The sequence below is a fragment of the Momordica charantia genome (genome assembly GCF_013281855.1).
Source record: "Momordica charantia cultivar OHB3-1 chromosome 9 unlocalized genomic scaffold, Mcharantia_2.0 BLBB01000009.1, whole genome shotgun sequence".
Taxonomy (NCBI): Eukaryota; Viridiplantae; Streptophyta; class Magnoliopsida; order Cucurbitales; family Cucurbitaceae; genus Momordica; species Momordica charantia.
This window is the reverse complement of record NW_028275167.1, coordinates 13,518,965-13,591,053: the sequence shown is the minus strand read 5'-3', so window position 1 is coordinate 13,591,053 and position 72,089 is coordinate 13,518,965. Positions and strand designations below refer to the sequence as shown.

The window sequence follows — 72,089 nt, the reverse complement described above, 5'->3', positions numbered from 1 at the left end:
GAGAATCAGGCTTTAAGGGATTATGAGTTGCCGTATGTGACTGAGATAAATTCAGCTATTTGAAGGCTTGCAATTCAAGCGAATAATTTTGAGATCAAGCCGGCCACACTACAGATGATCCAGACATTAATATAGTTTTGTGGATTACCCAGTGAAGATCGTAATGCTCACATTTCTAATTTTTTGGAGATGTATGATACATTCAAATACAATGGAGTGATAGTTGATGCAATCATACTAAGGGCATTTCCTTCTCTCTTAAGGATTGAGCTAAACAATGGTTGACCTCCTTGTCGGCATATTCAATTCAAACATGGAATGATTTGGCTTATAAATTCCTTGCCATGTTCTTTCCACGAGATAAGTCTACTAAGATTCGAGTTGAGATTAACAACTTTCCCAATTTGAGGGAGAGACATTTTATAGATTATGGGAAAGATACACGGAATCTCTAAAAAAGTTCCCCCACCATGGATTCCCTGGATAGATGCAAGTGCATCATTTTGATAATTGGTTCGATGATGGAACAAGAACTGTAATTGATGCAGCATCAGGAGGGGCATTCATGGGTAAAATTAAAAGTGGAGCATATGCGTTGTTGGAAGAAATGACAATGAACAACTACTAGTGGCATCGTGATAGGTCGGCTAAAAAAAGACTGATGGGAGTAAATGAGGTGGATTATATAACTGCATTAATCTCGCAAGTTACTTGACTTACCAAGCAACTTCAATCAAGCCAGCTTGCGATAAATGCTATTCAAACACCACATATCTTTTGTGAATACTATCATGGTAACCATCGGAGCGAAGATTGTTAGTTTATTTGGTCGGGAATTTTAATTGCTAGCAAAATAATCCCTGTTCCAACACCTATAATCCATGTTGGTGCAATCATTCGAACTTCTCATGGAGGCAAAAGTAGAGTCAGAATCCTCCTCCACCACATGGATTTCAACAACCAGAGAAGAAATATAGCCTTTAATAGGCAATGATATAGTTGGCAAACACTACAACTCAGTTCATGGCTAAAACATATACTAACTTCCAAAATTCAGCAACTTTTATTAGTAACTGAGGTACAAGTTGGTTAGGTGGCATTGCATGATGGTGGATAGGCTTCAAGGTCATTTGCCGAGTACAACAGAGATCAATCCAGTGAAACACAGTAAGGCAATTGCCTCGAAGAGTGGAGAAACAGAGATTACACAAGAACAATCCACTAAGATAGAAACATTCTATAATGGGCTGAATGAAGCAACCATAATGGTGGTTGATGCATCTGCGAATGAAGCATTGCTATCTAAATCATATATCGAAGCAGTGGACATATTGGAGAGAATCTCTTCCAATAACTACCATTTGTCAGATTCCAGAGCTATAAGTGACAGAAGAAACTAAGGGGCTGCCAGCAACATGGAGATGGCTTCTCTGAAAGATCAAATAGTAAACCTAACCAAAATGGTAAAGAACATGAGTGCTGCTGCAGCATCATCCACTAACTCAGGAACAAGCAAGGTAATGGCAGTCTCATGTTCCTACTGCGAAGGTGATCATACTTATGACTCTTGCCTTTGAAACCCTGCATCAGTGTATTATTTGGGAAATCCTGGCAGAAACAACTCTTACTCGAATATCTATAACCTAGGATGGAGGCAACACCCAAATTTTAGCCTGGGAGGAAATCAAGGTGGTCATGGGAATCAGAACGCCGGGTAGTACCAATTGAAAACACTGCAGCAGCCAGGATTACTAATGCCTAGCCAACCGCAAGAAGCAAGACCAGCAGCTAACTCCTCAAACTCTATGGAAGCTCTGATGAGAGATTATATTGCCAAGAACGATGCATTGATACAGAGCCAAGCCGCCACCTTAAGAAATATGGAAGTTCAACTAAGATAGTTGGCTATTGAAATGAAAAATCGCCCACAAGGTACCCTGCCAAGTAATACTGAGAATCCTCAAAGGGAAGGGAAAGAGCAATGTCAAGCATTGACTCTTCGTAGTGGAAAGGTATTACCACACCTCTATTTGATGAGAGAGGATAATGTTGTACACCAGGAAGAGCTTCAGACAGAGAAGGTGACTGAGAGTGTAGCAGAAAATATGAATACTAAAGAAAACGTAGGGAATGAAGCTGGAGCATCAGTTGAGTGAACAACACAACTAGGATCGGTGGCACAACAAGGAATGACGAAGCAGCCTGAGCTAGAAAAAAACAAAGGAAAGAGGGCCAGTGTCTGTGGAGGAAGTGTCTATGGAGACACCAGTGCAAAAGGAAGTGAAAATACCTGTGGAACATCAAGTTCCCCCTCCTTACCCTCAGCGGTTGCAAAAAAAAAAAAACTACGTTGTGTAGTTTGATCGTTTTTTAGAGGTGCTGAAACAGCTCGATATCAACATACCCTTGGTAGAAGCATTAGAGCAGATGCCAAATTACGTCAAATTCCTCAAGGATATATTGGCAAAGAAAAGAAGCCTAGGGGAATTTAAAACGGTGGCCCTTACAAAAGAATGCAGTGCCATTCTGACAGAAAAGCTCCCTCAGAAAATGGGTGATCCTGGAAGTTTTACCATTCCTGTGTCGATAGGAGGGAAGAATGTAGGGCATGCATTGTGTGACTTGGGCCCTAGCATTAACCTGATGCCTCTATCAGTGTATCAGAAGCTAGGGATAAGAGAAGCAAGACCAACAACCGTCACCTTACAGTTGGCAGATAGGTTCATTACACATCCGGAGGGTAAGATAGAGGATGTTTTGGTTCAGGTAGATAAATTCATTTTTCCTGCAGATTTCATCATACTGGATTACGTAGATGACAAGAAAATCCCAATCATTTTATGAAGACCATTTTTATCCACGGGGAGAACATTGATTCATGTACACAATGGAGAGCTCACTATGAGAGTTAATGACCAGCAGGTGCCATTCTCTGTTTTTAACTCCATTAAATACCCTACTGATGTGGAAGAATGTTCTTTGTCAAGGATTGCAAATGATTTGATGAGTGATGAAATACAAACAGAAGAGCTGTTGAACCAACTAGAGGACGAGCTAACCAGAATTCTCAAGGCAGGACACAAGGAGGCCAAGTTGATCCAAGGCCAGCCGCATGAACCTGAATTTGATAGAATCTATAAGAAGACATTTGAGCCGTTGGAATTGAAGGATAGGGTGCAAGCACCGCTGCAGCCGTCCGTGGTGAAAGCCTCAAAGTTAGAGCTCAAAGTCCTACCATCGCACCTCAAGTATGCTTATCTGGGAGAAGCAGAAACACTGCCACTCATCATTGCAGCAGACTTAGCCGAAGAAAAAGAGTGTCGATTAATAGAGATGTTAAGGAATCACAAGAAGGCCATTGGCTGGACTCTAGCTCATATAAAGGGAATTAGTCCAAGTTACTGCATGCATATAATCAATCTAGAAGAGGGATGTAGGAACTCGATTGAACGCCAGAGGAGGTTAAACCCTGCCATGAAGGAAGTTGTCAAGAAGGAAATCATTAAATGTCTTGATGCTGGGATAATTTACCCAATAGCCGACAGTGATTAGGTAAGTCCAGTCCAATGTGTACCCAAGAAGAGAGGGATCACAGTGGTGCCAAATCACAACAATGAGCTGATTCCCACAAGAACCATAACAGTTTGGCGCATTTGTATGGATTATAGGAAGTTGAACAAGACAACTAAGAAGGACCATTTTCCATTGCCATTCATTGATCAGATGTTAGATAGGTTAGCTGAGCAAGAATACTACTGTTTCTTGGATGGATACAGTGGCTACAACCAAATTACCATCGATCTTCAAGACCAGCAAAAGACTACATTCACTTGTCCATATGGTACATTTGCATTTAGAAGAATGCCCTTTGGACTGTGTAATGCTTCAGCAACATTCCAGCGATGTATGATGGCAATCTTTTCAGACTTAATAGAGACTGTGGTTGAGGTCTTCATGGATGACTTCTCAGTCTTTGGAAAGGATTTCAGCGAGTGTCTGAGCAATCTAGAGCAAGTGTTGAGGAGGTGTGAAGACACCGATTTAGTGCTCAACTGAGAGAAATGCCATTTTATGGTGATGGAAGGGATAATGTTGGGCCACAAGGTATCCAAGAAAGGCATAGAGGTAGATCGCGCCAAGATTGAAGTCATAGATAAGCTGCCACCCCCCACGTCAGTTAGAGACGTTAGAAGTTTCCTTAGACATGCAGGGTTCTACAGGAGATTCATCAAGAATTTTTCTAAAATCTCTAAACCTCTTTGTTGCCTTTTAGAAAGTGAGCGCATTTTTAACTTTTCATCAAATTGTTTGCAGGCCTTTACCATATTGAAAACAACCCTCATCGAGGATCCCATAATGACTGCACCAAATTGGAAGGAACCATTCGAAGTCATGTGTGACGCTAGTGATTATGCGGTAGGAACTGTGTTGGCCGATCAAAGGAAAGGAAAGCTAATTCACCCAATCTACTATGCCAGCAGAACATTGGTGTATGCTCAACTAAATTACACCACCACTGAGAAAGAGCTGTTAGCGGTGGTCTTTGAGTTTGAAAAATTCAGAGCGTACCTCATTGGAACGAAGGTAGTGGTATACACCGACCACGCAGCGATCAAGTATTTGCTCTCCAAAAAGGATGCCAAGCCGAGGCTGATTTGATGGGTGTTGCTGTTACAAGAATTTGATCAAGAGATTAGAGATAAAAACGGATCAGAGAACCAAGTATCAGACCATTTATCGAAAGTAGAGCTAGAAGGAGCAGTGAAAGGACAAGAAGCAGCTATCAGAGATGCATTCCCTGATGAGCAGTTGCTAATGGTGACAGAATAGAGAAAAGACTTGGAGCCATGGTTTGCTGATATGGCCAATTATGTAGCTAGTGGAATTTTGCCATCAGATATGAAAAGGTAGCAACTTAAATGATTCATCCATGACAACAAGTTTTACTATTGGGATGATCCTTATCTATACAAACTATGCAAGGATCAAATTATGCGCAGATGTGTTGACAGGGATGAATCATCCATAGTGTTGGAGCATTGTCACTCCGTCCCTTATGGTGGACATTTTGGAGGACAGTGAACTGCAGCCAAAATCTTCCAAAGTGGCTACTATTGGCGAACTGTCTTCCAAGATTCACACTCATACGCAAGGAACTGTGACAAATGCCAGAGAGTGGGAAACGTCTCAAACAAGTCATAAATGCCTTCGAATTTTATCCATGAGATAGAACTCTTTGATGTTTGGGGGATAGATTTTATGGGACATTTCCCTCCATTAAATGGTAACCTCTACATCTTGTTGGCAGTGGATTATGTTTCTAAATGGGTGGAAGCAATAGCTTGCATAACATGCGATGCGAAAGAAGTCTTGAAGTTCATACACATGAACATATTCACCAGATTTGGAACCCCTAGGGCATTTATAAGTAACGAGGGGTCCCATTTTGTTAACAAAGCCATGAGTTCCTTGTTAGCGAAATACAATATCAAGCATAGGGTGTCCACTACATACCACCCTCAGATGAACGAGCAAGCAGAGGTATCAAACAAAGAAATTAAGGGGATTTTGGAGAAGGTAGTGCATATCAGTAGAAAAGATTGGTCTTACAAGTTGGACGATGCATTGTGGGCATATAGGATTGCCTACAAGACTCCAATAGGAACATCCCCTTATAAGCTAGTATTTGGGAAGACATGTCATCTCTCATTTGAGCTGGAGCAGAAGGCATTTTGGGCTGTGAAGAGGTTGAATATGGATCTAGCAGCAGGAGGAGAAACGAGAAAATTTCAGCTACTAGAGTTGGATAAATTCAGAAAAGAAGCTTACGAGAACGCAAAGGTTTACAAAGATAAGACCAAAGTGTGGTATGACAGAAGAATAAAGCCAAGAACATTTGAGGAGGGACAGAAGGTGTTGTTATTCAACTCAAGGCTGAAGTTGTTTCCTGGAAAGTTGAAATCAAGATGGTCATGACGATTCACAATGGTGAAGGTATATTTTTATGAAGTTATAACCGTCAAAGAAGATGACAAGGGAAGGGAATTCATAGTAAATGGACAAAGATTGAAGCACTACTAGGTAGGAGAAGTGGTGAGGAAGATGGATTCCTACCAGCTGAGGTCAACATAAGGGGTTACCAAGATAGAATAAAAGGGGAAGAATATTTTATTTCTTCTCTCTCTGTAGTTTAATTCTTGTTAATTCAATTTAAATTTCTTAATGTTAGTAGGAAGATTTTAATTAGAAGCATTTCTTGTGTTTCGTTTTTTTTTTTTGTTTCAGGCAAGGGAAAGACTCTACCAGTTCAGTGCTATAATCGCTAAAACAGAGTTGGGGGAAGTTGAGAAAGTGTGGTCAACCTCATCGATGCTGGAGCGCAAATCAGGGATATGAAAATAAAGATGAAATTTAAAAAAGGGAAAAGCAGTTAAGGAGAGAGAAAAGCAATTAGTGCCTACAACAAAAAATCTGTTAGAAAAGAAATCGTGGGTTAAAAGTTTTAAAACTGAATTATTTTGGACATTCCTCTCCCACGTTTTTTTTAAAAGAGAGAATTAGGGCGCTTTTCTAAAAAAGGTAAAAAGGGAGGGAATTTTTTTTATTTCGAAATTTTTAAGAGAAAAGGGGGTAGTTGGCCCTTTTTCTGGGCATTAATGAGGACCAAGGTGCCGAGTCTATTTAAGAAAATATGGAGGAGATTAGTATTAGACAAGTTCAGAGCCTTAATTTTGCGGTAGCACCCTTCCCTACCCTTCATTTTCCTTCGTTTCCCTCTGTCTAGTCGCTTTCCCTTAACGCTAGGTACGCTGCAGCATTAACATACCGTCAACCTCCTCATCACAGCATGCCTCGAGTTAAAGTGAAAACAAAGAAAGGTAAGAAAGCCATCCCCCCAAGAGTTGACACCGTTTCCTTCACCGAAAAAGTTGCTAGAGCCAGTTCCAGCGAAAACACCACCACAACCCAACCCATTACTCGAAAGCACCGCCCCAGAAAGAGAAATCTCTTCCTCGCCTAAAAAGAAACCCGCTGCAAAAAGAGGAAGGAAAGCCACAAAGGGAAAGAAGCAACCGCCTGCTCCGCCAGACGAAGAAGAGCAGCTGGGTCAAGACAGGCAAACCGAAGCAGCCAGTCAGAATGCTGAGTACGAAGACGTACAGCCTGTAGAAACAGAGGCAGAAAGAGGACCAGAGCTGTCGCCTAAAGCGAGACGAAGAGTCGAGGATTTTATGCAAGAGCTCTTCCAAGCGGACAGTAGCCATGAGCAAGCGGACTGAGGATAATTTGGGAGAAGGCGGCACAACAAAGGAAACAGCCAGAGAAGGAGGAGCTCTGTCGGACAAAGAGCAAGAAGAAATATAAGACAAGGAAGCAGCAGCTCCGGTGCTACCAAGGAAATCGCAAGGAAAGAGGAAACTCTCCCCAGTTGTTGAGCTTGAAAAAGGGAAGAGGCCCAAACAGAAGGTGGACGTGCAGGCTAAGAAAAAGGGCAAAGAGAAGGCTGCTGCAGCACCCTCAGACTTTTTGCGTTTCATCAATGCTGCAGCATCAAAACAATTTGAAAGGTTCAAAGACTGAAATCTGCTAGGAGAAAGGGGCTTTCCATCTGACTCATCCATGCCTTGTTTTTCTCCACTACCATCAATAAGCATGAGTGGCAAACCTTGTGTGCACAGCCCAAGCCTGCGGTCGTCCAAATTGTTCAAGAATTCTACGCCACCTTAACTTGAGTGATCCTTCGAATGTGACGGTGAGGGGTAAGAAAGTCTGCTAGAACGCAGAGGCCATCAACGAGGTATACAATCTCCCCAACTACTCTCATGCCACTTTTAATGAGATGATGGTTGCTCAATCTGAGGAGAAACTCAATAAGGCCATCAAATGTATTGGAGTAGAAGGGTCAAGATGGCAGCTATCAGCCAGAGGAGTGCAGACTTTCCTCCCAGCTTACCTTAAGCCGAAAGCCAACGTCTGGTATCATCTCGTCAAAAGCAAGCTCATGCCCGCAACGCATGACACTTCCATCACGAAGGAACGGGTTCTCCTTCTGTTTTGCAATATGGAAGGTCTTAGCATCGATGTGGGGCGACTTATTGAAAGAAAGATTGCAGGGGTTGAGAAGAGGAAGCAGGGCAACCTATATTTCCTTAATCTGATCACAGAGCTTTGTATCCTCTCGGGAGTCAAGATGGAAGAGGCAGATCAAAAGCTGAAGGATAAGGGTGATATCAATGAGGTTGCAATTGAGAGGTTGAACGCCGTTGATCACAGCAAGCGTGGAGGAAATGTTGTCTTTGCCTTAAAGAAGTGTCAAACACACAAGCCAGCTTGATGCAGCAGCTCGGCTCCATTGCAGGAGTAGTAGCGGCCATGGCAAGAAAGCAACAAGCCTACATGCGCTATGCCAAAGAGAGAGATGTCGTGATCTGCAAGGCCCTCATGCAAAATTTCTCCGGCCATTTTCCACCTTTCCCAAGATTTCTAGAAGACAGGCCTGACGAAGATGAAGAAGTGGATGGTGCTAGAGCATTTTAGCCTACAGGCGACTCCAGTGAAGAGGATGAAGAAACTGAACAGGGGAGTTGATTTCCCCGCTTGAAATCTGTTTTAACTTTAATTGTTTCTTTTCAGTAAAAATTTACTTTTATGCACTTTTCATTCTAGTAAGGTTAGTTTATGATGTTTCAATGTTTAGTTTTTGTATCCTTAAATTTTAGTTTTTAGGTTGTGATTTCCATTCAGTCCATTAAATGAAAATGCAAATGAATGAATTATTGTACAAGATGTTGTTAGATCTGCTAGCTTGTGTATTTCTGGCTGATTAGATATGTGGTCTAAGATGACTGGTCTGTGGACATATTTAGGATGCTTGCTTTGGCTAGGTTTAGAAAGGAAGAATTCAGTCAATGCCCTTTCTCTAATATGTTCTTAAGTAACATTTGATAGCCTTGCCTTGCTTAGTATTCCTGCAAGCCCTAGAAACTTCACCAAAGTTGAATTTCAATGGCTTATTTTCTCGTCACGTGCACTTTTAGCAAGCTAATGTCTTTAGAAAATACACAACTACTTATCCCTCTAGAACCAATTCAGATAGGAAGTCACTCAAATCCAATTTTCATTCATCCTATCTTCATTATATGTTTGGGGGAGCCTTGGCCTTAGTTTTCACAAGTCATTCTTTCAGCATTGAGGACAATGCTTCTTTTTAAATTTAGGGGTGAGGGATTCTCTCTTATAATACTATAGTACCTGTTGTGGTAACATCTTGTAAAGTTATGAAGAATTTTTGGCCCTATAATTCAGCTCTCTATAGTAAAAGAAAAACCAAGAGAAAAATAAATAAATAAATCAAAAGAGCTACAGGGTCTAGAATGGCCAGTAGCCCATAGCTGTCTTAGAAAGCTTTAGTCAGTCAGCAGTGTAGGCTAGAAAGTCAATGTCTTTGGAAGGAGGTTGAAGGGATTTTTCTTAGGTGAGCAAGGGACAAAGTGAAGTGAGGCATTCAAATGTGAATAGAACACCTTAGTTTTAGTGCAACAACTGTTTGTATCCTTTATAAGCTAATGCTAGAGCAAGCTGAGAAACACTTACCACAGTAATGAATCTTAAGCATTGGAAAGATTAGCTAGAAAGAATAGTTAGCACGATCTAGCATTCAAAATGATGGATATTAGTGTCGCTTGAGGACAAGCAACAGTTCAAGTTAAGGGGTGTGATAACTCTCCAAATAGAGAGTTATTTGGGTATAATGTTGGTGTAAATTAGCTAAAGATAGCATCCCTTCCACCCTTAGTCATTGTTTTTGTGCTAAAAAGATCATAAACACTAGCTTTCTACACTGTAGTATTGTCAATTGTAATTGAGCTAATTTTGGTGCATTTTGCTACAGCTTTGACGATGCTACAGCATCAGAGCCAAATTTAGAAAGCAGCAGAAAACGACAAGCTGACAGTGAAAGGATTGCTCAACGAGATTTACCACAGTAATTGGAGGTTTTAACTAAAAGTGAGAGCTGGGTCCTCAAAGGTCCGTAATGTTGCCTTAATATTTGAAGGGGGGTATAAATACAAACAAGAGTAGAAACCTCCAAGGACACGCACATCAAGAAACATCCCCTTGTTCATCCTTAGAAGGAATCCACCCTTACTCCAAGAAACTCTCTCTAAGAACCATTGGAGAAAGCAAAGAGAAGAAGCAGACTCTTCAGTGGCAGTTGGGAGTTGATCTTCAACTCCTTTTCTTCATTTTCTCATCTTTGTATCATTTTCATTCCTACATTTTGTTTGACTCTCATTATGGCTTTGCATAGCTAACCACTTGTGTAAGGGGGATCTGTTCTAGACTTATTTTTTGGGTTGTAACCGTGCTGTTTGTTTTAATGGAAATGTGCTTTGAGTTGAAGTAGTTTATCACTTTAGTTTCATTGTGCTTGATCATCGTTTTGAAATATCTCTTTGACAATGTTTGGAAAAATGTGTTAAGGAGCGAACCCCTTCATCTTGAGCTAGAATCTACTTAAGTTTAGTTTGTGATGACTTAGGGATAAGCATCACCTAGCTTGGTCATAAGAACTTCTTGTATATGCTATTGATGTTTGTCTAGCAATATTAGTAGTAGAAAATCCGGGGTGTTTGGAAGAGCATCTTGTCTGTTTGACCACTGCACTTGCTCCATTAATGCTACAACATAGTTAGGGTGGCCCAGAAGAGTCGACTTAATCTCCCCCTTGCGCCTTTATTTTTACAAGATCTTACTGAGTGATTGTGAATGTTTGGTACTTCTAACAAATTTACCCCTTGTGTTTGCATTAAGATATTTCTTTCAAAGTTCTATTCTCAACACTGTTTAGTTTTTGTTTAGAAGAGAATCATGTTGCTTGTTGTAGTACTTTTTTTAGCGAATATTGAATGTTTAAGCATTTAGTCTCTGTGGATTCGAACTTTTATTACTTGCTGCAACGATTGTGTACACTTGCACATAGAAGAATTGGTAGCACAATTAGTGGACAACAGAGGACCGTAACCTGAAACCTACGAGCCGCAGGTTTGTAGGTTACCCATAATATGTCTGGGACGTACACCCATCTATCAGAGCTTCGTACAGCTCAACGCACCTCTGCCTCCACAAACGACGTCCTTCTTGGTTGGCCACCCGCACATATAAAAGGGAATGACTCCCTCAACACTAAGTAAGTGAAAGACCTGTCACTTAAACCCCAAGATGTCTACTCCTATTTTCTTTACTCTGATTACTCTTGTTATTAACTTGAGCGTCGGAGTGTATTAGGCGGGATACCGCACCGTCGTCGAATTTTCTGGTTGCACTCATTTGCTCTTTGGCGCCTACACTCACCTGAGGGAAACGTAAACCTCTCTGAAATTTGTCGTAAACATTAATTATATTATATATTAAATAATATGATATTATTTTCAAAGTCTGTTTTCTGCGCAGTGGATGTAGCACTTACCTTACTTGCCATCGTTCAAAATGTAGTTTACGCTTTTTGTTTTATTTTATTTTTTTAATGTTGATAAAATTTTACTTTTTTTCTTTTTACTGTTAATATTATTTATTAACATACAATTATTTAAAATGATAATAATAAGAAGAATAATAAGTTTATTAACATGCAATTATTTAATAATAATAATAATAATAATAATAATAATGTTGAGCGTGAAAGCTGAGCAAATGACGTGGGTGGCTCAGGTGGCAACATCTGGTTGTGGGGACCATAGCCAACATTAGGCATACGATTAAAGGAGGATGCGGCGCTGGCGCTTGTAGCACAGTACGAGGGGCACGACATACCCTACAGCAAGTAGTCTATAGGCCCAATGGGACAGGGTGGCAGGTAACAGTATAGCTACCATGCGTCGAGGATGTCCCTTAACTACAAGTCAGAACCTTGTACGAGGGCAAGCTCTACCCTGCCGCGTGACAAACATCCTTCCTGGTCGAACTAGAGCACTTATAAAAGAGGCAAACCACCACGACCATGGAGTAAGTGAAAAATTTGTCACTAAATCCTTAAGGTGTTCTTCCTATTTATTTCTCCGATTACTAACTTGCTTGTAGGAGAGTATTAGGCAGGGGATCGCACCATTGTCGATAATCGTTGCTGCTGGCTCATTTGTTTGACGAACATTTGCTCTAAAGGACACAGGGACCTCTCCAAATTTCGGCATCAACAGTTGGTGTCGTCTATATGGATTATGTTTTCAAGCCAAATTGAAAGCTTCCTTCCACAGCTAAGGAAACCCACTTTGTTAACTGAAAAACCATGACTTCCAATAAGGAATCATCATGCGAAGGAAAGTCTGGTAGAAGTGAACGTCGCTAAGAGAAGTCTACTGAGAAAGCAATGCTTACACCACCCACCCCTCTCAGACCCAAGGAATCTAAAGAGCTTAACCATCCCATTCGTCCTATTGCTAACTTGGAAAGAGGAGAATGGGGGATATCGAAAGGAAAAACTTCGGTCTGCATGCTGAAGTAACAGCGATGGTTGGGCAACTCACATAAGCCATTATAAATGATTGTGCCAGTAGACCTACCCTCATTGAGGAGGAAAATAGAGCCACCGGGCAAAAATACTGACGGAAAACCTCAGGATAAATCTTATGGTGATCTCGACGGCAAGAACCCCGCTAAGAAGGTTGAAGTCCCAACCACCACTTTTGACCTAGAAGATGTGTTGAACACCAAGCGGCTCTGTCGTACCACGTTTGGCTGGAACACCGAGTCCCAAGGGATGTCCAATTATCCGAGGGATCTCATGCGGCCAGAGTGGGTGCGAAATATCTAGACAGAGTAAAAAAAGAACTCATTGACCAAATCAAGAACAAATTCGGATCAAACACCAAGAAGCTAGGAGTGCACTACGATGCGTTCAAGCTGGAGCAAGAACCTTTTACTAACAAAATAATGGTGATCGAGTTCCGAAAAGGTTGTAGGGCTCTGGGAATAGAGAAGTATGTGGAGACACAAACCTCGGGGACCATGCCTTGACTTACCACGACTTACTGGAGATGATCCTACTAGGTGCGCCAATTTGTTCATACGAGATTTGTGGAGAGATTATATTTTGTGGAGTTGAAATTTTATATTAATCTATGTTTGTGTAGTAGAATCAATCTCTAGTCTTTATCCTCTGATTTTTGTTCTCAAACTTGATGCTAAGATTGAGATGCTTGTTCTCGAAGTTGAATCGAAGTTTATGCACTTCAAAAGTCTTCAAGATAGTTTTCGAATTTTAAGGTATTTAGAGAGAGTCTTCATATTGATGTATGAATTCTCTAACTTTTGAGCTCCTAACACTTTAAAATGAGGGAGACCCCTGTATTTATAAAGTTTTCCACAGCATTTAGTGCGTTATGGGCTTGAGTGATTTTGGACCAAACCCATGGATTAGGACTCTTATTTAGGTCATGGGCCAAATTTAATTTCAAAAGGTTTGGGCTTGGTTGATTTTGAACCCAGTCCAAAACTTGAGCTTGAGTGATTTTAGACCAAACCCAGTCCTAAAATGAGGGAGACCCCTGTATTTATAAAGTTTTCCACAGCATTTAGTGCGTTATGGGCTTGAGTGATTTTAGACCAAACCCATGGATTAGGGCTCTTATTTAGGTCCTGGGTCAAATTTAATTTCAAAATGTTTTGGCTTGGTTGATTTTGAACCCAGTCCTAAACTTGAGCTTGAGTGATTTTAGACCAAACTCAATTCTTTTACTGGATTTAAACTTGTTCAAATTTGATAAAGTCAATTATCAATCCACTACAATGGTCGTATGGTAATTTGAGTTTCGGGTCAGGGCCTAATAACTATCTAATTCATTTTTTTAACTAAATTAATTTGGGCTGAATTTTGAAATGACCCAATTAAACAAATTAAATTCAATCTAAAAGGCCCAATGAAAAACATGTGACATTATTTAGGATTGTTATTTTTTGTCTTCAATTTTAATTTAGGGCTAATTTATAATTTCATCTCCAAATAAAATATAGTTTCGTCAATAATTATGTGGTTGTTTATGATTGGTCCAAAAATTTATGATTCTACATTATGACATGCCACATGGTAAAAGAAGAATAGATCATCACGAGTGATTGGAGGACAGTACCTCGAAAATAAACTGTCGTCGAGCTATAAGCTCATTCAATGGTAAATCGAAATAACTAACCTAGTCACTATCGATCTGAAGTACTCTTAAGGGTTTGACCCGAGGTATCCAACATATTTTTTCATATATTTTCTATCATAAATTTTCTTTATTTTGTTCCTAAAAAAAATTATTAATTTTATTTAAATAAATTAATGTACTCATCTTTAATAAACAACTTTATGCAATTAAGTATATTTGTACATTATGTTTACATGTAAAATAAACAGCAATTAAATTTTATAATATCTTCGTTTTTTTCTTAAATTTTGAAAAAATTATATTAATCATAATATTTATTATCATAAATATATAATTTTAAAGCAACATTTTTTTCACAACTAACATACCTGAGATATTTTTCCTCTTAAAGAAAATATAATGTAATGATATGATAAATAAATTCCACTCAAAATAATATAAATTATAGGAGCACTTGCAATTATAGCAAAAAAAAAAAGAATAAAACTCAAATTTACACTTAATTACCCCAAGTATAGGGACAAAAAAGCCAAATGGTCGTCGACTCCTAGGTAATAAAAAAATAAATAAATAAGTTACCCTTAATTAGCCCAAAAGTATTGAAGTCCAATAGCCTTTCACCTTAAGTATCACTGTACCTTTTTACTGAACAACATGTTTATGGTCCGACAATTAAACAGAAGTCTCTCTCAGGCCAGTGAGAGGGTACGATCCCTTGTTCAAGTTTCAGAGTAAGCAATTAAGGGAATACTCGTATACTTACACTAAAGTCGGAAAGGAGAGTGAATTTCGTCTTGCGTAGTTATGTTCTTAGCTCCCCACTCGGTCTCATCCCCAAAATGGTAGGATTATTGAGTCGGCAACCTGGGCCACTCTCACCCATACAAATCAAAGGATAATCTGTTATAGGCAGGAGTCCATAACTCGCTCAGGATTAAGATCGAGTTACCTGGTCATCTTATAAAATATTAATCTAGTTGCTTTACGATGTTATAACTAAAGATTAATTATTTCGCTAGTTGGTTTTATACAAACTCATTCTATATGATACCCTCACTGGTACATTGCAGGTCGTATCCATAGTGTTACTATGATAAGGTACGCAACCTTATCCATGTACTATAGATCATTTATGTTATTACTGAAACATTATCCACTGGTACATTGAATATAAACTGTAACGCCCCAAGACTTCCCATACACTTCTAAGTCACGTTAACTACCCACCCGTCTAAACTTAACCCCAAACACGAGATGACCACCCCCTGTGAAATAATTATATAAAATAAAGCTTCATCTCTCATCAATTTAACAATGAAACACTTCTATAGAATATCATTCAAACATCATCCATGGACAACCTCATTAGGCAACTTTATTATCCCAACTAGGCAAATTCAATGAATGGAAGAAAACTAAAATAATCACCTATCCAAAAATAAAGTAAACAACGAGTGGGAACCTCCCAATTATTCAAATAAGAACAAATAGTTTATTGACCATAACATAAGGTCTTAACCATCTAACTTATGCTAAGCAAAAGTAACTACGCAGCCTATGGTCCTCGCTCGTCATGTCTCCTCCGTCTCATCGCCATGATCGCCAACAAGTCCTTCACCTGAAACAATAATTGTAGAGGGGGGGTGAGTATATAAAATATACTCCGTAAGTAGCCCGCACCAACAACACACACACATCATGCTTAACCAAATTATGAAACATTCATAGTCATGCTCTTCATCACATTATGCAATCAAACATAGACACATTCTATAAGATTCGGCAACAACCACAACCATGAACCAATTAGTTACCAGCCTCGAGTCTCCCTAACATCTCAAGTACCTCTACGCTCATCACAGCTATCCTAGCCCTCCACAGTTAACTTCTTCGAGTAGAGTCGGCCCCTGACCATTTTTACCCAGAGCCCCGACACTACCGCATCGGCCCTCGACCATTTTTACCCAAGGCCCCGACGACCCGACGACTTCACCATCTATCAGCCCTTGACCATTTTTACCCAAGGCCCCAATATTTTTCCTTCCAAAAGACTTCTCGCATCGACCCTCGACCATTTTTACCCGAGGCCTCGATACTCAATTAGTGACGTATCAGCCGCCGATCATTTATCCCCGAGGCCCTGACACTCACCCATTCACTTTCCCCAAGAATCCAACTCTCACCAGAGTCTTACTATATGCTTTCTTAAGCCATGACCCATGCATCTTTCAGCTCACAAACACAATTCAGCATGCTTCCACAACATAAACAACATTCTAATAATGAAATAATAAACCAATCATGCTTTCACAACATAACATTTCTTAACAACAGCTCCACAATGAGTTTTGTCACAACAAAGCATAACCAAACAAATTTTAAACACTTAGAGCCCAACACAGTTCACCCGAGGCACTTAATATCCAACATCAATATTCAATAAGCATTGCTATATAAGATAAAACACATGAAACACGCCGAACAATTCGTGCATATTCAGACAACAAACATCCCCACGACAATTCTCAGCAGTTTAGCAAAGTAGAAATTACACCATTATCACCGACAAATATTCTACACTACTCCGAGTATACAGATTAACACAAACGAGAGTTACCCAGCACAATAGCGTATCAAACCCAATATTAAACGCCACAAATCAACACATTAGAAACCATCTAACACGTATTAACGCACGCACACGCCCCTTGTCTACTTACCCACAACCGCGTCCTTAAGTTTTGCGTCGATCTCACACCTAGACACTAAAACAGAAAAATACAGCAAGTTACGTATACTATTCAGCCTTCGAAATCAATTCTAAGAGGGTTCAAATGACTCATTACCACCAAAACTGACTTTGTATAAGTGTGGGTCACCTAGATCTAGCTCGCCAAGGTGTGGGTAGCCTAAATCCGGCTTCAACAACGATGGGTAAGCGCCAAACGTCGCTGAAAAATTGTGGGTCTGCTCCACCTGCCGTGCGCCACCGCCGATGTGGTCGTGTAGGAGGGAGCGACGCCGTGGGACATCGGAACTAAGTCGCCGCCGCTGCTGGAGGTCACGCCACCGCACCGGAAGGGAGAACGCTACAGGTCTGTTGTAGTTCGTCGCAGCATCGCCGTAGAGTTGCTGCTACACGCCGTTGGGATGCCGTCGCCGTGGAGATGCTGGAACGCCGGGAAACTCTGCCGCCACCGCTAGTGGAGAAGACGTCGTCGTTCGGATAGTGAGCCGCCGCCGCAGACTGTGTACCCACGCCGGAATCGCGCCGCAGTTTGTTGCTGTCGGAGGACACCGACCACCGCTCGTGCTGCTTGTTGTCGTCACCAGAGAAGACGCCGGAAAATTGAAGGGGAAGGGGGTGGCGGCTAGGGCAACAAGGGAGAAGGAGAAGAAGAAGATGAAGTCTTATTTTTTATTTTGTTTTCTCTCTTTTGTTTTCTTCTTTTCCTTTGTTTTAAAACCAAACCAACCCAATAAAGGTCCAACATGACCAAGCCCAAGAGAAAAGAAACTCACCCCTACTTACGATAGAACCAATCCCGCGGAACCCGATATGTACAAATTTTAATTAAAGCTTAATTTAAAAAAATTAAATTCAAATGAAAATCTTCTGATTCGAGGCTAACTAACCTGAGGAACTCGGGACGTTACATAAACTGTATGTTAATTATATATTGTATATCAAATATATATTGTTCCACTTACATCAAATAATCTTGGATCTTAATTTATTGGAATACGAGTATGTAAAGAAATAGCTCTTTATTGAAATACAATAACTCTTTATCTAAACAAAGAGTTTATTTATTACAAACACCCCAGTTAAGGGCACAAAACCCAATAATAACACCATTTATAAAAGCTTTAGTTAAAGAACTATGGCTACGATAAATATGAAGATACTCATTGTGGATATTTTTCTATTCCATTCTCGATTAGTGCTTTCTTCCTAAGTTCATTCACTTTTCTGAAGATAGAACGTTTTCAACTTGAGATTACAGTGTGAGTTTGGTCCTTTTTTCTACATTTAAGAAGTTGAGTATTTCTATACGTTAATTATGAACACCACTGGACTTGAAGATATATAAATTCAAACGTCAATTAGGTGCAACAAATCTTTAATCTCTCGAGTTTCAACTTCACTGAGAGCTACCATGTGATACTCGTCTCTCGCCATATTGCAAATCCTTGAGAAATTTGAAACTAAAGCATTCGAGGTCAGCGGAACTAGTTGTTCAAGATAATTTATAGTGAAATTAAAATGTGTCAGTATAGATTGGTGTAATAAGAGAAGCTTCAAGTCAGAGGATATCGTATGATTAGAAAATATTAAAATTTCCTTATAACTTCTTGAATACTATGTACTTTATGTGATGAGGTCATCTGCTTTTGAGATCCATTTTATGGAATTGGAAGGTTTATTGAAAACCATACCTTATATTCTTCTCCAAATTTATCTTTCAATCATTGGAAGGTTGATTGAAAATCAGACTTATGATCTTCTTACTGAAGATTGGATTCTACAAAATTTACCTTACTTTTATTTATTAGAAGATCATAATCATTAGAGATCATCAATATAATCATAAACTCATCATCATCCACATTATCATCATCATAAAAGATAAATTTATAAATTAATTAATTCGCTTTTTCTTTTCGTATGCCATTCTAATCAATTTGTTTTCTTTTCTTTCTGTATAATATTTGTTGTATGGTAATTTTGGAGGTGAACGAACAAGATGATGGAACATACCGCTATGCCCACTCACATATGAAATGCTGTTGAAAACATTCAATAAAAATGGTTCAATTGATTAACTATTTAACGGTACTGTATAATTTTTCCTTCCATAGAAAATATTCACACACAACCACAATATGCAAATAAAAAAGAAAACTGTAAAGAACAATAAAACGACACTATAATTGGTTCACGACTGAGGGCTACGTCCAGTCTTCCACTCAGATGTGGGTAATTCACTAATAATCATTTAAGATGAGATACAAAACTTTTCCCAAACATATATCCTAAAGGTCCCAACAAAAGCCCCCTAGCTTCTAAACAATCTAATACAATTATTTAGGAACAGGAATGAAAAACTCACAATAATCAAGTTACAACCAAAATAATATGATCTTGATCTCCCAAACCAATAAAACCAATAAAGAGGGTCAAACTTCACAAACTATGGCAGCAAAATTTTATTTTTAAAGTAAAGGGCTTTCACCAAATACCCATTACAAATAAGTTAATTCCATAAAAGAGATATAACAAAAGTAATAATGAAATTATTAAACAAAATTATAACATATGATTCATCAAACTTCATGCTACTTATTAATATTCATGGGTTCCATCTCAAAAGAGTAGCCCATGACTATTTATGTCCCTTTTCTTTTCAATGTGGGATCCTTAACATGCCGCATCAAGATTGTGGCCCTTTTTGACTCATCGATCTTGGTCGGATCCCATTTTTGGACCGGATGCTCGTTTGAGCATTTGGGCTCTAATACCACATTGAGAATGAACAAACGATCATTCAACCCAAAAAGTTAAGCTAATAGGTTGGGTAAATCTAATTCATTTATATGGATTCTAACCGTCCTTATTCAAATAAGTCCAAATATTTTTACCTCATCCCTGATTTCTTGAACCCTGGGTTTTGAGTCTAGGTAGGATCCTAAATTTTTTTTAATAAAAATATTTTTGAAAGTCATATATTAAGCTCTACAGGATTGAATTTTATTGCATAAGTTGTGATTTTTAGTATGAAACCATAACTTCCATTTTGGTTTCAATCATTTTGAAATATCTATTTCGCTTTATTTGGTTTAACTTTGGTTTATTTTAGTATCTATACTTCGAAGTATCCATTTTAGTTCTTATACTTTTAAAAAGTAAATACTTCAAATATTTGTTTACAAAATGTTAACACAGATTTTATACCCAACAAACATAATTTACAAATAAATTAAAATTATGATTAAAAAATAAAAAAGAAAGGGAATGAATCAAAATGGTCACTGGACCAATTTTGAAGAAAGATGTCAAGAACAAGCTTTCTCTAGTTACCAAGGTTGAACCAGACAGCTCCCCAAGCATAGATAATAAATGCCAGAGTTGCATGGTAATCAAACGTGAGAGTTATTATATATTTTAACAACATTTAATCTTCCAATAATGATATCAATTGTACAAAAAAATAAACAACTTGTGATACGCGACAATCTAAGCATATTGAGCTATTCGAGTCACAAGCCACTTGAATCTAATCATAGAGATGGTTCAACTCGGAAGGCTAAGAGTTAGAGGGATTATCTTTGCAGTCGTTACCTTGAGCAGACAGAATACTCACTATGCTCGGGCCGGAAACACTCCACGAGTTAGATGACCAATCAAAAGAGCATGCTTTGATGGTAAAACTAAGGCTTCCTAAGTTCAACCACACAAACGAATCGATATTTGGGGGGGGGGGGGGGGGGCAGGGGGTTGCATCTAGGTTTTTACGCCTAAAAGTTGCTAAACTTGTCTAAACTTGAAATTTAAAATTGTTAAATTAGAAAAAAATAAAACAAAATCAAATTCAAATCAAATCCCACGAAATAAACTATAATATTAAGGAAATATTTTGCTTAAGTGGGATTGAGTGGGCGACAAGGCAAGGTTGGGCGTCGGCGCACGCGGAGGGCGGTGCAGAGCGCTGGACTCTGGTTGTTGGCGTTGAGGGGCGTGCGGAGTGCGTGGGTGCTTGGGTATGAGGCGCACGAACAGGGAGGGCGACGTGCATGGGCGCTAGGCGGACAATGGGCGCGTGGCCACTAGAGCAGGCGTGGCCGCATGGGCTCTGGAGCAGGCGTGGGCGCGCGGGCATGTGCAACAGGCAGGGTTGCACAGGGGTGCTAGACAGGCGTGGGCATGCAGGCATGGGCAGCAGGCAATGAATGCTTGAGTAGGTAGCGCGCGTGGGGACCGTGTGCTGTGAGGTTAGCAAGGCTGAGGGGCACGCGGCAGGGTGCGGGCGCGGGCGCGGGCGCGCGTTGGCGTGCGCCTGACTGTGCATGCGTGCGGGTGATCTCTCGATGGGCTTTTCCTTGAAGTAGGGCCATTCTCTTGGCTTCTCTTCCCTTCTATGCTTCCTTTTGACCCTAATAGGTTCTTCATTGGCCTTTAATATGGTCAAAATTTGTTGATGGGTCAAACGAAGTCTCTTTCGTTTGGTAGGTCATTCTTCAAGCTTGTCTTCATTGTTGGTGTAGGTGACATTTTGGAGTGTTGGATCACATCATCTCCTCCTTGAATTGGATTCGTCCTCGAATCAAGTTGTTTACCTACAACCAAATGAAGCAAGTTAGTCCAATGATAAGCATCTATAGTAAGACTATTACCTTGATGAAGTTGAAAACTTCATTCTCTTCCTTATTCTCAAAGATCTCCACTTGATTGTCATGTTGGCTCTCCTCATGTGGCTCGGCCTCTTTAGATGTTTGGGATCCTTAAGTGGGCGGCTCAAAATAACTTTCTTGTTACTCTTCTTCTTCTCCCATTCTATTCTCCAAGTATGGCATTACTTTGGGACATTGTCTCCTCGATATCCTTTAAAAACTCAACACAAGTACTAGGCAAAGTATTTCTTCTTTCTTAAGTTAAGAGATCATTACCTTCATGTAGGTATAGAAGAAGTAATTGTGTAGCACATAGAGCTCGTTCTATTTCATCTTTTCTAGCCATGAGGATCACGACTTTCTCATTCTTTTTAAGGGCCTTTTCTTTCTTTTTAGTTTGAAGTTTAACAACTTCCTCATTCTCGGCCTCCAACTTTCTTTCTTCTAATTTTAGCTCATCGATGCGTATTTCTTTTGGAGAAAGAGTGATTTTCTTACCTTTATGCTCAAAGGAATATTTTTTAAGAAAACCATCAAAACTCACATTCTTGTCAAATTGCCACGGTATTCCTAGCAAGAAATCACTAGCATGCATATGTACAACATCACAAGTGACCTCGTCCTTGTACCTACCTATATTAAATAGAACTTGAACTTGCTTTTGGAACTTCACATCCCCACTATTATTCAACCATTGTAGGCTATAAGGCCGTGGGTGGGGTGTGGTGGCTAATTTCAACCTCTCCACTATATCCTTACTAGCAACATTAGTGCAACTCCCACTATCAACGATAACACTACATATAGTGGAGTTTACTATGCACCTAGTATGGAATAGGTTCTCTCTTTGTGCCTCTAAGGGTTATTCCCTAAATTTCACATTGAGGTTCCTCCTAGACTCTAAGGCTATATCCTTAGAATGCTCTTCTACTCCTCCTCTTGACTACTTTCTTTGTTTCTCTCCTCAACCTCTACTTTCTTCTTCTCCTCATCATCCATGATTAGCTCTCCTTCCTTAAGTATCATGGCTCTTTGATTAGGGCAATTTCGGCTTATGTGGCCTACTCCATGACACTTAAAACATTTAAAATATTAGCTTTAGTCTTAGGAATTTTGGGTTGGGTTTTGGACTTGGATGACTCTCCCTTTTGATATTTAACCTTCGGTTTTGACTCTAGGGATTTACTTTCCACTGTGCTATTAGTGATCTTAGGGGTAGATTTGACATACCTTTTAACCCTTCTTTGGTTTTGCTCCTCTATTTTGACGGCGAGGTGTAGAAGTTCCTCCATGTCTCCATAGTGTTGCAAGTCAATTTTTTCGGCTATGTCCAGATTAAGACCATCCAAGAATCGAGCCATGATGGTTTCCTCATAATCCTCTAGTTGTAAACGGCTCATCAACATGTCCATCTTTTTGTAGTAGTCTTCAACTCCTTTGGTGCCTTGATAGAGCTTATTGAGTTTTCTTTAATTTGCTCTATGGTAGTGTGGTGGCACAAATCTTCTCTTTATGAGTTCTTTGAATTCAATCCATGAGTTAATGGGTCCGTCATGGTTCCTCCTTCTATGAGACATTACTTGATCCCACCAAGTTAGTGCATAATCTTTAAAATGAGTGATTACGAGAATTACCTTCTTGCCATCATCATAATTATGGCATAGAAACACTAACTCAATTTCGTTCTCCCATGATTCAAACTCTTCGGGTGTAGACTTTCTATGGAAGGTTGGGATTTTCAACTTGATGCTTCCAAGGTAGTTTTCCCATCTTGGCCTCTCTCGGTGATGTTGGAATCTTCCTCTTCCTTGGCCAATATATGCTCTTCTTGGAGGACCTATATCAAAAGGATATTCGTTAGCAAAATATTCATTTAAAGTACCTACCTTTTCTTCTTGGGAATCGCCGGATGCATCTTGTGGACTTATTGGTCTTCTTCGGTGTGGCAATCTTTGTGGCCTTTCCAATCCTTGAACACGTGTGTTCATCATTTGTAAGGATTCGGTTAGGTCTTCAAGTCGTTGTGTGAATCTTGCAAAGGTTTGGATTTGAGCTTCTTGAAGTCTTTCATCACTCACATTGGCATTGTCTCTCTCTTCTTGAGAGTCATGGGACTTTCCTCTTGTTGCCATCACTACAAGAGTAAAGGTTAGTAAAAACAATAAAAATTCTCTCTCACTCTCTTACTTGACCTCTCGGCTTCCTCTCCTTTGGTAGGATGGATGTTGGTGTGGATACCCTTTGGAGATGCTCACTTGAATGCTCGTGGCGAACCGGTCTTGGACCAAGTGAGTATAATCCTACAAGCAACTTTGCAAAAGTACTTTTCTTTTTTTTTACTAAGGGTCAATGGTATAGATGATATCAAAGACAAGAATCAAATGGTGGCAAACAAATACCAAATGATATGAATAACCAAATGATACCAAATGATAGTTAAAAAGAATGAGGCAAGATATAAACTAGGAATGATAAAAGACAACCTTAAGCCTAATGCTCTTGGTTCTAAAGACTCAACAACAATATGCAAATTGATGTCAAAGCTAAACAAAGAAAGCTAGGCAACAAAAATCAATGAAATAAAAAATAAACTATAAAGATGTACAAAATCCTACTCGTAGTGCAAACACACACAAAATAATTTCTTACCAACAAAACAGTGACCTTTACGGTAAGAGGGGTAACTTTGGGTGAGGGGTGCGTGCTATGTACGGCTAGGATGTGGCTCAAACTAGTGGCAAAATAAAGTACAAGGGGTCACTTAACGTATGTGGGCTGCCAATAGGTTTGGAAAACGTTTGGATGGGCTGCTCTCTCAAAGAAGTCTGGGGTTGCACCAAAACAGGCTCTCTCTGGTGGCCTAGTGGGATAGGCGGCTGTCCTCTTTCTTTTGGGGAGTCCAAAGTGGTTAAAATAGTCCAAAATATTTTTAAATCAAAGTATAAATAATATTACGATTACTTGTCAAAACGAAATCGATTTGGACAACATTTGATGGCCCAAAGATTTTCTCCAAATTCGTCTAGCTTTCAAATATTGAAAGTTTTATGCTTGGACACCTTCTATTCTAACACCGATAGCTTTCTCTACAGACTTCGGATGGTTGTAATCTTTATGTACCTGTAAAACTATTTCAAAGACCTTCAATTTGATATTTGATTTGACTATGAACAACAAAAAGGTCAAAGAGATATAAATCGTCGAAGTTGGGAATCTGCTCTCTCGGTGGCTGCAGGATTTTCCAGAAAATAGTGTTCATGAAAAACTCTATAACTTCCATTCCACTAATAAAAAATTATCAATTATGAGCCGTCTAGAAAGCTAACTCAGAGATCTTTCGAATAACATCAATTTCTTTCAATTTGGACTTCGGAGCAACAAGTTATGGATTTTTAAGTTGGCTCTCGGTTTGTGCTCTCTGCAGGTTTCTCTCAAATTATGGGGTTCCAAGAAAAATTGATAAATTTGGCTATAGGGCTTGGACTAAAGTGAAATTTGGCTTGTTGGAAAGCTTTTGAGGTGCTAAAAATATACAAACAAGTTTTATACACTTTACAGTAATTTTCGAAATAAAAAATTCTTATCCAAGAATGATAGAAAAGTTGGCACGTGGAAGAACAGAGACAATCAAGAACTTTTTATGAGATTTTCGAATAAGGGAAAGTAAAGACAAAGACGAGAAATTTAAATGCAAGAAAATAACATGTATCCCGGTCTAGAGCCTAAGCGTTGATACCAAATGATAAGCAACAACTCAAGCGTATTGAGCTACTCGAGCCACAAGCCACTTGAATCCAATTGTAGAGATGGTTCAACTCGAAAGGCTAAGAGTTAGAGGGATTACCTTTGCAATCGTTACCTTGAGCAGATAGAATACTCACTATGCTCGAGGCCGAAACACTCCACAAATTTGATGACCAATCAAACAAGCATGCTCCGACGGTAAAAATAAGGCTTCCCAAGTTCAACCACACAAAAGAATCGATAATTTTTTTTTGGGGGGAGGGAGTTGTTTGCACACAGCAAGGTGAAAAACACTCTAGGTTTTTTATTCAATTCAACATTCAAAAGATGCCTCAACATGGAGGGGGGTACACGCCTATATATAGGCTAAGGTCATTGAGTACCTTTTAAGGAAAATAACAAAATTGAAAATAAAACAATAATTTGATAAATTCCTAAAAGTTGCTAAACTTGCCTAAATTTGGATTTAAAATTGTTAAATTAAAAAGAAATAAATCAAATGCAAATTCAAATCAAATCCCACTAAATAAAGTAGAATATTAAGGAAATATTTTCCTTAAGTGGGATTGAGTGGGCGGCAAGGCAAGGCTGGGTGTCGGCGTGCGCGGTGGGCCGTGCAGAGCACTGGGAACTGGTCGCTGGCGTTGAGGGGCGTGTGGGCGTGAGACGCGCAGACAGGCAGGGTGGTGCGCATGGGCGCTGGGCAGACAATGGGCGTGCTGGCGCTGGAGCAGGCGTGGGCGTGTGGGCTCACGGGTGCTAGAAGCAAGCGTGGGCGCGCGAGCATGTGAGGCAGGCAGGGGCGCACAGGAGTGCTGGACAGGCACGGGCGTGCAGGCGTGGGCGGCAGGCGATGGGTGTTTTGGTAGGCAGCGTGCGCAGGGACCGTGCACTGTGAGGTTCTCGCGGCATGATGGCTCGCACGGCAGGGAAGCGCGTGCGTGGTGGCGTGCGCTTAGCTGTGCGTGCGTGCGGATGGTCTCTCGATAGGCTTGTCTTTGAAGTAGGACCGCTTGCTTGGCTTCTCTTTCCTTCTATTCTTCCTCTTGACCCTAGTTGGTTCTTCATTGGCCTTCAATAGGATCAAAATTTGTTAATGGATCCAATGAAGTCTCTTTCTTTTAGTAGGTCTTTCCTCAAGCTTGTCTTCATTGTTGTTGTAGGTGACCTTTTGGAGTGCTGGGTCAAATATGCTCCCATCAACTTGAGCAATCAAATAATTAATGTTGAATATCATAAGGAGATGTAATTGGGACAAAAACACAAATAAAATATCTACACAAGCTTTAACTGCCACTATCAAAGTGGGTTACCTACTCTTCCATTTTCATTAACAAAGAATAAGGTAATTGATAAGCTTTAACTTCGAATTTTTGTCATGAGAGAGTAGCTACAAAGAATAAGATTCAGACATTACTAACAATATGAATTCAATTCTATAAATGATTAAAGTAAACAAAACTCATTAACTTACACAATGATTTGGCCTAGTTAAATATGTATTAGGGTCCATATCCAAGTTTCAAAGTTTCAAACAGATTTCAATAGGTCCCATACTAAAAATCATAACCTGTGCAATTATATTATTGAATTTTGAGGGAAAAAAACATATTTTAAATCTTTTGAAAATCTAGATTTGTAAATTTTGGAAAAAATGGATTTGTGAAATATCATTGTAGTAATCTAATTTGGAAATAATATATTTTCAAAAATAATAATAAATGTATATAATGATATTTTTATTGAAAGCAATTTGAGAAAAAAAAAACTTATTTAAATCTTTAAAATCTAGGCTTGTAAAATTTTGAAAAAAAAATAGATTTGTGAAATATCATTGCTAAATTTAGCATTCTAACTATGGAATAATATATTTTAAAATATAATATTAAAGGTATAGAATGATATTTATTGAAAGTAATTTGAGAACAAAAAAAAATTATTTAAATCTGTAAAATCTAGATTTGTAAAATTTGAAATAAAAGGATTTGTAAAATATCATAGCTAAATTTAAGATTCTAATTAGGAAAGAATACGTGTTAAAAATATATTAATAAATGTATACAATGATATTTATTAAAAGGCAATTTGAGGGAAAAGAAACTTAGTTATAAATTTCGGGAAAAAAATGGATCCGTGAATATCATTCTAAATTCAGGATTCTAATTTGGAAAGGATACAATTTAAAATATAATAATAAATGTATAGAATTATATTTATTTAATGTAATTTGAGAAAAAAAAACTGATTTGTAAAATTTGGAAAAAAAAATGGATATGTGAAATATCATTGCTAAACTTAGGATTCCAATTAGAAAATTAAGAAATATTTTCAAAATTTTATAATAAATGTATATAATGACATCTATCGAAGCCAATTCGAGGAGAAAAAAAAAAGCTTAATTAAATATTTTAAAATCAAGATATGTAGATTAGAAAAAAAAAATTAGATTTGTGAAATATCATGATTATCATAAAAATAATAACTATTCTTGATAACTCATGGGTTCCGTCTTTTTCGTCATTGCGCGCAAGGGCTGTGTTTCACTTATGCATATATGAATGGTTTGACTCATATTTCTGGTTCAATTCTTTTTTAACAAGAACTGAATAAAGCTCCTGGAAAGTAGAATGGAAGAATTGCTACTGAAAGGTAGAATGGAAGAATTGCTGGAAGTTATTATCCACCGAATTATGTTGCTCATTTCGTTGAAGGATGTAGTTACAACCAACGTCTTATCGTCCACTTCCACAATTGTTGATGAGTGTTCTAGGGATGCTGTGTTAGGCAGTCAGCATTCTGGTCATGACACGACCTCTTGAACATTCAGATTCTAAGACTGTAGAAATACATTGGGAAGATGTGGTAGGCGCATTATTGTGCAGTACACTGCCGACCTTATTAATATTCATGGATTCCATCTCAAAACCAATTGACAATGAGAGGAGTAGTCCACGTCTATTATAAACCTATAGGTCCCCTCTTTTCAATGTGAAATCCTTAACCGACCTCAATTCTAGGTATTTTCTCTTAAGATTTTGTTGAGGAGCATATCTCTAAATTGTCTTTTAAGTTCTGATGCTGCATAGGAAGAACGGAGAAATGTGAAAATTGTCAAAATATTTGAGGCCGTAGACGAAGCAGCTTGTGACTATGTTGGGTGGGGATGAAAGGATGGATCTTGATGAGCAGGCAGCACCATTTGATGGTGACAATCAGAATGGGGCTCTCCCACGAGACATTCGGGGATAGGTTAAAAAAGAGAAGAATGAGAAAGAAGGGAATGATGATATCGCATAATTCGAGGTTAGAATGCGAACATCGGAGTACCATTCACATCAAGCTATTGAATCAGAAAAGGGTACCACTTCTCTGTTGAGAGAGGATTCATCTGGTCCTAAGGATGACCCCCATGGAGCTTCGGATGCCACCCCATCTTCTCCTCGAGGTTTGTGTTCCTCAATCTCTTGTTTTAGGGCCTCTAATGCATATTTTGTGCCTGCTGCATAAAGTTCGAAAGAGGAAGTATGTTTGGCATATGTAGTAAAGAAATTGAATAAAGGGAAGAAGTCAACCAAATAAGTGGCTGACCCAATTTCAAGGCCATGGACTAAGGTTGCTATTGCGCGTTTGGCAGCCTCAAAATCAGCCACCCCGTGGAGCCCGATGATGATGAAGGGAGTGAGCTGGGGACACGACTAGCTAGAAACAAGAGAGTGAGAATTGAGACAAAGAAGATAGACTTTGAAATGAGGGAATGTTTAATTGAGAAGGTCTTTGATGAAGAACAAGAACGGTACGTCAAGCACCATCTTGAAAATGTTGGATAGTAGACATTGTTTGCATGACCCGAGAAGGTGATGAAGGAGTATTAAGCTGCCATTCATCCATATAAGGGAGATTCTTTGTGCATCAGTGGTAAGTTGGTAAGTTTTTTCCCATGATTATTAATACTTAGTTGGGAACATCTTCAATGCAGTAGGGATGAACTTATTGTGCATCATTCTGAAGAGCAAATCGAGGAGGCCCGTGCGCTTGTATGTAGGCCTAAACAATCTTGGTCGGTATCGAACATCGGAGTCCTATTATTGCAGTCGCTTGATCTAAATGAACAACCTCACGGTGTGGTTATACATGATCAAGAACCGATTAATCCCGACCACACATGATTCTCCATCAAAAGGATTAGGGTGATGCTTGTGCATTGTTTGATGGAAGGGATTGAGTTCAGTTTTAGTAAGCTAATTTGAGATCAAATCCAAGTGTGTTCCGAGAAGATGGTAGGACCTTTTTGTTTTCCTTCGCTAATAACTGAGCTGTGCCTGAAAGGAGGAGTAACAGCTGAAACTGAGAATATGGTGACTGAGACCTATTTGTACTTGTGAACATACTCATGTCATTGTAATACAACTATGTACTTTAAAACTCTTGTAATTCCAACGAAAAAAGCAATACAAAACCAAAAAATGTAGAAAAAGTAGAAAAAGAAGAAACTGCAGGGTCAGAAAAAGCTAGTAGCACATAGCTATTTAGAGAATGTCAATAATGAAATTAGCAAATGAGGAAGTAGATAGGCAATTTGAGAAAAGAGCAACGGAGTATTCTTAGTCTTTAATGGAAAAAGGGGAGTGATAATTTGTGATATGTGAAATAAATCACCTTAGATCTAGTGCAAGAATTGATTTATCCTCTTTCAGTTTGAATTCATAAGTAGTTTGAAGGAAGTTAGCTAAGGTGAAGGATCGTTGATGGAGTGATGAATTCTCAATGTGCTGTTTGTTTAGTGTTAGGCTACTATTTTTTGGGTACAAAGCAATGGTTTAACTTTGGGGTGTGATAATTCTCCATAAGAGAGTTATTTTAGGAGGAAAATTTTTGGGTAGATAAGAAATTTCACAAAGAGGCTCAAATTATGATTGTTTTAGGCTTCATAGATAAATGTTCAAGTGTGATCTTGCATTTTTAGTTAATGTTATGACTTTTGAGAAACATTTATTATTTTTAATGTTTTACTGCAATGAAGATGATGCTGGAGCATCGGATCCAATTCTGGAAAAAGTGAAATGACAGTGACAGTAGAGTTACCCGAGAATTACTGCAGTAAAACGCAGATATACCTGAAATGAGATGGCCTCATTTTATCCACTTTGGTTGCCCTAAAGTTGAAGAGGGCTATAAAAGCTTGCATCCAAGGCTGCCTCCATTTATCCTCAATCAATTCCTATAAAGAAAAGAGAGAAGATTCTCGTCAAGGAGGGGACACGAAGAAGAACCAGAAGCAGAATGAGTTTGGAGTTGTAGCAGTGGATCTTCTACTGTTTTCTCACTTTGTCCATCCTTTTATATTTCATTTCAAATGGGCTTTATATTTTCTTCCTCCCCTACTTCATTATGGCATTTAGTAGCTAAAAACATTAAGGGATTTATTTTAGCTACTAAACGCGATAATAAAGTAGGGGGAGGAAGAGAATACAAAGTCCATCGAAAATGAAATACAAAAGGAGGGAGAAAGTGAGAACAGTAGAAAATCCACTGTAGAGCTCCAAACTCCCTCTACTTTCAGTTATTCTTTGTGTCCCCTCCTTAGTGAGAATCTTCTATTTTATTTTTTTGTGTCTTTTTCTCTCTAAGGATTGATTGAGGATCAATGGAGGCAGTCTTGAATACAAGCTTTTATATCCCTCCTCAACTTTAGGGCAACAAAAATGGATAAAACGAGTCTCAACTTAATTTCAGGTGAATCTATATTTTACTGTAGTAATTCTCGAGTATCTCAACTGTCACATCAGTTCACTTTTTCCAGAATTGGCTCCAAATGCTCTAGCATCATCTTCGCTGGATTTAAAAATTCAAAATCAGAAATTTTTTGCAAAAGTCAAAACACTAACTAAAAATGTAAGATCACCTTGAACATAGACCTATTAGCATAAAACAATGGTAATTGGAGCTTCTTTGTGAAATTTCTTATCTACCCAAGACATTTTCTTCCTAAAATAACTCTCTTATGGAGAGTTATCACACCCCCAAACTTGAACCATTCTTTGTCCCCAAGCAATATTAGCCTAACACTAAACAAACAAACAGAATTTTGCATATTGAGAATTCATCACTTCCATCAATGATCCTTCACCATAGCTAACTTCCTTCAAGCTACCCATGCATTCAAATTGATAGATGATAAATCAATTCTTGCACTAGATCTAAGGTGGTTTATTTCACATAGCACAAAATATCACTCCCCTTTTTCCATTAAAGGCTTAGAATAGTCCCTTGCTCTTTTGCTAATTTCATTATTGACCTTCTCTAAAAAGTTTTGGGCTATTAGCCTTTCCTGACCCTGCAACTTCTGCTTCTTTTTCCTTTTTTTTTTTCTTTTTTAGCTGAACTATGGGACTAGAAAGTACATAGGTATATTACAATGACATGTAGTATGTTCATAGTGACAAATAGGTCCCACACCCTCAAACTTAAAACCTAGCATTGTCCTCAATGCAAAAAAGGCTACTAGTCTAGAGATATTTAAAGTGGATAAGGACAGCGCTCCCCCAAACTTAGTGTTAAAGTAGTCTACTGAAGTGTATGTATAAAGAAGATTATAGACTAAAGGACACAAAAGGGTGGTTTAGTGTTTGAACAAAAATTGCTGAAGGCAATAACTTATTGGCAGCAGCAAAAGATGCACAACCCTTGAAATTTGCTAAATAAGTATTTCACCCTTAAGGGATACTAAGAGATTATGCCCTACGCTACTCTAAAGCACCTTAGAAATTGCGCAAGAATTTGTCCTTATCTGCAATCAGTAATCCAACACAAGCAACTATTCAAAAGTTCACATCAGACCCGTCATCGTAGACATAAACTCCTAAACTCTCAACATGTAATAAATTCTGTTTAGGATAGGATAAAATGCTCACAACTTCAGCTATTTCTTTTTTTGTTTTTTTTTTTGGTAGTTAAACCACAAAACTAACAGACAGAAAGTTAAAATCGCTAATTAAAAGCAGGAAACAAAATTGAAAGGAAACTACAGCCACAGAAATTAACTCCCCTTTACAAACATGTTCTTCTTCAAATTCTTCATTTATGTTTGATCTCTTTTTTAAAAACGATGCTTCAGCATTGAGGCTGCTAAAGCAGACTTCATACTGCTTTTCACACAATTTAAAATTCCACAATATGCCTTTAATTCTTCCTTGAAACAAAACTACCAAAAATTACTCGTAAAATAAAACTCACCTAACTACCAACTAAAAAAAACAAATATAGACAACAACATAAAACTTCAAACATTGCAAATTGTCAGAAGAGTAGAATTGATTCAGAAATTAAAATACTCCTCCTTTTATCACTCTTTTTGTTCTTCTTTTTCTTCTTGCAAGCTCTCGTCAACATGAGAAGAATCCTCTTGACTTGAGCTACTCTATGGAGATAGGATTGTTATGGCAGTACTTTAAACTCCAACTTAGGTGCTTTATTATTTGACGGTTTCATAGCCTTAAACTTTCTTATTTCAAGCTCCAACGACTTCATTTATTTCTCTTTGTCACATTCCAACTATATTACTTCATCAAAATTTTCTTCCTCAACAGCATATTCTTTCAAGTTAGCTTCAGTCAGTTTCTCAAACAAATGCTTATTTTGAAGCTCATCTAGCAGCATATCATCCAAGATACGTACAGTAGAGCACTCTTCCAACTTAGTAGGGTACTTCATTGCATCAAAAATAGAAAATGTTACCTCTTAGTCAAGCACCCGCATCTTTGGCTCACTTCTTTGGACACCCACCAATGCTCTTCCTGTTACCAAAAAAGGTCTTCCCAAAATAATTAAAATTTCCTTGTCAGCTTCGTAGTCTAAAATGATGAAACTAATGAAAATTTATCCACTTGGACTAGCACATCCTCAATCTTCCCTTTTGGGTATATGATGGATCTATCTACAAGCTGTAGAGTCAAACTGCTAGGTCTTGCTTCATCTGTCCCTAACTTCTTATAGATAGACAAGGGCACGAGATTGATGCTTCATCCAAAATCATAGAGTGCTTGCCCTACATCTTTACCACCAATAGAAACTGGAATGGTGAAACTCCCTGAGTTCTTTGTCTTTTAAGGAAGTTTGCTAGTCAAAATTGTGCTACATTCTATGGTCAGTGCCACAGTTTCAAACTCACCCGACCTTCTTTTCTTGGTAAGGATATCCTTCAAAAACTGCACATAGTTAGGCATTTGCTTTAGCGCCTCAACTAGGGGAATGTTGATGCGAAGTTGTTTTAGAACATCCAAGAACTTCTTGAATTGAGTATCTTGATTTTTCCTATGCAATCGTCTTGGGTAAGGTAGAGGTGGTGGCTGGAATTCTTTTGTTTTTGTTTCAACTATTGGTTGCTTATGTTTTTCAAGCCTTTTGTTAGACGATGCTCAACGTCGTCTTTGTTGGAATTTCCAGTAGGTTGTTTTTCTGTAGCCTTTGAGTATGATTCTTCTTTTGTAATCTTTGTGGGTAGGGAGGTGAGGGTTTGTACTCTGCTAGGATTGCTCTAGCCTCTGATGCTCTAGCATCACTCGTACCCATGTTCCTTCCAGTTTGATTCTTCATTTTTAGAGCTTCTGCCACTGATGCTCCAGCATCGTCTGCTATCATACTATTATCACCTAACAAGTATTATGGTATTTTCCATCTGTTGCTCCATCTCAACTTCCCTTCTTTTTATGTCTGCCTCAATGATATTTGGGTTAGCTGAGGGTAACACTTTACCATAATGTTATGGCCTTGCACTATCCCTTTTCGTCCCTCTTCGGATGCTCGATTTCACTTGGCAATGCCCCTTGTGGCTTGTTTTTCGACGTTGCTATTGCTGGGATGTTAATCTCGCAGCAGAAATAACGATCTTGTTCTTGAATTTTTTAGGAACAAAAACCACAAATCAAGAAGAAATTCAGAGAAAAATAATTATTCCTTTTGAAGAACTTTCTTCAAAGAGCTCCGGTAATTCCAACGAACACCACCACCAAATCTTCTGGGCTATTCTCTAGGTGTCGATGACTGCTTGTGGGAGCAATAGCTTGAAAACAAAAGGGAATTTTTTTAGAGAGAAAGAGCTTGTTCATAGAGAGAAAATGCAAGGGAATTCATCAGTTTTTGTTTTACACAACCATTCTATATAAAAACAAAAACCAAGGATAACTACCCTCCCACTCCCCTGCAATTAAGCGGGGAGTGTTAATATTAATATTAATAATAAATAATAATATATAATTAATTAATTATTAATCTAATTAACAATTAATTAATTAACACTTAACTATTTATTACCAAAATAGAATCATATTTTAAAGCATCTCTCGTATAACCTATAGTTGTAATGTACATCTTAAGCACATTATTTTAACCTATAGTTTTAAAATAAATCCTATTCATATTGATTTTTATTTGAATCTCATTCAAATAATTTCTCTCATAATATATAGTTTCAATTTAGAACTAACCATATATTATAATGTATCAATATACATATAATTCCTTAAGCAATTTGAACATCTCAAATTTTCCAAGAAACTTGATCCTCGTTTTACCCGTTGTGATCTAGCAAGGGGACCTAATGGACCTACAGATCAAACGCTCCAACGATACGAGATTAATCGGTCAAACTCATTAACCGAGTTAATCAGCATTCGTTAACTGCGGGTCATTCCACTAAAGATCCGCAGCTGCACTCTTCTCATTGCAGAATGTTTTTCGTGTCCACAGATATACGACCATTAAAGGCAAGTCAATCCTTCACGAGTTCTCGTAACTCAAGCTGAGTCAAATTACCGTTTTACCCCTAAGTTACATCATACTCTTTAAATACCACTGCTCCTCTAACGAACAACCTGGTTATGGTCCGACCAATAACTAGAAGTCCCTCTTGAAGGGATGTGAATCCCGGAGCGGAAACGGATTTTCGTTGCTGATTTTCGGGATACAAAACCGAATTTTAAAGAAGAAAAATACAGGGGAAATTCTACCTTTGAAGAACGTTTCTTGAACGAGTTTCCCTCGAACACCACCACTATGTCTTCCTCGCTATCCTCTTGGGTCTCGAGATCGTGCTGGTGTGAGCAACTTGTTTGGAATGTCAGGGAGAGTTAAGGGAGAGCTTGATGGAGAGAAAACTGGGAGAGTTCTTCCTATGTTCTGTATTCTGTATTTTTGCAGAACTGCAAAGAAAACAAAACAGTGACGTGGGGTAACTCCCCACGTCACACTAACCTCACACTCCCCTGCAATGTTGCAGGGGAGTTTAATATTATTAATATTAATAATATTAATAATATATATGTATATATATTTATATAAATAATTAATATATATAATAATTAAAATATAAAATTAATTTATTAATTAATCATATTAATTAATAAATAATTATTAATTATTAATCCAATTAATAATTAATATATATATATAAATCAAATAATTAACACTTAATTATTTATCATAAAAATAGAATCATATTCTATAACATTTCTCTCGTATAACCTATAGTTGTAATGTACATCTTATGCACATTATTTTTAAACTATAGATTTAACATGAATCTTATTCATATTAATTTTATTGGAATCTCATTCAAATAATTTCTCTCATAATATATAGTTTTAATTTCTAATTAACTATATATTATAATGTATCAATATACATATAATCCCTTAAGTAATTTGAACATTTCAAATTCTTCCAAAACCTTGATCCTCGTTGTACCCGTTATGAGCTAGCAAGGGGACCTAATGCACCTACAGATCAGAAGCTCCAACGATGCGAGATTAATCGGTCAAACTCATTGACCGAGTTAATCAAGATTCGTTAACTACGGGTCATTCCACTAAAAACCCGCAGTTGCACTATTCTCACTGCAGAACGTTTTCGTGTCCACGGATATACGACCATAAATGACGAGTCAATCCTTCACGAGTGTTTGTAACTCAAGTTGGGTCAAATTACCGTTTTACCCCTAAGTTACATCTTACTCCTTAAACACCATTGCTCCTTTAATGAACAACCCGGTTATGGTCCAACCAATAACCGGAAGTCCCTCTCGGCCAATGAGAGGGTGAGACCCCTTGTTCAAGTCCCGGAGTCAGCATTTAAGGGAACACTCATCTACTCCCCCTAAAGTCGGGGAGGAGTGAATTCCATCTTGTGAAGTTATGTTCCCAGCTCCCCACTCGGTCTCGTCCTCAAAATGGTAGGAATGTTGAGTCGGCTACTCGGGCCACTCTCACCCATACAGATCAAAGGACGAGCCCTCACGGGCAGGAGTTCATAACTCACTCAGGATTGAGAATGAGTTGCCTGGTTATCCTAAGAAATAGCAATCTATTAGTTAACGGTGTTACATCTAAAGATTTCCTATTTCGCGGTCCGGTCTCATACAAAGTCATTGTATAGGATACCCCCACTCGCATGTCTCCACACGAACGACCTGGATCGACTCGTCTGTAACCTTTACAGAGTGGGCCGTATCCATAGTGTTGCCAGGATAAGGTACCCAGCCTTATCCATATAATATAGACTCTTTAGGTTATTCACGGGACGTTATCCATTCATATATCAGGGGTATATCAAATATATACCCCGTATATCAACTATATACCCAGTATATATACTGTCCCGATTACATAAAAAATAACCTTGGATGTTTAGTTTATTGGATTTTGGACAATGCAAAGCTATGATTCAACAACAAATTTATTAAATAAAACTTTATTAAATAGACATGTGTTTTTACAAAATATAAACTACGAGTTTAGGGCAACACACCCAACACCTCTCGGGCCAGTGAGAGGGTGAGACCCCTTGTTCAACTCCCGAAGTCAGCATTTAAGAGAACACTCATCTACTTCCCTAAAGTCAAGGATTACTGCATTCCATCTTGTGAAGTTATGTTCACATCTCCGCACTCGGTCTCATCCCCAAAATGGTAGGAATGTTGAGTCGACGACTCGGGTCATTCTCATCCATACAGATCAAAGGACGAGCCCTCAAGAGCAGGAGTTCATAACTCACTTAGAATTGAAAATGGTTGCATGGTCATCCTATGAAATTGCAATCTGTTAGTCAACGGTGTTACATCTATAGATTGGCTATTTCACGATCTGATATTCTACAAACTCATTGTATAGGATACCCCCACTCGTATGTCTCCACACGAACGACCTAGATCAGGTCGTCTGTAACATTTACAAAGTGCTCAATAGTGTTGCCAGGATAAGGTACCTAGCCTTATCAATATACTATAGACCCTTTAGGTTATTCCCGGGGCATTATCCACTTGTATATCAAGGGTATATCAAATGTATACCCAGTATATATATACTATCCCGATTACATGATAATAACCTTAGATGTTTAGTTTATTGGATTTAGACAATGCTATGTTATAAATTCAACAACAAATTTATTGAATATGAAACCACAACTTTATTGAATATAAATTTGTTTTTACATAATTACAAACTACAAGTTTAGGGCAACACACCCAACAGCTCTAACCTGCCCCATTTAGACCTATAAATTCGTCAATGATGTTGCCTAACTTTAGATTAATGTTATAATGCCCCAGCATTCAGAGTTGTGCGACCAGTCAACTTTCGAGGACAAAAGTTTTGTGAGTTGGGTAGTCTATAACACCTTGAGTTTTAAGGTCATTGTTATTTTAAGATTTAATTTGTGAATTTGGATTTTCCCCTAATTGGACCTAAACCGACATTACCCACTCTTTTTGACATCGGAACAGCAAGCCTAAGGCCATTCGAACTCGAATTCAAGATTCCTAACTTCCTCGGCATCTACCCACTCCTAACCTAAGTTGTTTTAGTGTGAGTTAGTAGGTAACTGTTAGCATTTTGGCTTCAATCAAACCAAATATTTTGATGATCATAGACCAAGTATAAACTAATAATTTGAGTGTTTCAAAGTGTCCATAGCGTAGATCTCGAAAAGAGAAAACCAATGCCTGTCAAATCACTCCAATCGGAGTTTAAACGAAGAAGTTATGGTCAAAACAAGTCAGGAGAAAAATTCTACGTGGCGGGTGACGTGGACAAGTGGAAAAATCCTACCTGCTGGGTGACATGGACAAGTGGATCACTCAGAAGTTGACATGTGGCATCAAGAGGACATACTTATGCTGACGTGGCATCCAACAATCGAACAAATGAGAATATGACATGTGGCGCTTTCAATCTCTACAAATCCATTTCCACCAATTTCTCTCAATCTCCTCAATCACTCACAATCTCAATGATTTCTCAATCTCCACCAATTTCTTTTAATCACCATAATTATGTTTTCATTTTATTTCCTTACCTCAGATCTTAATCTATATCATTCATCCTTTGTTGTCCTAAATCCAATAGCCAAAATTCATCATAGAAACTCTATTTAAAGCCACCAAATTTCATCATTTTATACATCAACTATCAAAGCAAAATCATTTGTTTTCAAATTCTCCTTTCAACTTTTGCAAAATCTTCATTCTCTCCTACATATTACTTGCTCATTTTCTTTGTGAGAGATTCATTAGAGTGTGGCTTTTTAGTCATTACTTTGGTGCAAAATTTGTGTAATTCACTCTGTTTTTGAATTCTTTATTTTCAAATTGGGTTTTGTATTAAGGTGTGGGTACACCTTGGGTTGTGAGAAAAGTAAATTAGTTGAATCTTGAACCAGTAAAAAGGATTTTAGGTTTCTCTTTAGCCTAGGACAAAAAGAAGGTCGATCGGTTTGGTTATCACCCGTTAAGAGGGCCACTGCAGTAAAATACCCAAGAAGGAGTCTTGCGGAGTGGAGTAGGAATTTCCGGACCACTATAAAAATTCTCGGTGTCACCACTCTCTTCTCTTCTCTCTTTTAAATTCAGTATTTATCTACTTTGAATCTTGGTAGATTGCATATAGGTTTACTTAAATATTTTGTTCAATATTTCCTCTTCTTGTTAATCTTCTTTTATTGATTGCATAATTGTTCATTACCTTGAATTTATTTTTAATTTTTAAAAAGTGGTAAGGAACCCTATTCACCCCCTTCTAGTGTTGTCATTCAATCCTACAGTAACAACTCACCTAAACTCGGTTTCAGTTATATTCAAGTGTTTCTAATTGGTTACTAATTGAGATCGTATTCCTTTTGTTTTAGGAACTCTTCGACAAGCTTAGGAGCTTTAGGACATTCGTTTGTAAGTAGTTTCTTATTTGAGGGGATTGTTTGTTGTGTGTTGCTATGAACAGATTCTTTGCTTGTGTGCCTATGAGTGTTGTTGCATGATTGTTTGTGGTTGGTATTACTTTATTCATATTGCTATTGTTATATTGTGAGTTAGTTGTGTTCTAATTATTATGAAAATTGATGGAATGTTGGATGTGTTTCTGATTATATGTTAGTTACGTTGTTGGTTGTGCCTCTCTTGTGAAATATTTATACGATGTGGTTTGTGGAAGCATGTTGAACTATTGTGAGACGTTTGATGCATGGGTCATGCTTAGAAACATGTAAGACTCGATCTGGTGAGAGTTCTTAGAAGTTAAGAAGTGAATGGTGAGTATCAAAGCCAGAGGGCTGATATGTCACTAGTTGGGTATTGAGGCTCTGGGTATACAGGTTGGGGATCGATATGCCAATCTGTGAACAAAGATAAGTGTCAAAGCTTCAAGTATAAAGGTCGATGATCGATGCGATGAGTCTTAGTGGAAGGCAAGTATTGGGGCCTTGAGAGTAAAGGACAACGACCAATACGTTGCAAAGTCATCGATGCCTTAGCTATGCATGGTTAGGGGTCGATGCAACAGTTCGAGGCCTCGGGTATAAAGGTCGGGGGTCGATGCGCTATAGAGAAGTGTCGATGCCCTGAATAGATAGCATGACATTTTATTGATGTGTAAGCATGTTGTTTGTGCGTGACCTTTTAGGTAAGTACTGCTTACTGTGTACTAGTTTTGTACTCACCCCCTTCCCTTTTCCCCTATAATTTGCAGGTAACGAGGTCACTCACAAGAATGGTGATGGCGAGGAGGAGACTTGACTGGAAGGATCATATAGTGCTGCATCATGTTGTTTCATTTTTAAATAGGATAGTGGAAATTGTTTCTTTCAATTGACTTGTTATTTGATTAATAATTTAGTTGTTTAAGTTTCACGTTTAAAGAATTTTTTAAGGTTGTTGGTCGTTATTATGTTTTGTTTAGCTATTGAACTGTGGAGTTGAAATCTATTGATGATGTTTATTAATTCATTGGCTCGAGATGGAATTTAGTTAGTTTTTTCTTCGTTGTTAATTGAGAATTTAAGATTTTTAGTGGATAGTAGAGGTTGATTAAGTTGCTTTAAATGAAGTTGTGGTACAAAATGCAGTTATTCTCTGTTGTTGGTAGGAGTTGAAAGGAGATTTTAGTAACATGCCCCATTCGGTGTTGTTGAAAATTTGGGGGCGTTACAAATGCGGCCTGATTTGGGATTATAACTATTTCGTTCTTGATGGTGGCTCATTCTTGGCCATGTACTCTTTTATTAGGTTCTCCATCGAGTTAGAGGAACTTGCTACTGACTTTGTACCTTGCTGCAGGTTGGATCTCGAAAAACCATGTGGGAAATTTCCTCTTTGCTTAAATTGATTCATATTTTGTTGTGGTTTATTCCCTTGAATTCCTCTCCAACTTAAATTAGGATGTTGCCTCCACCCCGGATTATAAGTGTTAGCATATAAGGGTTGTTTCTATTTTGATTAGGATTCCTTAAATAGAAAACTGAGGCTGGATTTCCTTGAATTAAAATTATGCTCACCCTCACAAAAAGAGCATGACATAGCATGTACATTACTGACTGCAGTGTTAACAGATGATGCCCCAGCAACGATCATGTTTTTCACCATGTTAGTCAAATGAGAAATATTTGCATTAATTGATGCCAGTACATCATTCTCATGTGTACCACCTTTCATGTGACTAGTGATGGTTGTTGGATGAAATTCTCTCAAGAATATCTAGCTAACAAAGCCCCATTTGCCGACGCATCTACTGCCGATATTGTAGCCTCATTAAGCCCATTATAGTAAGTCTCAATCTGAATACACCTAGGCAAGCCATGATATGGGCATCTCTGTACTAGATCTTTAAATCTTTCCCATGGTTCACCCACTGTCTCCCTAACTTTCTGTTGGAAATTATTAATTTTACTCCTAAACTTTGCATTTTTGCTGGGAGGGAAGCATTTCATCAAAAATTTCTCAGCTAAGTCATCTCAAGATGTAATGGATTCTACGAGCAATGAATTTAACTAATTTCGAACATTATCCCTCAATGGAAAGGGAAATAACTTCGACCACAACGCTTCCTTGGATACACCTTGGATCTTAAATGAATCTCTCACCTCTAAGAAGTACCTCAAATGGAGATGTGGATCTTCAGAAACATGCGCGTTGAATTGCCTGACAGTTTGGAGCATCTGAACGTGATGGGGTTCAACTCAAATGTCTTTGCTTCAATTTTTTGTTATGCTATAATCGGGTTGAAGCCATAGAAGAATGTTGGAGCGACGTATACTCTTATAGCTCTTTCTCTATCGTCAGCCAACAAAATAGCATTTATAGGACGAATTGTTGCTGCCCCAACAACTTCTTTCTCATTATTTCCCTCAACTACCAAATTGGGAACCACAGGGTTCGGAGCTCTATTATGTTCATCCATATGCCTATCAAGTATTTGTTGTCTTCTTTGCTCTTATCTTCTTCAACGGAACGTTCTTTCTATCTCGTTATTAAGAAATACTCCAAACCTTGCAAATAGTACATTCACCTACAAGGTTCACCAAATGAGTGTTAATGAGGTCTTTCTACAAACAAATTTTCTCAAGTAAAAATTTAATGCGAAAAGGTAAATCAACACCCGGCAACGGTGCCAACAGCTTGTTAACGATTTTAACAACTCTTGTGCAAGTGTACACAAATCGTGTAGTAGCAAGTAATAAAAAGATCTAATCCACAAGGATTGAGTAACCAAACACTTCAACTTTCACTCAATAAATGGAAAAACAAACAAGATATATATATGGATTATCAATACTTTGCAAATAAGATAAAAGTGCATTTAAATGATATTAAAACATAATTTAAAACATTCAATCCTTCAGCACGAGACAAAAGAAGAGAGACAAGAGAATACTAAAATTCAAATGTAAAAATGGGGGTTGTGTCCCTATTGCTGTGATGTTACTAACCGATGCTCCAGCAATGGATTGTTATAGCTACTGGCCAAACAAGCGTGGAATCTTATTGGATTTCCCAAATTTCAACGCTATTTTAACCATTATTAAAACCAGCGACTCTTCAACTAAGCTTTTAACCATGTTAGGTGAGACCTATTCCTATGTACCCATGCTCTAAGCTTGAATGTAAATCTAACACAAGTTAAAGCTATTCTCTCTTTATTACAATCACCCGAAATCTAAAAAAGAGTTCATTCAACGTGATGATAAAGCCCATTAAACTTAAAAATACAAAATAAGCTTTAACTAATTAGAAACAACTTTATAAACCAGAAAATCAGCATTCACAAGCCAAGGTCCACAATCCCTTAATGTTTTAGCTACCAAACGCAATAATAAAGTACACGGAGGAAGAGAATACAAAGCTCGTCGAAAATTAAATACAAAAGGAGGGAGAAAGTATGAAAAACAGTAGAAAATCCACTACTATAACTTCAAACTCCCTTAGCTTCCGGTTCTTCGTGTCCCCTCCTAAATGAGAATGTTCTCTCTTTTTTTTTTGTCTTTTTTCTCCAAGGATTGATTGAGGATCAATGGAGGCAGCCTTGAATGCAAGCTTTTATACCCCTCCTTAATTTTAGGGCAACTGAAATTGATAAAACGGGGCCCAACTCAATTTCAAATGAATATGCATTTTACTGCCGTAATTCTTTGGTAACTCTACTATCACTGTCAATTCACTTTTTCCAGAATTGGCTCCGATTCTCCAGTGTAATCTTCGCTGCAGTAAAACATTCAAAATCGAAAATGTTTCGCAAAGTACAACATTAACTAAAAATGCAAGATCACCTTGAACATTTACCTATTAAACCTAAAACAATGGTAATTGGAGCTTATTTGTGCAATTTCTTATCTACCAAAGAAATTTTCCTCTTAAAATAACTCTCTTATGGAGAGTTATCAGTCACCCCAAAGAAATCGGCCACATCAGTGTGAAGGGTTCGATGGTACTCCTTGGGGCGCAACGAAGATTATCCTAAGTAATGCTACACCCGAGACTTGAGTCACAGTCTCTCAGGATCAACTTGTTAGGGGTTGACCTTTTACTGCATAACTGTGACTCGGTAGGCCTGTTTGACCTTAAAAATGAATCGTTCCCATCATTATTAGCTAAAAAGGCTTACATATTCTTAAAGTAGAACATGCATAGAAAATTTTGGATAATTTGCAATATATGGTACTTTAGGAAAAATATGAGAAAAACGTTGTCAAAGTTGGAAGACAATCACAAAATTTGTTTTGAAGGAAAAGCGCTGGCACTTTTTGGCATGATCAAACCTAAAAAACATGCATTTCACTTAATGAAGGGCAAGTGAGTCATTTCCAACAGCAACTCATCCCATTTCCATCTTCATTTGTTTGATTGTTAGCTGTAGCTTTCGTTCATAAGCTTTGGAGTTCATAAGAGTTATGTTTTAGTTGTTCTTTCCTTGTATTTCACACTTTTTATTTATTGTGTTGCTTTTAATTCAAGTTCTTCCTTTCATTCTTCATCTATTATGTTCTTTTAAAGTTTCTAAGCGAGTTTACACTCCCCTCAAGCTCGAAAGAGAAGAAGATCAAGCTAGAACTCCTTGTACGCCATTATTATTTCTTTAAATTCAATGAAAATTACTTCTGTTATGTTTTCGTGTGTTTTCTTTCCTTTAATTATGTACTAATTTATTTGTCAACCTCTTTGTGGAATGCCTTAGCCAAAATAATTTGATTTCGAACATGCTCATGATTTGCCCATATTGCACCTTACACAATCTTGGGTTGGATTCTAAAAAATTATCTTTACGTCTTTTTTCCGTTTGGCCACAGGGAAATTGATTTATGCACTAAAGCCCAACTCTGAGGAGGGTAGGTTAGGTAAAATAATAGGAAACCAATATAGGATGTGACTTAGACAAAAGCGCATAAAACAGGATCCTAGACATAGGTCACCTGACCTATAAATGAAAATGAGTTGATAAATACTTTTTAGGATTGTAATCACACATAGAAATATGATTGTAGGTTACCCTATCCTCTGCAGCAACCAAAAGCGGTTGGTGAAAGAGTATAACTCATATTCCAAAGTTTAGCCAAATTGTAGCTGGCCCAATTTCCCCAAAGTATGTATCTTCTATATTTTCCATCAAGACTAAGGCAAGAAGCAGACCGGTTGTGTTTTATAAAATTGCTTGATATTTGAAACCCCAAACAACAACATTTGTCACTATTTCCTTCATAAACCACAATTGCATCTTTGAACCATTCACTTCTTAAAAACCATTTTTAAAGCACAAGTCCATGAGGATTCGAACTTGGAATTACTCCCAAGTAATACTTGTGACCGTGTACGTTTGCACGTGTCTCTAATCTTTTAAAGGTAGAGAAAGTCCCAACACAACACAACGAATTAATGAAGAAGTACACTCGTTTGTTGGTTGTTCAACACACTACATGTGAATTCCTCTAGAAGATTTTTGGAGCCCAAGCGCCCTCCATCCCGGACGATTTGAAAGCCGATCATCCATCATTGTCTCTACCAGCCGCCTCTTTTGATGACTCTTCGGATGAATTTAGTGGAGTAGCCCCTTCTTATCGATTCATTTCTTGAACTTGTGTTTGATTACTTTTTTGTGCTTTTGTTATTTTGAACTGGATTCACTAGGTTAGCTTTCTTTTATGTTATTTTTTGTTTGGATGACGTTGTTTGCTGAGATGCTTATTTTTTTGTAAAATGCTATGTGTTCAGTCATGTCATATCCATTTCAGCTAGTTATAGGTTTGTCCCATGCTTGCGCAATGGCTCTTTTTTGAATTTATAGCATGCTCATTTTGTTAATGAATCACGTTCTTTTGTTTTTTGTATGTGTCTCATGGCAATGAGGATAACTAAGGACATGTATAGGTTGGATTTCTTAAAATTTTGATAAAGCCATGTTTCAGTTTCTACTATGTTTTGTTAATAAACTAATTTCTACTTCTTTTGTTTATAAAGTTACAACTTTTTTAATACTTTAGGAAGTCATTGTCCTGTTTGTCAAAAAAATCTTTTCATAGTGAGAATATTGTTTCCTTTAAGTTTGGGGGAGGGGGAGGGGGAGGGGGGAGGTGCAAAAAAAATGGAGTCTTGCTAAAAAGAGTCCTTTACAGAAAAAAAAAATGAAAATAGAGTCCAAGATAAAATCAAGTCCAAAAAAGTTTTTTTATCGGTGTGTCCTTTTACTCAAAACTAAAGCATGAAGTAGAAGAGTTTTTTTATAAAGTAGCTTTGTATTTGCAAAACCAAAGCACCACTTTATCACCTACTTTTAGCCATAAAACTCAATTGCACTTTGAAACATCTCATTTCAATTCATTTTGAAAGCAAAGGTCCTTGAGGTTACGATCTTGAAATTACTTCCTTGTATTTCTTGTGACCGTGTAAGCTTGTGCACGTCTCTCTTATCTTTTGCGATAGAGAATATCCCAACAATGTCCATCTAAGTTGAGTAGTAGATGCATATATTTTATTATGGCTAAGTATGACATCCGTACCTGTAGGCGAATGTGGTACACAGACGGTTATGAAGGATACCTCGACTCGAACCAGATTGCGCTATTCCATTTATCCTTAAATGAGCTCAAGCTTGACCCTAGTTTAGAACCGATGTATTATCTTCTGATCACCCAGCTTCAAGCCTTAGCTTAGTTCAACGGTAGATTCCCTTCCAAAAATGGTTTAATTGGGTCCATCCTAGAAGACATCTAGAGCTCAATGTCCATTAGGTCAGGTTCAAGGATAGATAGGGAATTTAGGTTTTCCATGGGTACCAATCTAGCTAGGTTAGTCCGTAAGCGGATGCCAATCTAGCCAAGGCATTAGTATTATAATTTACGACTGATGAATATGACTAATGGTGTATTCCTTCAATTGGGCAAGGAGTTCTCAAGTCTTGATCAATTTTTTTGTATTTTGCTATCTTTGGCTTGATAATCCTCAGTTATTTGATTTTCTATCCGTTGAGAGTCACTTAATACGAGGGGATATACTACTCCTAGCTTTATTGTCATTCGAAGTTTAGGGTAGAGGGCTTCGTATTTCGTCTCATTATTCAAAGTTCGAAAGTTGAGTTGTAGATCATACTCAAAGCGCTTCCCATCTGGCGGAAGGAGTCGTTAGGGTTCACTTTTTACTGTAGAAATAGGTGTCGATAGGCCTATTTGACCATAAAATTAACAATTCCCCATCATTATTAACTAATAAGGGTTACATATTCTTAATGTAGAACATGCATATAACATTTCTGGATAATTTACAATATATGATGATTTTCAGGTTAGTCAGTCTCGAACCAGGAGATTTTCATTTAATTTTAAATTAAACTTTAATTAAATTTATATATATCGAGCTCCGTGTGGTTGGTTTTATCTTAAGTTGGGATGGGTTCTTTTCCCTTGGGCTTGGTTATGTTGGGCTTTTTGGGTTGGTTTGGTTTTAAAACAAAGGAAAAGAAAAATTAATAAAAAGAAAAGAAAACAAACCTAGGGTTTCATCTCTTTCTCCTATCCCACCCCTCTAGCCGCCACATCCCCCCCGCTCAACCTTCTTCTCCGGCAAGCAGTGACCACGAACGGCGGCCAACAACTCTGCACGCAGCGGAGCACTGGCGGTGATTCTTCGGACCGAATGGCCGGTGACCCACACGCATTCCCCTCCAGTGGCTCTGCAACAAGACCCGCGACGGCCATTTTGGTGTTCTTCCGTGACAACTTCGGTAGGTTCCATCACGATCCGACGACTGCCTACCTCCTACCGACCAGATCTGAGGCCCTTCCACGAACCCAGAGCCCGACGACTCCATTGTTGCCCAGATCCGACGCCTTCGAGCAGACCATGAGCAAGTCCGGCGAAATCCTAGCGGCGACGCGTGACTGCTCTGAACAACATTGGTTCTCGCCAGATCCAGCTGTCTCGACGGCGACTTTCCCCTCGGCGTTGCGTTCTTCGGCGCCCTGTACCTGCAGCACCTCTCCCCGACTCGGATAGAAGCGACCAGCTCGTGTTTGGCCCAGATTTGCGGCGTTTTCTTCCTCCCGGTGACTTTCGGTGTTGACCCACATCCGTTCGAAGACCGATTTAAGTTACCCTCACCTTGGCAAACTATATCTAAGTTACCCACACCTATACGAAGTTAATTTTGTGGTAATGAGTCATTTGAACCCTCTTAGAATTGATTTCGAAGGCTGAATAGTATATGTAACTTGCTGTTTTTTTTCTGTTTTAGTGCCTAGGTGTGGGATCGATGCAAAACTTAGGGGCGCGGTTGTGAGTAAGTAGACAAGGGGGGTGTGCGTGCGTTAATGTGTGCTAGTTGGTCTCTAATGTGCTGTTTCGTGATGTTTAATATTGATTTTTATACGCTATTGTGCTAGGTAACTCTCGTTTGTGTTAATCTGCATACTTGGTGTAGTGTTAAATATTCGTCGGTGATAATGGTGGAATTTTGCCTTGCTAAACTGCTGAAAATTGTTGTGGGATGATGTATGTTTACAAATGATGCACGTTAAAATAGAGTTATTGTGATTATGCTTTCTTATGATGTGGGCGTGCTTGTATAGTTCATATAAATGTTCATTTATGATGTGAGCGTGCCGGTTGAGCATATATAAACGTTTCTTTATGTTGCGAGCGTGCTGGTCTGAGTCATATTATTTTCTTATGAGATGTCGGTATAATAGAAGCATATTTTCGGACCCTGTTCGCAGGCTAGGGGTTGATGTGGAGTTGGTTGTGATAAGGAACGTTGGATTCTTGGGAAAAGTGAATGGGTGAGTGTCAGGGCCTCGGGTATAAATGGTCGGGGGCTGATACGTCACTAATTGAGTATCGAGGCCTCGGGTAAAAATGGTCGAGGGTCGATGCGAGGAGTCTTTTTGGAAGCAAAACTATTGGGGCCTTGGGTAAAAATGGTCAAGGGCTGATAGATGGTGAAGTCATCGGGGCCTTGGGATGGTCGAGGGCCGATGCAGTAGTGTCGGAGCTCTGGGTAAAAATGGTCAGGGGCCGACTCTACTCGAAGGAGTTAGCTGTGGAAGGCTAGGATAGCTGTGATAAGCGTAGAGGTGCTTGAAATGTTAGGGAGACTCGAGGTTGGTCACTAATTTGTTCATGGTTGTGGTTGTCGCCGAATCTGATAGAGTTTGTCTATGTTTGATTGAATAATGTGATGAAGAGCATGACTATGAATGTTTCATGATTTTGTGTGAGCATGTTGTTTGTGTGTTGTTGGTGAGGGCTACTTACGGAGTATATTTTATATACTCACCCCCCTCTACAATTATTGTTTCAGGTGAAGGATTCGTTGGCGACCATGGTGATGAGACGGAGGAGACATGACGCGCGAGGACCATAGGCTACGTAGTTACTTTTGCTTAGCTTAGGTTTAGACGGTTAAGACCTTATGGTTTGGTCAATAAACTATTTGTTCTTATTTGAATAATTGGGAGGTTCCCACTCGTTGTCTGCTTTATTTCGGAATAGATGTTTATTTTAGTTTTCTTCCACTCATTGAGTTTGCCTAGTTGGAATAATAAAGTTGCCTCATGAGGTTGTCCACGGATGATGTTTGATTTATAATCTATAGAGTTGATTCATTGGTAAATTGATGAGAGTTAAAGCTTTATTTTATATAATTATTTCACAGGGAGTTGTCATCTCGTGTTTGGTGTTAAGTTTAGATAGGTGGGTAGTTAACGTGACCTAGAAGTGTGTGGGAAGTTCTGGGGCGTTACACATGGTCTTAGACATATGTCATATGACCTATAAATGCAAATGAGTTGATAATTACTTTCTAAGATTGTAATCACACATAGAAGTATTGTAACGCCCCAGGAATTTCACCATTTCCAACAGGGACCGTTACTAAGACTACCTAAAATTTTCACATAAACAAGAGAATTATCTTCACAACAATACTAAGCAATAAAGCTACCACGCTTCTCCTGCGCTACTCTAATTTTCAACACTCACGAGAGCTTGAACAATTAGAACAACAACACTAAAGATTTAAGAGAAACTCACATCCTATACAGATAAACCATTTAATACCGACTTCACATTAACCAAACACTTCAAGGAAACCTTTACTAACTATAAACCATCCACTAAATGAATATTAACATCTCGAATGGCAATGAAGCAAAAACTAATTCAAGTACGATCAACTTAAACAAATGTATTCATAAATATCCTAAGTAGATTACAATCCCGTAGTTCAAGAGGCTAACAAAAATTAATGCTCTAAAAGAATAATAAATCGGCAACCGTACAACATGCTTAGACAATAAAACTAAACAAAACCAACCACTAACAACTCAACTACAAGATTAAATGGCCACAACTATCCTAACTAAAAGAAATTAATTGCACGCAACATAGCTAATGGTCTTTCCGATCAAGCCTCCTCCTCGCCATCACCATCCCAAGAGCTAGCTCGATACCTGCAAACTGGGGGGGGGGGGGGGGGAAAGAGGGATGAGTACAACCACAGTACTCAGTAAGCAGCCCTTATCTGAAGGGTCACGAACAAACAGCATACTTATCAAGGAACAACGTGTCATGCTTATTAAAGAATCAACACACACACATCATGCTCAACCAAATCATGAAACATTCACAGTCATGCTTTTCATCACATTATACATTCAAACATAGACACGTTCTATAAAATTCAGTGACAACCACAACCAGGAACACATTAACTACCAACCTCTAGTCTCCCTAACATCTCAAGTACCTCTACGCTTATCTCAGTTATCCTAGCCTTCCACAGTTAACTCCTTCGAGTAGAGTTGGCCCCTGACCTTTTCACCCAGAGCCCCGACACTGCTGCATCGGCCCTCGACCATTTATACCCGAGGCCCCGATGACTTTACCATCTATTGGTCCTTGACCATTTATACCCAAGGCCCCAATAGTGTTCCTTTCAAAAGAGTACTCGCATCGACCCTCGACCATTTATACCCGAGGCCTCGACACTCATCCTTATCCAATATTGGTGTATCGACCCTCGACCGTTTTTACCCGAGGCCTCGATACCCAATTAGTGACATATCAGCCCCCGACCATTTATACCAGAGGCCCTAACACTCACCCATTAACTTTCCCCAAGAATCCCACGTTCCTTACCATAACCAACTCCACATCAACCCCTAGCCTGCGAACAGGGTCCGAAAATATGCTTCAATAACCCCCAAATCTCATAAGAAAAACATAATCACAATGATCCTAATTTAACGAGCACCCATTGTAAACATACATCATCCCATAACCATTCTCAGCAGTTTAACAAGGCAAGATTTCCACTATTATCACCAACGAATATTCAACACTACCTCAAGTATACAGTTTACCACGACCGAGAGCTACCTACACAACAGCGTATCAAAAATAATATCAAACATCACAAGAACAACACATTAGAAGCCATCTGACACACATTAACGCACGCACACGCCCCTTGTCTACTTACTTTGTTATGTCTCAAAACTCTCACAAGAGTCCTACTTGCTACTACGTCATGCCTCATGCATCAACAATCTCATAACAGTCCAACATGCGATACTCCAAAATGATCATATATAAAAACCAATCAATTTAAAATAGTCCAGCATGATCCAACAGCTCCAACAGGCTTCGTTCACAGAAAGGCACAACCAACAACTTAACCAAAATATAATTGATAGATACCAAGCATACATCAAATACAACCGACTTCTCATAAATATTCAATATGCTTCCGAAACAACAGATTATAGTACCGGTATACAAATTTCATCATGAAAACCAATTAGAACATAACAACAATTCAATCATAGTCATCCAAGATTATTTGGCTACATTTTATTCACACAACCACATAATTTTCCCAAGATATATCAACAGTTTTATCAACAATGACGTTTACTAAATGATAACAACGACCAGCAACATGCAAATATCACACATGGACACACGAGCAAACAACCATATCATATCAGCACACAACAACCAATCCCTCCAGTAAGAAACTACTTACACAAGGTCCCAAATTGCTACTAAGCTCGTCGAAGGGTTCCTAAATCCAAAAGCATCCAAACTTGATTAGAGTTCATACTAGAAACACTTAAGTTGGATCGAAACTAAGCTTAGGTGATTCGTTACCTAATAATTCCCCCTAAAACCTCTTGGGTTAGGAGTGGGTCGAAGCCGAGGATGTTCAGGTTCCCAAAATCGAGTTCCAAAGGCCAAAAGCTTGTTAGTCCGACGCCAAAAGTTATGGGTAACGCTGATTTGGGTCCGATTTGAGGTTGGTCAACGCCGAACCCATGCCGAATAGAGTGGGTATCATGAATCCAGCTTCGATTACGTGTGGGTAACAATCTAACGTCGCCGGAAGGGAGCAAACGCCACAAATCGGAGCTGTCCGCCGCAGATCTGGTCATGGAGGGAGGATCGACGCCGTGGTTCGTCGGAGATCTCGAGTGTCACTGCTGCCAAGACAACAAAAACGTGAAGACACCACCGCTGTAACCGTTCGCGATGATGCGCCGCCATTGGCTACTTCAAATCGACGCTGGAGCTGCTGTCTGCTCGAGCCGCCGACGAGGGAAAATGCACCACTGGCTACGCTCGCCGCCGGGAGAAGCGTTGTTGACGGTGGTGCTGCACGGGTTGCACGGGTCGCCGGCGGTGAGGGATGGCTGGGGGTGGGGGCGGCTGCAATGGTGAAGAGGAAGAAGAAGAAATAGGGGGGGGGGGGGGGGGCTACAAGGAAGAGGGAAGAGGAAGAGATGAATTCTAGGTTTGTTTCCTTTTCTTTTTCTTTTTGTTTTAATTTACATTCTTTTTGTTTTTAATCCCTTTTTCTTTATTTTGTTTTAAACCTAAAAGCCCAACCCCTTATTCTTAAAGGAGGCCCAACTAAATAACACAATGACCCAAAACAAAAGCCCAATAATTATACTTTAGAAATAAAAATAAACCCCACAACAACCCGAAATAAAATAGTTAACTTAAACTCTAAAACCCAAGAATAATAATTCAAAGAAAAGTAGAATTTAGGAAGGAAAATCCTAAAACTCGTGAATTTAAAATTTAACTAAAAATCTCCTACCCAGGTCGAGAACTTAAATTATCTTAATCCAGTGAAATTAAACTTAATTCTAATTTAGTCAAAAATTAGAATTTCAAAGTTAGAAGATCCAAGAATTAAAGTTATCAACTTAGGGAAAAATCCAAAGACACTATTTATCTGTTAAAATAAACGAGTCAGAGAATGCGGGGCGTTACAAGTATGATTGTAGGTTACCCTAGCCTCCGAGCAATCAAAAGCTATTCGTGAAAGAGTAGAACTCGTATTTCCAAGATTAGTCGAATAGTGGTTGGTGCATTTTCCCAAAAGTGTGTATCGCCCATATTTTCCATCAAAGCTAAGGTAGGAAGCAAAGAGGTTGTCTTTTATTAAATTGCTTGATATTTAAAATCCCAAACAACAACATTTCTCACTATTTTCTTCACCAACTAGAATTGCATATTTGAACTATTCACTTCATTATTTGATTTTCAAAGCACAAGTCCCTAAGGATTAGACCTTGAATTATTCCCAAGTATTACTTGTGACCGTGTACGCTTGCACGTGTCTCTTATCTTTTAAAGGTAGAGAAAGTCCCAACAGGAGTAATACCCAAATTCCACAACCTTTCTCATTTGAGGAGCCGTCAACATACATGATCTATTGATCTTGAGCTTCAGGTTATGATCTATTTAGGGACAACTTCGTGATAAGGTCTACCACTGCTTGGCCTTTTAACGCAATTCTTTGCTTAAAACTGACATCATAGTCTCTGAGTTTGAACACCCACTTCATCAGAGTTTAAAGAGTCTCTAGATTCTAAAATACTTGTTTTAAGGAAAAATGAGTCAGCACAGTTACTTTATGATCTTGATCTTGGACAGACGAGCGCATGCGTCACACTAAGGTAATTAAAAAAGTGCCAAGGCTAATTTCTCTATGCATGGTTGGGTATCTTGTTTTGATGTCAGTCATAGCTTCACATATATAATAAATCGAGATCTTATGCTATTCTTCTTTGATGACAACCGTTGAGATGACTGCACTTTCTGAAACTTCTAATTACGAGAGAATTTTGTCGCCAAGGAGAGGTCTTGACAAAAGTGGGGACAACCCGAGATAATGCTTTAATTGCTCGAAAGCTGTTTGAAATTGCGGTGACCACTAGAAGTGGTCCTTCTTCCTCTAAACTTTGAAGAAAAGTAGACATTTGTTGATGGAGCGAGATTTTTATGACTTAAGAGTTGCAATCGAACTATGAAGGCATTAAAGCTACTTCAGATTTTTATGAAAAGCTTGAATTTTTTATGCATTTTCTTCAATTTCTCATTGGTTGGCCATGACTTTGAGGAATTTTTCCGATGAAACTCCAAAGGTACATTTGCACAGATTAAACTCCATTTTGTATCGACGAAGGACTTCAAATAGGTCAGCTATATGAGAATTTGACTCATTACTCTTGATTAACCCATCCACATATATACCTCTATGTTTCAACCCTATTTGCTTTGCGAACATCAAGTTGATCTTGTGTTCATGTTGCACCAACATTTTTCAATCTAGAGGGCATCAATTTGTAGTAATATAACTATTGGTCAGTGATAACGTATGCTCTTGGTCGGACACACGTGCCTTTTAATCAAGTACCCATGTAACGTCCCGAGTTTTCGGGTTTTTTTTTTTAAGTTTTAAATTGAGCGTTTGGATTTTCCTTTAAGCTGTTAAATTAAATTATTAGTTTTCTAATTTAAAGTTCTAATTTTCGGTAAATTAAAATTTAAGTTTATTTCCGTTAGTTAAATTAATTATGATTTTCAAATTTTGGGAAGAGCTTTTAGTTAAATTTTAATTCAATGTTTGGAAATTTAATTTTTTTTTATTTTGAGTTTTAAATTAAGTTAATCTCTTAATTAATTTATCAAAATCCTTTAAAGTGGGTCTTCTTTTTCAAAAAGGATCAGGGAAAATCCCTTTTATTTAAAGACACTAGTAATTTTTTTTGGTTAATATCATTATTTTCCCTTTGGTTTTTGGTAAAAAGAAAAGGAAGAGGAAGAAAAAAACAACAATTAAAATAGAAAGCCCTAGCCTCCACCAAGTTTTCTCCTCCTTCTTCTTCAACCCCAGCCGCCACCCCCCCATTGGATTTTTCTCCTCCGGCAACCGGCGATACCAAAGGCGACTTGACAGCACACAGCGGTGGCGGCGGCGGCGCGGCTTCAACCTCATCTGTTGTCGTTCCAGCGGCGGCGCGATGCTTCGGCAGCAGTTCGCGAATGAATCGTGCGGTGTTTCAATGGTCTAGTCCCCATGACGGCATCGACGGCGGCGTCTGCACGTGGGAGCTCCGACTTCAGTTTGATTCCGACCCGGTCGGCGGTGGCGCCGACCTCGCTGCAGCGGCGGCGCTGCCTCCACAAGCCAGATATGGCGCGTCACCCCTACAGCAGCCGCGGTGTTGGCTCAGATCCGGCAACCCGAGCTTGAATTTGTGATGCTCAGCCCCGATTCATGATGTTCCTTTGTTCAGGCGACTTTCAGTGTTGACCCATAACCAAACGAAGCCCGATTCACGATACCCACCCTTGTATGAAGTCGATTTGCGATACCCGCCCCCGACGGCATCTTTTCGACGCTTACCCACCCTTGTATGAAGCTTGATTATTGATACCCACTGGTGTTCGAAGCCAAATCCATGATACCCAACCCTTTCGGCATCCTTTCGACACTTGCGGACACTCAAACGAAGGTTGATTTGAGTTACCCATTCCTTTTCGGCGTAGGACCAGCAAGCCCGAGACTTTTCGAACTCAGTTTTGAAGTGTCGAGCTTATTCGACAACGACCCACTCCTAACCCAAGAGTTTTTAATGTGAGTTAGTAGGTAACGAATCACCTCAAGCTTGGTTTCAATTAATTTAAGTGTTTCCAATGGATTTCTAATGCAAATGTAATCTTGTTTGTTTTAGGGAATACTTCGGCGAGCTTAGTAGTGTTATGGCCATTTGTAAGTAGTTTTTACTTGGGGGATGTTTGTTGTATGAATATGTATGAATTGTTTGGGTGCTTTCGGTGTGTGTATTATTTATTAATATGTAAGTTGATTGTGTCTTTGTGAATATTGGCTAATGACTGTAAGTAGTTCTTACTTGGGGGATGTTTGTTGTATGAATATGTATGAATTGTTTGGTGCTTTCGGTGTGTGTATTATTTATTAATATGTAAGTTGATTGTGTCTTTGTGAATATTGGCTAATGACTATAAGTAGTTCTTACTTGGGGGATGTTTGCTGTATGAATATGTATGAATTGTTTGGTGCTTTCGGTGTGTGTATTATTTATTAATATGTAAGTTGATTGTGTCTTTGTGAATATTGGCTAATGACTATAAGTAGTTTGAATGAAATCATGTTGGTTCTGGTATTTATAATTGACTTGCTTTGCGTTGTTGGATTTGATGATTAGTGGTAGTTCTGAAAACATTATGGATTATGAATGGTTTTATCGTTGTATGGTTGTGTTCATAAAAGCATACTGAAATAATGTGGCAGAAATCTGTTGTGTTGCGCATGCATGTGGACCTGTCATTTCATTTTTAGCTTAGTGTTTTTGGTTCTTGAAGCATGCTGGTTTTATTGTAAGTTGAGTGTTGCATGGGTCATGGCCTAGGAAGTATGTAGTAGGACTCTGGTGAGAGTTTGGTTCTTAATGAAGTGAATGGGTTAGGTTGTGTTCTGATTACTATGAAATTTTTAGAGTGATGGGTGCGTATATGGATATATGTCGGTTACGTATCTTTTGTGAATTATCTGCGTTGTGGTGTGTAAAGCATGTTGAGTGTTAGGAGAAGGGTGTCCTCCTGATGCTGGATGGTCATGTCTGGATGATAGTGACATAGGTTTTGTGTATAACATATGTTCCATTGTTGTGACATAATTTCTGCATGGGTCATAGCCTAGAAAGTATGTAGTAGGACTCTAGTGAGAGTTCCGAGATTTAATAAAGTAAATGGAGAACTAACAGGGCCAAAAAGGTTGGCACGTCACTAGTTGGGTATCGAGGCTCCAGGTGCAAAGGTCGGGGATCGATACCCTAATTTGGTAGAGATGAGTGTCGAGGCTCTGGGTACAAATGGTCAGGGGTAGGCACGATGATTCTATTTTGTTGAATTAGTATTGGGTCTTGATGTAGTGGCGGTCAAGGACCAATACGTTGAGTCGTCGTCGATACCTTGGGGATAAATGTCAAGGGTCGATGCACAGTTCAAGGCTTTGGGGATAAATAGCAAGGTCGAACACCAAGCTTCTGTAGATGAGTGTCGGGCCTTGGGGATAAATGGCAAGGGCCGATATGATTCGAGGAGTTAGACTTGGAGGACTAGCATAAAGTGACAGATTAGGAGTTGCTTGGAGGCCAAGGGCCATTATGTTGAGTAGTAGTTGAGGCCTTGGGGATAAATGTCAAGGTCCAACACCGAGCACCGTAGAGGAGTGTCGATACTTTAGCTACGCGAGGTCAGGGGTCGACACGACTCAAAGGGTAAGTCTTGGAGGAATCAAGAAAGAGCACTAGTGAGTTAAGATGTGAGGCTGAGTTTGACATGTATGGAACATTTTTAGTTAAACTTATACATAAACTACTTCTTGAAATATGTTTCTTTTATTTGAGGCTCGAGATTAATGATAAACATGCTGTGTTGATCCTTTGATAAGCATGACACGTTGTATCCTTGATAAGCATGTTGTTTGTGCGTGACCCTCAGATAAGGGCTGCTTACTGAGTACTGTGGTTGTACTCATTCCTCTTTTTCCCCTCCAGTTTTGCAGGTATCGAGTTAGCTCTTGGGAGGGTGATGGCGAGGAGGAGACTTGACTAGAGAGACCATTTAACGCTGCGTCGTCAAGTTTCCATTTGGATAGGATAGTTATAGTTGTTTATTCGTAACTGAGTATGTTTTGAGATTATTAAATTGGGTTGTTAAGTTCCATTTGGATAGCAGGACATGTTGTGTAACGACCCAGAAATCTCGCGCACCTCTAGGTCACATGAACTACCCAACTAATCAGTTTTAGCCCCGATTACAACTTGCCAACTTCCTTTGAACATAAACTTATAAAATCAAGCTACAAACCTCATCAAATTAACGATAAACCAATCTCAAAAAATGCAACAACGTTCGTGAACTACTTCACGAGGCAAGTTTATTATTCAATCTAAATGATTCTAAGCAAATGGGATAAAGCTCAAATAGGCACCTAACCCGAGGCATAACTAACAACAAGGAAAAATCTCCCAATTAGTCAAAGGTACATAATCCGTTTATTGGCCACAACATAAGGCCCTAACAAAAGAATTAGACTAAATAAGAAAAACTAAGCAGCCTATAGTCCTCGTTTGTCAGGTCTCCCCCGTCCCATCAGCAAGGTCACCCTCGAGTCCTTCACCTGAAACAATCATTGTAGAAGGGGGGGGGGGCATGAGTATATAAAATATACTCCGTAAGTAGCCCTCATCAAGCACACACACACACATCACGCTCAAAAACCATAAAGAAAACATACATCGTCATGCTCAAAACATAAGGGAAACATACATCGTCATGCTCTATCATTACAGTATGCGAACAACTATAGACATGCTCCACAATGACATCATACATTCAATCATGAACGTGTTCTATATAACCCGATGCTAACCACAATCGTAAACAAATCAACTACAGTTCACATGGCGCCCTAGCGCTTCAGGCAACTCTAAGTTCATCTCATCCATCCAAGCTTTCCAAGACCGTTCTGTTGGTAGTGTCGGCCCCTGACCATTTATACCCAGAGCCCCGACACTAGTGCATCGACCCTCGACCATTTATACCCGAGGCTTCGACGTCTTTTCAATCTATTGGCTTATTAGTTCCCCAAGTCTAACTCCTCGAATCGTATCGACCCTTACCGTTTATCCCCAAGGCCCGACACTCATCTACAGAGGCTTGGCGTTCAACCTTGCCATTTATCCCCAAGGCTTGAACTGTGCATCGACCCTCGACCATTTATACCCGAGGCCTCGATGTCTTACAATCTATTGGCCGTTGACCATTTATACCCAAGGCCCCAATAGTTCTCCTTTCGAAAGACTCCTCGCATCGACCCCCGACCATTTATACCCGAGGCCTCGATACCCAATTAGTGACGTATCAGCCCTCGACCATTTATACCCGAGGCCCTGACACTCACCCATTCACTTCGTAACTGTCATAACTCCACATATCAATTCTAGCTTCCGCCAGGATTTCGGTACTACTTCCCTAATAACACCAACCACCACAACGCTCATCAACAACACCACCACTAGTATGATCTCAATGCATCTCTCAGCTCACCAACACAAATCAGCATGCTTCCCCAACATAAACATCATTCTAATAGCAAAACAGTAAACCAAACGTGCTTTCACAATATGTCAATTCTCAACAACAGCGCCACAGTGAGCTCAGTTATAACAGAGCATAGTCAACAATTTTTAAACGACAGCAGTCCAACACAAATCACCCAAGCACTCATTATCCAACATCCGCAAACATTAAGCATTGCTAGATATAATAAAAACTCATAAGACATGCCAAACACTTCAAACAGATTTCAGACAACAAACATCCCCACCATAATATTTATTTTAACGAATATCCCCTGCAAACACACATCATTCCATGACAGATCTCAGCAGCTCAACAATACAAAGTTTCTACTATTATCACCAACGAACATTCAACACTACCTAGGCATACAAACCAACATAAACGAGAGTTACACCGCACAACATCGTATCAGAACCATTTTCAACATCATAAATAGTACATCGACAACTAAATAATAAACACCAACACACGCACCCACCCCCGTGCTACTTACAAACACTTGTCCTATAGCTCCTAAGCTCTTTGCACACTTCCTACTACAAAAGATTACGATCTCGAGGTTAGTAACCAATTAGAGGCACTTAAATATAATTGAATTCGAGTTTAGGTGAGTCGTTACCTACTAACTCACACTAAAACCACTTGAACTTGGAGTGGGTCAACGCCGGATCGATGTCGAGGGAGGTGGGTATTGCAAATCGGCTTCGAACAAGTGTGAGTAAATGCCAAATCGTGTCGAAACCGAGAAATTGTCATGAACTGCTGCTGCTCGGGGTGCTGGCCATGGGGTTCGAGGTCGCCGGTGCTGCTGTTCGCCGGAGGAGGAGCCGAAACTTCTCTGTTCGTCGTGGGTAAGACGCCGTCGACCACTGCTTGCCCGATGCCGGAGAAGAAAAGCGAGAGTGGGTACCAGAACTCTCAGATCTGGCCGGAGGTAGCAGAATTCTTGGACGCCGAGAGACGCCGGTGATGGGATCGCGAAAGCCGCACTGCTGCTGTGATGCCGCGTTGCCGTGGGTCGTCGCCGGAGAGGCTCGCTGCCGCCTTGGGATGCCAACCGGAGAAGAAGGAGAAGAGAGTGGTGGGGGCGGCGAAGAAGAAGGAGAAGAAGACAAAGAAGAAGAAGAAATTTGGGAGAGGGCAGGCGGCTGAAAACAAAAAGGGAGGAAGGGAAGAAGAAGAAGAAAAGAAATTAGGGCTTTCTTGGTTTTCTTTTTGTTTTAAAAAAAAACCAAACCAACCCAACTTAAAACAAACCAAACCCAAAAGAAGGATCAACTAAAACAATAAACCCATCCCAACCTGAGATAAAACCAATCGCGCGCGATCCGATATACAAAAATTTAATTAAAATAAATTTAGAATTTAATGGAAACCTCATAGTTCGAGATTTAACTAACCTGAAAGATACGGGGCATTACATGTTGTATCCTTGATAAGCTGAACTTGAATTTGCCTTCTCTTTGCTGCTATTCGAGAAAGTTAGTTTTGTGTAGTGGATGGTTTTTGATTAGTGAAGATTGCGGTGAAAAGTTTCTATAAGGTTGGATTGTTACTGAATTTTTTACTGAGAAGGATTTGAGTTCGTTAGAACTTTGGCATTGTTTGTTTTGTTTAGTGCCAGCTTATGTAAGTGTTATTTATTAGAGTAGCGCAGCGGAAGAGTGGTGAGAATTGTCAAAATTTGTATTTCTAGTGGTTTAGTTCTCTAGTACGAGTGATAATTTTTAAGTGGCTTTTAGTAACGTTCCCTGTTTGAATGCTGAAAATCCTGGGGTGTTACAACCCAAATATGCCCATAATAGCTGGATTTCATGAGAAGTGCATTCGGCAAAACCCCACACCCGATACTAGATTTGTGTGTATAGGTGAAGAAGCTAAGAGACGAATATTTATGTGACACTCCCATGGCAGCTACAAGGCAACAATCTGGAAATCTACATCTAACACTATATATTTGAAGAATAAATAAATTAAGTATACGATGAATTTAAATGGCATAACATAGCAAATATGGTTAAAAAAAAACTGCATATACACACTAAAATAAAAGCATTACTCCATACATGTACAAAGCAAAAACCAAGTGAAAATAAAAATAGCTCAACATAGTACATGGTGCATGTCAAGATTAAGTATCATGCATATACTAAGACAGACAATTTGAGTAGCTAGCCTGTAAAAATAAATTAATAAAAGGAAAATTATTCAACCATTGAGAGTAGTTCATGGATCCTTAATGGTGAGAGATGCTCCATTGTCTTTTGTTGTAAGATCGAGAATCATTGTTGCCGCCTTAGAAGCCCTATAATAATGATTAAATGAGTTGTATGTTCATGGCAAGGAAATATTAAAAACTGACCTTGAATTTGTGTAGCTTGGTTTTAAATTTTTTAAGAATTGATCTTACCAACGTGAGTTTAATGTAGCATTACCTTGGATTAAACATTCGTGATTCGAAAAATTATTTTAATGTGACAGGCGTGCTTTACAAAATCCAAATGATCAGTTCATTGAATCTATAGTTTAATATAACCCAAAACACTTATCAACCATAAGTTTATATCTTTTAAACTCCAAGCGGTAGAAACTCAACTTGTTATAATCCTGATGACACTCTTCCCTCTGCTAATCTTACTTATCAAAATCAAGATAAGTCGTCCACTTTTTAGGAGAGTGTGAACAATTCTGATTCTAATAATTAGAATTTTGAACAGAGATTGAAATTTCTCAACATCCACACGGCAATCCATCCCATTCCCTATCTTGCTTCTCCAACTCCAAACTCCAAACTCCAAATAAGCTTCTTCTCTCAAGTTTCATTCTCTATGATTTCTCAACATTTGCTCTCTCTTTTTCTCTTTAAAATATTTGAATTTCAAATATTTACATGTGTGTATATATATTTTATTTATTTTTATATATAGTGCGCCTCGAGTTTTTAAAACACTGTTTACTACTTAGGAAGCTTACAGTATTTGATGCACAAGTCATTGGCTTGAAGGTAGTAAGAAATCTCACTTATGATGATTGATTCAAGTTATTTTCTGTTGTATTAGTTAAACCCATATTGGGTTAGTTAGCAAAATTCCAGTTATTGTTTACTCAGTTCAGAGCCTTGTATAAGAGAATGATCTCTGTTATTGAAAATTAAACATGTACCTTCCCAGCTACATGATTCACATGTACATGAACCAATACTTAATTGTATGTTCATATATTTAGCATTTTAATATGAATTAATTAGGTAATTCATATTTGTGTCGATTCGTGGGATGAGATTTGTTATGAAAAACAAAAACGACCTAATGCCGGGGCAAAGAGCGAGGAAAGCGGCTGACGGAGAACTAACCGGGCCGAGAGGGCTCGGTCCCGACTCGGGGCTCGACCCACGGCCCAGCCAACGATCCCCCATCTTCGATCGACGATTCCACCCAGGTCCTGCAACGGTGAATTAGGGTTAGCTATGGAAAGTTCTGGAACAACTCCACGCTATAAGTAGTGATCCAGCCTTAGAGGTAAAGGGGGCGAAGAAGTGACTACATTTACCTTGGTCTCTTACTAACTTAAGCATCGGAGCCCGTGTGACTAGAGTCACACCGGTTTAGCTCGATTTGGTTTTACAGGTACTAGTCCCGGATCAACAAGTTTGGTGGGTGCGAGGAGGAGAACCGGAGGACCGAAATCCACGCATCAACAATTGGCGCCGTCTGTGGGGACGATTTAAAGCATCCAGTTGAGCAACATGACACAAGAAAGAAGTCCACGACGCTCTGATGATAACTGCTCTGCCAAGAGGAGGCTGAACTTGGACGACCCCCAAGTTGGAGGACCCGAGGATGGGACCAGCCAGCGAAGCCTAGAACGTCAGGAACGGTTGCCCGAGGCGCATGCACTAACGACCCCTGAGCCGCTCCAAAAGCAGTTCGCGGTCTTGGAAGACAAGGTAGATGGCATGCTTCAACTCATGACCCATGTCTTTCGACAATTCGAGCGACAAGAGTCCGACGAAGTGCCCCTTGTCAGAGACCCGAGAAAGGGGAAGGGCCCATCGCAAAGCAAGACTGAGGAGTCAACGAACAGTGCAGGAAGTAAGTTGCGGATAGGTGGAAATACCAGGCGACGAACCCGGATTTTCGACTCCTAAAAGATGAAAAAGCAACATAAACCCCCGACATCAAATGGGGGCAAGAGCGACCATGATGACAGAAACTCTGAGCTGACAAGTCTCGACAAAGGCAAACCGGCAGATAGGCCAGAGTCCTCGGAGAAGCGACATAACAAAAAAAAGAAGGGATTCGACCTCGAAGAACTACTGGATCAAGCCGACTCACCATTCACGGAGGAGATCATGAGAGAAAAGGTCCCTCCAAAATTCAAGCTACCCACAGTGAAACAATTCGACGGGACGACCGACCCAGTGGACCATCTAGATGCCTATCGGGAATGGATGGATATCTACGGAGTGTCGGAAGCGATCAGGTGCCGGGTATTCTCGACTACTTTAAACGGGTCGGCCAGAATATGGTTTCGACAATTAAAAGAGGGTCAATCTCGAGTTTCAAGAGCTTGGCCAGAGCATTCGTGACCCAATTTGTAGGGGGACGGTGTCGGAGCCGACCGTGGCTTATCTTTTAACTATTAAACAGAGGACGGCAGAGAGTCTACACGACTATGTAGCTCGGTTCAACAAGGAGAAGCTGCAGGTAGAAGGCCTTACAGACGCTGTATCTCTGCTGGCCTTCATGTCCGGCGTCAGGGATGAGCATTTATCATTTTCGTTCGGAAAGAAAACACCGAGTACCTTCTCGGAGGCGCTGAGCCGAGCTCAGAGGTACATGAGCGCTGGTGAGTTCTTTTACTCAAAAAGGGAGCCAGACGGAAAGCGAGCCGACCAAAAGAGGGAGAGACTAAAGTAGAACAACGAGTGTTGCGGGAATGCTACTATACCTCAATGAAGGGCAACGACAGGACTTCTACTAAGGGGGGCTGTTGACCTTTCCTTTCTTCCTTCAAATGTGGTTGTTTTTGTTTCTCTACCTTTAGCAAGATTTCTAATTATTATTTCTTTTATTCAATAAAGTTTCCACTTGTTTGGTTCTCTGTCAACTATATCTCTTAAATCCAAAACGAGATACCGACGACTTTGATAAAACACTTTGCCTCGTCTACAAGCGTACTCTCAAAAGATATCAACAATACAGTTGAGAGTAGGGGGCAATAGGTACCGACCACGGCTACTCAACGACGTAAGCTTGGTAAATCCAACTCTACACGGCGACGGTAAAACCAGCTATAGCCGAGCAGGCCGAGCAGGGCTCGGGACCGACCACTGTTCGGCGTCGACCAAGTGCGAACGGGCACAAATCTACATTAATCGGCGGTTTTATGAGTTAGCCTATTTTGGTCAATAGGTCTTATTTTCGACTGAGCATGGCTCGGGTCCGACCAGCACTCGACGTCAATCACGTGTGACGAGGCATGGATCTACTTTAATCGACACGTTTGGAAAGAACAATTAAATAATCTCAACAGAGCCAAACCAGAAGCGGGTCGATTGACCTAGCACGGTTAAAACATGAGATGGAGTAAAAGGCCAAAAACAACAGCGGGTGTAAAACCTTCGGCTATGACCAACGAGTTAAAAACCAACGTCGGGCCTGAATAAAGCGACAGACCTCTCGGGAAAGGCAAGGCCAAGCCTGGTTATCAACTTAATCCGACCACCCTTGATAAGGGAGAACCAGTGATGGGCCTGAATAAAGTGACAAACTTCTCGGGAGAGGCAAGGCCAAGCCTTGGTCATCGACTTAATTCGACCAACCTTGACAGGAGAAAACCTTTTTTGTCACGAGTCAAGGCTTGTATTGTTACACCGTGATGCCGTTCGGATTGAAGAATGCAGGTGCAACCTACCAACGAATGGTGAGTCGGATGTTTGCAGCCTTAATTGGCAAAAATATGAATACCTACATATCTACGACCTGAATATCTACATATCTGCGACCAATCAAGAAACTCAAAATTGGGACGGACCTAGAAGCAGGCCGATAAGCTAAAAGCCAATCACTGAAACCAGGGAAAAGAATCTTGAGGTGCTAAAAAAGGCATGCGTACAGGCCCAGTAAGGTTAAAACAGAAAACAGGCAAGCCTAACCGATCAACGAAACCCACGGGTAGAAAATCATATGGCAAAAGCCAAAATAGGTTAAAAACCCGAGGGTGTTGATTTAACTTGGGGTAAAAAACCGGCAGAAGCCAAATATGTTAGAAACCTAAGGGTGTCGACTAAACTCAGGGTATAAAAGCCATTGGCAAAAGCCAAGTGGGTTAGAAACCCGAGAGTAAACCCTGAGGTATAAAACATGGGCAGAAGCCAAATAGGTTAGAAACCCAAAGGTATCAACATTAGTTCTGTTAAAGTTAGATCCCAAGGCCAAAAGTAACTGGTTTAAACTCAGATGAGAATAAAACCAAGCTCAGGAGACTTGATTATGGTCAACGAAAATTGGAAAAAACTTCCAATTCATGAACAGTATCGACAAGTTCAATGCACAAAACCAGTGGCAGGAACCAAGCACTAAAATCAAAAATTAGATCAAAAGCTTTTGGTAGAAGCCCTGTGCGTTAGCAGCCTTCTCATTTTTAGCCATTGATATACAACGGTCTTGTGATAACGACAAGCGACAAGTACTCTCAAAACAAAGATCTTTAGACAATTATTCGTGTTCTGTTTTGAGAGTGGGGGCCATTGTTATAGAGAACAAAAACGACCTAATGCCAGGGCAAAGAGCGAGGAAAGCGGCTGACGGAGAACTAACCGGGCCGAGAGGGCTCGGTCCCGACCCGGTGCTCGGTCCGGACCCGGGCCTCGGTCCACGGCCCAGCCAACGATCCCCCATCTTCGATCGACGATTCCACCCAGGCCCTGCAACGGTGAATTAGGGTTAGCTATGAAAAGTTCTGGAACAACTCCACGCTATAAGTAGTGATCCAGCCTTAGAGGTAAAGGGGGCGAAGAAGTGACTACATTTACCTTGTTCTCTTACTAACTTAAGCATCGGAGCCCGTGTGACTAGAGTCACACCGGTTTAGCTCGATTTGGTTTTGCAGGTACTAGTCCCAGATCAACAAGTTTGGTGGGTGCGAGGAGGAGAACCGGAGGACCGAAATCCACGCATCAACAAGATTTATTGTATCAATTTAGATATTTCCATGGAGTCCTATAAGTCGGATAATCTTTTCATGTATTTCGAACAAGTGTGTAGCGAAAAAAAAAACAAGAGAGATTGGCAAGTAAGTGTATATTTTGGTAGAAATTTCAATACAAGTAAAGTTGTCTATTCCAAACAGGTCTTGTTGATTCTAAATTTATGAGTGTCCATCACATGCTCCCAACATCCATTTGACCTTTAATGAAAGCAATACAATTCTTTGTGATCATCTCATGAGTTTTGTGTGAATCATTACTTTGATTATGGAATGTGTAATTTTTTGAGATTATATAAAGGTTTTATTGACAACTATTTATGTTTCTTGTTTTCCATGTGTTTATAAACATTCTGAAAATTGTATGAAATTTTTAGAAACATCGAAATCAAGTTTTTTGTTTTTTCCTTCTAATTTTAAATATTTTTCAAAACATGAATAAAAATATTGTTAGACTTATAAAATGTATCATAAATATTAAAAAGTAACAATGACATAAAAATTTTAATATTTAATCTAAAAATTAATTTTCATATTAAATTTTTACTTCTTGAGTTTATAATTTAATTGTGACCTTCTTTTCATAAAAGACATAAAAATAAAACATGAAATGGATACCCTATGCAATTATGTTCTTTTATTAAAATGGAAGAAATGAGAAATAAGAAATTGGAATATTGCTAAAGCGGCCTTAGTATTCCAACTTAGGTTGCATAAACTACATTTTCAGCAACACTTTTTCTAAATGTTGCGGAAAAGATACTTTTAGTAGGGGTGTAAGTTAGTCGGGTCGGTTTTGATACAAGACCGAACCTACCCAAATTTAGTCTTTTTTTAGTACAACATACCCAAAATTAGTCGGTTTTATTAGATATCCAATAAATGAATGAAATTTACCCTGTCCATTAACTTAAGCTTTTGGGTTGAGTGGTGATTTATCTATCTTAAGATGGTATCAGAGCGGGTGGTCCTATATTCGAACCCCTACGATCAGCTTAAGCTTTTGGGTTGAGGTCGGTTTTCAAGTTTTTCTCCCTGCTTTTTCTTCACTACCTCCTTTCATTTTCAAAGTTTAGATGGGTTTCTTAGCATGTTGAAATTTAAATTATGTAAAATTTAAATTAAGTAAAGAAAAATTAAAATTCAATGGGATTAAATTTTGCTTCTTTCCTTGGTGAAACCTTCCTTCTCAAATTTACTTGTTGAAATTGTGAGAGATTTAAAATCCAAATTGAATGGGAGTGAGAGGGTGGGTGATTTAAAATTGAAATTAAATGAGAGAGATAAAGTTAAAATTGAATGGGAGCGAGAAAATCGAAATTTAATGGAAGAGAGAGATTTACAATTGAAATTGAATGAGAAGGAAGATTTAGGATGAAAATTGAATGGGGAGAGAGATAGAGAATAGAAATTGAATGGTTGTTTAAAGTTTTAGCAACGTTATTTTAACTTTCTTATATGTTTTAAGATCGGTGTCATTGTTAACGTTATTTCTTGGAGTGATTATTGAAAATTAGATTAAGTAATTTTTAGTTTTAAGTCTTTTGACTAAGAGAATAGTTTAATTAGTTAAGTCATATATCTCGAACAAAAAGTCAAACCCTCCCTTCACATTTATGCTAGCACACCAGACCCATTGGTCGACCCTAGATTCTTCTCTCTCCTATTCTCTCCTCTTTTTATTATCTGATTCTCCCCAAGAATATCTTTATCACTAGGTCCATGAATCCCAAACACAAAAAATCGATTTATCAATAATTGGTGAACCTAATTCAAGACCATTATTCAAACTGCAATGACTAAATTATTACTCAGCGAAATCTTAGAGACCAAACATGAATCAAATCTAAACTTCAAGAACCAAAAATATTATTTCCCATAAATTAAAATAAGTACGAAAATATAAAATTATGTTATTCATAATCTTTAAATGATTAATATATAATTTGAAATTATAACAAAACTGTCTTATTTAAGTCATGTTTAGTATGTTATAGATTACCCACCAAAACTTATCTCAAACTTACTTTTAGGTTTTTCTTTTCATTAAAATTCTAATTCTCTCACATAATTCATTCTTTTAATCTAATTCTCACATTATGATATTATGAAAGAAGGCAGAAAATCAATTAATAATAATACTTCATACCAATGACGAGGAGACTGATATTGTGAAGCCAAATCACCGACGCATGAAACGAGCATGTCTGTGTTTATGATTCCAGGATCTAAGGCAACAATTGTCATTCCCTCTGGCAACTCTTTCGCTACGGATTTGCTTAATCCCTCGACACCCCACTTTGATGCACAATATGGTGTAATCTACGAGATATAGATCACCAGAAAATAAAAAATAAAAAACTGGACTTTTAAATTGGATCTTGGAGTCTATTTGATAAATGTTTTATCCACTATTACAGGAAAGAAAATAAACACAATATGGTTACAAACCTCCAGATGATAACAAATCAATCAATATGGAGTGTTAGGCACTTGCATAAAATTTGTTTAATTTAAAGTATTATAAAGTACCAATTTATATGTAACTCAAGAGTAATTGGTATCCGTATTTGATCAAAACATCATAAAATTCAAATTCCTTCCGCATTTGTTGTACTAAAAAGAAAAGTACCAGTTTATATGGATTTCTTCCGGCATCTGAAGACATGTTGACGATAATCCCTTGCTTGTTATGAATCATAAGCGGAATGAAATGACGTAGAATATTTGCTGTCCCTTTGATGTTGGTATCAATTACATTATCAAAGTCTTGTACATCAATCTCCCATATTTTACCTTGTCTATTAACTATAGCTGCATTGTTCACTGACCAGTGACCACCATCAGTCCACGCATCCTCAGTTTCTCAAATGCCTGTTAAAAATAAGGATCTACAAGAACAAGGGTGTAAAAAAATACCAATTATGTCGGGAACGAGTTTATTTTCCACAACAATTTTTGCAAACTCTTCAACGCTATCGTTGGATGTCTGCAAAACCAACAAACCAATATTGATTCATTCATTCATTGTTATTAGAAGTAATTTTAGCGAATTAAGAATATGCAGATACAAACCACGTCAACATTGAGGAGCAAATGTTGTGCGGGAGACGACCTAAGAAGTTCTTCTCGAAGGGAATCGAGTTTAGTTTGGTCGCGTGAGCACCCGATAATAGTGTGGCCACCGCTCGCTAACTCGAGCGCTAGAGCTCTTCCTATCCCTTTGCTCACCCCTGTTATCAATACCTTCCTCCAGGGTTCACTGGAAATTGTGGCCATGGAGGTTGGTTTCGGAGTTGCTTCAGGATTCACTGGAAGTTTAGGGATATGATTTGGTTGGTTGATAGAAGGGTGGTGTAGTTTCTATATGTTTCAAAAACACATAAGGTCCACTAGGATTTTTTAATCTCTCCACCGGTTAAGCCAGTTTTCTTATGTCTCAGGAGATATGTGGACTTTTAAGAAAATTAATAGAAGACAAGGAAAAAGGCTGTATTTTCTCTGATTTGAATTTCCTTTTTCGTACTTTTAATATTAAAAATATTTTTCAACGACCTTTTATGTATATGTCGTTTTAATCAGAAATTGAGAAAAATTGAAGATGAAATTGGAAAAAAGCTGGAAAATAGCATATGTGGTTTCTGGAACCAGTTTTTAGAGACATTATTAGATAACATATCTGGTATAAAATTTTATTGCTGAAAATGGTATATAGCAATTGATGTCGCTGAAAAGCATTTTATGCGACACTAGCAGATGTCGCTATTTACCATTTTCAACGACATCGAATTATGTCGCTGAAAATGATTTCAGCTTCACCATTTATTGTCGCTGAAGATTATTTTGAGCGACAGACCGACGATGTCGCTGAAACTTTAAACGACGAGTTATCTACAACGTTATCAGCGACGAACCAGTTCTCGTCGCTGAAAGTTTTAGCAACAAATTGGGGTTTTCAGCGACATTTTTTGTGTCTCTAAAACTCCTTTTTCTTGTAGTGAGAGTATCTATATCTCTATAACTACTCGAACAATTCAAATAATTAAGTACGTGGAACCCAAAAATATGCCACAAAATTCACAAAAATATCTCTATCTCTTGCTTCAATCTAGGAAAACTATTCAAATCTAGTCAATAATCTTGTTTCTCAACCTCGTTTCTGATAAGGAATCAATATAAATAATGGCTAAATCTAAACAATGCATAAAGAATAGAAAAAGCTATCATAACCACGCAAGTTTAGAAAGGAAATCAAATAAAGAACATGAAAGAGTAAAGTTTGATAAAGGCTACATCAATACCCTAGAAAAATTTATTTAGTTCATGCTTGAATCCAAAAATAAAATCTCAATCAACAACATTGAAGGAAGTTGAAGCTAAATGAGAGAAAGAAAACAATCCGACGATCTCTCAAGCCTCTGTTCTTCGTGTTCCTCCCAACTTTTCTTTCTAAAAAATAATTTTTCGTCCAAAATCTCTTTGTTTTCTTTCTTTGCCACTAGGGCTAAAATGAGATATTTAACAAAAATTTTGTTGACAGCGATACCCAATTTCGGTGCTTAGGCACCCAAACGCGTGCATGAAAAATTCGCTTCAACATTCGCAATGCCCAAGCACCTAACATACTGCAATTCTGTCAAATTTCGACGCCTAAGCACCCAACATTCTGCCATTTTGTCATTTTTAGGCGCGTAGGCACCTAATGTACTGGAATTTGGCTCGCTTTTGCTTCTTTATTTACTCTTTTTCTCCTCTTCTTCAACTCAAGTCCTACAAAAGAAAGAAATATTAAAAATGATTAATCCACCCAAAGAAAATGTCCGTAAAAACTATCAAATAACTCAAAAACACCCTAAACTACAAGTCCAAAAATTCACTTATCAATTGCTCACTCTACCATGGAATCAAAATTCGTAGATCTTGAACTAGATTGTCAAGAAGATGAGTGGTTGGAAAACTTATTCGGTGCATTCCATTGTGGGGACCATCATTTATCCTAGTATCATAGCATTGTGATTCACAAGCTGCTATTAAAGTTCTTGGATTTAGAATTGTGGTGGAAACCATTGAGTGTTCAAACAAAGTCACATGTAGCATTTAAATCTATAGCCTTATATTTAGGTGGTTCTAGAATAGACTTGATGAATGATTTTGATGAAATATGAGTCTATATCTCTATTATTGAATGATCTATGGTGACCTATCATGATATAGACTTGACAAAATTGTTTAAATGTGAGTTTGGCCTTCCATGAAAGAATAAGAGATTTTTCTTTTTAGAGATCTCATAAGAACTCAAGGTGTGCATGCATAACATTTAATAGCACTTTGGCAAAATTATATCGCGAGACAACATATATTAAGGAATTAATATATGTCATGGGGTATCGGCATGAGCTTTTGGAAGTTCAAGAATTATTTCACTTACATTAGTCAAGTTGTTGTTCGAATTCGCAAGTGTACGAATCGTGACAAGTAATATAGAAGTACGTAAAGTATCGTCTCCACAGGAAATAAATGATTACTAATTACCAAATTCTCCACTTCAATTTTATCTGAATGTCGAACGTTTAATGGTCGTGAAATGAAGTAATTCTAAAAGAAACTCGATATAAAACAAAAGAAAATATCACAACTATCCAGAATCAATTCAAGCAAATTAAACTCTAGAGCATGACTTCACTGATATCGCCCTTTAACTCTTCCTACTACTTTATTCAAATCATTTCTAAACAATGGTTGTTGGCAAATTCTACCCTATTGACTCGATATTCTTTCTCAAGCAATAACGATTTTCTTCGAAAAGTAGAGTATCTATATCTCTATGA

General features: G+C 38.7%; 1 protein-coding gene, 2 long non-coding RNA genes, 1 other non-coding gene and 2 pseudogenes across 6 annotated transcripts; 4 read left to right on the top strand and 2 right to left on the bottom strand.

Moving 5' to 3' along the window:
- The window catches only part of LOC148209024 (uncharacterized), a 4,295-nt pseudogene extending 3,580 nt beyond the window's left edge, over window positions 1–715 (top strand).
- Window positions 716–1,754: 1,039 nt separating this feature from the next.
- Window positions 1,755–3,730, top strand: LOC148209023 (uncharacterized; annotated as a pseudogene).
- A 37,664-nt stretch (window positions 3,731–41,394) lies between these two features.
- On the top strand, window positions 41,395–41,501 carry LOC148209022 (small nucleolar RNA R71). The gene has a single exon (XR_015787526.1). It is a non-coding gene; the product is annotated as a small nucleolar RNA R71 (small nucleolar RNA).
- Window positions 41,502–49,721: 8,220 nt separating this feature from the next.
- On the bottom strand, window positions 49,722–69,689 carry LOC111023211 (NADPH-dependent pterin aldehyde reductase). Of its 3 annotated transcripts, none has more exons than XM_088117146.1 (6): window positions 69,337–69,686; window positions 69,181–69,250; window positions 68,894–69,087; window positions 68,411–68,583; window positions 61,266–61,357; window positions 49,722–50,040 (listed from the first exon to the last, which is right to left on the bottom strand). In XM_088117146.1, the coding sequence occupies exons 1-5, from the start codon at window positions 69,538–69,540 to the stop codon at window positions 61,279–61,281; spliced, it is 720 nt and encodes a 239-aa protein (XP_087973272.1). In that variant the 5' UTR covers window positions 69,541–69,686; the 3' UTR covers window positions 49,722–50,040; window positions 61,266–61,278. The 3 variants fall into 3 exon arrangements, with proteins under 3 accessions (XP_087973272.1, XP_087973271.1, XP_087973273.1); XM_088117145.1 differs by lacking the exon at window positions 49,722–50,040 and adding an exon at window positions 57,754–58,087 and having other exon boundaries at window positions 69,337–69,685; XM_088117147.1 differs by lacking the exons at window positions 49,722–50,040; window positions 61,266–61,357 and adding an exon at window positions 57,754–58,087 and having other exon boundaries at window positions 69,337–69,689.
- On the top strand, window positions 54,677–57,727 carry LOC148209021 (uncharacterized). Its single transcript, XR_015787114.1, has 3 exons — window positions 54,677–55,516; window positions 55,614–55,651; window positions 57,462–57,727. It is a non-coding gene; the product is annotated as an uncharacterized LOC148209021 (long non-coding RNA).
- LOC148209020 (uncharacterized) lies at window positions 65,659–68,402 on the bottom strand. The gene is made up of 2 exons (XR_015787115.1): window positions 66,089–68,402; window positions 65,659–65,980 (listed from the first exon to the last, which is right to left on the bottom strand). It is a non-coding gene; the product is annotated as an uncharacterized LOC148209020 (long non-coding RNA).
- Window positions 69,690–72,089: the final 2,400 nt, after the last annotated feature.

Coding starts and splice junctions, on each gene's coding strand:
- LOC111023211 (XM_088117146.1), bottom strand. CDS start 69,540: ATGGCCACAATTTCCAGTGAACCCTGGAGGAAGGTATTGATAACAGGG. Junction 69,251..69,336: donor TGCTCCTCAATGTTGACGTG/GTTTGTATCTGC, acceptor TTGGTTTTGCAG/ACATCCAACGATAGCGTTGA. Junction 68,584..68,893: donor GAAGAAATCCATATAAACTG/GTACTTTTCTTT, acceptor TATATCTCGTAG/ATTACACCATATTGTGCATC.